This window comes from Oncorhynchus kisutch, linkage group LG29, assembly GCF_002021735.2.
Source record: "Oncorhynchus kisutch isolate 150728-3 linkage group LG29, Okis_V2, whole genome shotgun sequence".
Classification (NCBI taxonomy): domain Eukaryota; kingdom Metazoa; phylum Chordata; class Actinopteri; order Salmoniformes; family Salmonidae; genus Oncorhynchus; species Oncorhynchus kisutch.
Window position 1 is genome coordinate 22,523,962 of NC_034202.2, and position 65,836 is coordinate 22,589,797.

The following is a 65,836-nucleotide window of genomic DNA, read 5'->3' on the forward strand; positions in this document are numbered from 1 at the left end:
GTTGTTACGGTAACATGTAACATCAACCTATGAAGACTGGAAAACAAACATTTTACCCTGCACTACCTGAAGAAACTAAGAAAAGACATTAACATTAACTGTATTTTTTGTGTATAGCATCCAGAAACAGTTTTGCATTTATTTTGACATTGTCTCTTTGTAAAGAAATTATGGCAAGATATTCATAGTTTTATAATTGTTAATATTCTTGATGACTTTTGTTTGTTATGTGAGAATGTGCTGCTCAGTTTCCTTAACTATAATAAGTATAAAGAAAAAACCTTTTACCTCATAAATCTAATTGTGCTAATGGAAAATATGAATAAATGTAAATTCACTCATAAAAAAAACATCTTCCATATTTTGTATAAGGCATTCGAGCAGTACATTAAGACCACTCTACATTCTTCTAACAAGAAAGCTGTTAAAACAATCAATACGTGCGTATATTTTAAGGTCTTTGTATAATCTGTAATTTGTTGTAACCCCTTGAATATTGTATCATTGTCTTTTTGTATACTTCTTGTATGTATACAGGTGTTTCTGCAATAAAAAAACATAGATCATTGACATTTCCTTTGTTCTCAAGCACTTCCTTTTTAACAGCAGAGGTCACTGTAGATCTAGGTTACCATATCTGAGGTTGTTTTGAATAAAGCTTTGGATTTGAAAGAAGCGTGGGTGTTTGTTATTAGTTCGTCGTTTGTTGTTGTTGTCAAAGTAAGCGTAGGAAAGAAGTAGCCTTACGTCGCCAGATATCGTTTTGATACCCAGGCATTTAACGTTAGCTTTATTTTTGTATAATTATTGTCGTTACGGCTATCGAATAATTCCTGGAAACAATGGCAGAAAGCGACTGGGACACCGTGACGGTTTTGAGGAAGAAGGGTCCGACTGCTGCGCAGGCCAAATCTAAGCAGGTAGCTAGCTGCTAGCTAGAGCAGCTAGCATTAGCCACTTAGCATGTGAACCTGAGAAACAACTCGATATATTGTAAATAAATATGCGATTTAATTAATCAAACCACTGAGCCCATGTAGGCTGCACACTGTCACTGGCAGGGAAGCTTGCTAATAAATCCCGGGGATTTGATTGTGACCTCGCCTCTCCCTGGCGTTTCCTGCTCGGTAAAACGGTCGACGTGGACAGAAATAGCAACTATGTGGGTTGGCGTCTAATCATTTGACTGACGTCGATGAATTGGACTTTTAATCAAACATTTTCTGCGTTTTTCGTAGCCTGTGTTTTGATTCTGTGTTGGATCAGCCCCCCTGGCCTGGCTTACTCGTCAGCTGTACAAGCTACCTAAATATATCCCTGTGTTATGGAACGATGTAGAGTACATTTGAATAATATGCCATGTTTTGTCTAGGCTATCACAGCTGCACAGAGACGTGGAGAAGACCTCGAGACTACTAAGAAATGTAAGCCTTGTTCTATACAGCAATCCATGCAAGGTGCAATCCACCAACTCCCCTACTGGAAAGTCTGGAACATGAAGAATTGATTTCTGAATTAAATTATGTTATGGCTTGTTTATGCTTACCATGCCAATGAATGTCTCCACAGGGTCTGCAGGGCAGAACAAGCAGCACCTGATGACCAAGAACACGGCCAAGCTGGACCGTGAGACGGAGGAGCTGCAGCACCAGCGGGTCTCCCTGGAGGTGGGAAAGGTCATCCAGCAGGGCCGCCAGAACAAGGGCCTCACCCAGAAAGACCTAGCCACTGTGAGTAACGCTACCGCAAACCCATATGATTCATTAAGATATTGGTGCATTTCTGTGGCTTCCTTGTCTCCTCTGCACTCATCTAAACACAGTGTAGCTGAAAATTATGTCCAATACTTTCACATCAGTACATATGAGGATGGGAGGACACTTTGAAGATGCCTCCAATGTATGTGTACCTTAAAAGAGATGGCCTCAATGATGATTGACATTTCAACAGTTTGACTGTACAGTGCATTTGGAAAGTATTCAGACCCCTTCCCTTTTTCCACATTTTGTTACATTACAGCCTTATTCTAAAATGGATTAAATTACCCCCCCCCCCCCCCCCCCCCCCCAATCTACACACAACACCACATAATGACAAAGTGAAAACAGGTTTCTAGAAATTGTAGCTTATTTATTCAAAGTAAAAAATGGATACCTTATTTACTTAAGCATTCAGACCATTTGCTATGAGACTGGAAATTGAGCTTAGGTGCATCCTGTTTCCATTGATTGTCCTTGAGATGTTTTCTTAAGTCCACCTGTGGTAAATTCATTTAAATGGACATGATTTGGAAAGGCAAACACCAATCTATATAAGATACCACAATTGACAGTGCATGTCAGAGCAAACACCAAGCCTAGAGGTCGAGGGAATTGTCTGTAGAGTTCCGAGACAGGATTGTGTCAAGGCACAGATTTGGGGAAGGCTACCAAAACATTTCTGTAGCATTGATGGTCCCCAATAACACAGTAGCCTCCATTTTTTTCAATTAAAGACGTTTGGAACCACCAAGACTCTTCCTAGAGCTGTCCGCCCGGCCAAACTGAGCAGTCGGGGGGAGAAGTGCCTTTGTCAGGGAGGTGACCAAGAACCCAATGGTCACTCTTACAGAGTTCCTCTGTGGAGAGGGGAGAACCTTTCAGAAGGACAAGCATCTCTGCAGCACTCTGCTAATCAGGCCTTTATGGTAGAGTGGCCAGACGGAAGCCACTCCTCAGTAAAAGGCACATGACAACCGGCTTGTAGTTTGCAAGAAAATACCTAAATGACTCTTAGACCATGAGAACAAGATTCTCTGGTCTGATTGAACTCTTTAGCTGGAATGTCAAGCGTCACGTCTGAAGGAAACCTGGCACAATCCCTACAGTGGCACATGGTGGTGGCAGCATCATGCTGTGGGGATGTTTTCAGTGGCATGGACTGAGAGACTAGTCAGAACCAAGGGAAAGATAAAGGGAGCAAAGTACAGAGAGATCCTTGATGAAAACCTGCTCCAGAGCACTCAGGACCTCAGACTGGGGCGAAGATTCACCTTCTAACAGGACAACGACCCTAAGCATACAGCTAAGACAAAGCAGGAGTGGCTTTGGAACAAGTCTCTGAATGTCCTTGAGTGGCCCAGCCAGAGCCCGGACTTGAACCCTATCGAACATCTCTGGAGAGACCTGAAAATAGCTGTGAAGCAAAACTCCCCATCCAACCTGATAGAGCTTGAGGATCTGCAGAGAAGAATGTGGAAAAACTCCCCAAACACAGGTGTGCCAAGTTTGTAGCGTCATACCCAAGACGACTCGAGGCTGTAATCACTGCCAAAGGTGCTTCAACAAAGTACTCAGTGAAGGGTCTGAATACTTATGTAAATGTGATATTTCCGATTTATTTTTAATACATTTGCAAAAATTCTAAACCTGTTTTTGCTTTGTCATTATGGGGTGTTGTGTGTAGATTGAGGGGGGAAAAAACAATTTAATTCATTTTAGAATAAGGCTGTAACAAAATGTGGGAAAAGTCAAGGGGTCTGAATACTTTCTGAATGCACTGTAGGTCTAAAATAGAATAACGTTTTTAGGTCACAGATTTTTACTGACATCTCTTGGCTTTCAGAAAATCAATGAGAAGCCTCAGGTCATTGCTGACTATGAGTGTGGGAAAGCAATTCCCAACAATCAGGTCATGGGAAAGATTGAGAGAGCAATCGGTGAGTGGAATCTGGGAAAGACTCACACTGTCCTTTTTCCTAATCAACCCCTATGTTTAATCAGGTCTCAGAGTAGTATGCCACCTTATTCATCTGTACTTTGGATTTTACCATTGGTACTTTTTTTGTCTGACATCGCAACTTTTTGTTCACAGGTTTGAAACTGCGCGGGAAAGATATTGGACTGCCCCTGGAGGCAAAACCCAAGAAGAAATGAGGACAAAGCCTCGAAATCAGCCCCCCTTCCCCATGTACCCCACTTTCATCCCCACGTCCCCTTCCATTATCCCCACCTCCCTACTCCGCTATGACCCTGCCTCCCTCACCCCCCCTCCTCTACCTGGGCTGATCTCCACCTGTCCTGCTACAGGACCTGGTGATCCACCACATTACAAGCTGCATATACTGACAAGTCATCACAAAATACTTCTTATAAACAATGATTGAATGCATTGTAAAACTTGCAAACCAAAAGTGCTGTGAAATGTAATTTTTATTTTGTTCGCTACTGCTTTGGCATTAACTTATTTTGGGATGTTTGAAACAGACTAGGTGAATTTTACCACGGCCATGTGCATCGATTTTACTTTTTCTCTGAGCATGTTCTTTATCCATTTCGTAAGTGCTTGTTTGCGGCCTTTTCAGGCACATTGTATATTAGGTCATTACAATATGAACATGTCGTCCTGCTGTAGCTTGGTTTTGAATTTAAAATAAAGTTTGGCAGTCTACTTGTCATCTGATGGTTATTTAGAATGTTTTCTTCAGTTTTACATTAGAGAAGGCCTTGAAATAAGATATTTTGGTGTCCTATGTTACTAACAGTAATAAAACCAGTCTAACACTGTCCCTGTACTCACTCAGGTTCTACAATGAATGTACAACCCATTTGATACAACCAATAATTTTTTTATGAGTTTGCACAAAGCACTATGCCAAGTAAATGGAAACTATTTGTATGGATGAGTTGTATGGGTTAGATGTAAAATGTTGCTCGCATAGAGGTTGAACTGCATTAGAACTATCGCAAGTGGCTCCCCACTATACCTAAAGTGGACATTGCCATTGGCTGTACGGAGTCGTATTAACAGAAATCGAATGCAGCCTTGTTTACAAGTTTGAACACTGGAACGTGATGTAATCTACAACTTGATTAGGATGATTGTTCTATTTGAGTAATTGTTTGTATATAGCCTACACTTTCTCGTTCTCAACATTAACGCGGGAGTGGCTTCATGACAATGATCGCAAGAGCAGATGCTCACCGATTTGATGGTTTCAAATCAGTTCCACCTAGACACACGCTAAATCTGATTGAGGGCTCTGTTCAATCTGTAAAACTAAAGCGTTACAGATTTGGTGTAAGGTCATTTCCAATTAAGCCGACATAAGCAGTTTAACGTGAACGCAGTCTGCTAAAGCGGGAACATTGCCTTTAAATTTCAATCATGCTGTAAAGCTGAACTTCTGCAATGCGGATTGAATAGAGCCCGTAAAGCGGCAATAAACAGAAGAAACAATAACAAAGCCCAAGTTGAATGGGTACCACAAGTTGAATTAAGCTCATGAGGCATTTAAGTTATGTTCTTTAAGAATCAATGGGTACATATTAATTTTTAAGTACAAAAATGGATGTAGCAACTGCTGATTGCCCCTTTAATCTAGACCTTAGTTTAATTTAACATTGTTAGATTTCTTGTTGTGCCAAAAGCAAGGACAATATTGATATTGTATCTTGCGCTGTGACCTGGTAACTGAGCCTACCTTAAGGCTAAATAATATTGATCAGGCATCATTTGGCTTAGGTGGCTTATAATGCCAGTCCTTGATTTGTTTTCAGACAAACGGCAGCCCTGCCAGTGCCACTCTATAATGCCGAGGGATGGGAACCTAGACAGTAGGCCCTTAAAACTCAACTCTGGCCATTTTTTTGTTGTTCACCTGTAATCAGGGACTGATTTAGACCTGGGACACCAGGTGGGTGCAATTAATTATTAGGTAGAACAGAAAACCAGCAGGCTCTGGACCTCGTAGGGTAAGAGTCAGTGGAGGCTGATGGGAGGAGTGCTCAATACTTGTTCAATACTGCCCCTTGAGAGTGCTGTTCCAAGATTTGAGTTTACATTCTTTCTTAAGGTATAGCCTACAATTGGTTTTGGCCTAGGGCTTAATTAAATCAGATCAGGGTAAGCCAACATCTGCATAGCGGTTGTTTTGGAGGTGGAACTGCTTTAGAACTGTTAAATCCACAAGTGGCTTCCCACATTATACCTGATGGGTGCAATTAATTATCAGCTAGAACAGAAAACCAGCAGACTCTGGACCTCGTATGGTAAGAGTCAGTGGAGGCTGGTGGGAGAAGCTATAAGAGGATGGGCTCATTGTAATGTCTGGAATGGAAGGTGGTGGTTTCCACGTTGATAGCATTCCATTTATTCCATTCCAGCCATTACAATGAGCCCATCCTCCTATAACTCCTACCACCATTCTCCACTGGTAAGAGTTGAATACCCCCTCGTCCCAACCTGGGCTTGAACCATTCAACCTCAAAGTATTCGTTGCCTATCGCTCCACAAAAGCTGCTGTCCTTGCAGAGCAAGGGAATCAACTACTTCCAAGGTCTCAGAGAAAGTGATGTCACTGATTGAAATGCTACTAGCCTGCCTAGCTAGCCATTTCACACCGGTTACACCGACAGGCTATAGATAGCAAACAAATGCTGTTTTTTTTGTAGGCACTAACTCCGCCATGGTTCGTTGGACAAAGCCTATGGGAAAATGAATGGAGATCTTATACATTTTATTCTTTGAGATAATCTTCATCAACTGTCACATTTTGTGAATTTTTGAGCATTTGTGTAATCGAAAAAAAGCACATCAAGGTTACATAATTCATAAAGGTCATCTTAACTAACAATGTATAGGGTGGTGCACAATTGGCCCTGCGTAATTAAAACAATATATATAATTGTAACTCATAAAACAAAACGTATAAGATCTCCTAGGCCTCTTAACCGAGTTTATCCAACCCCCCTATTATTTCTACATTAATTTCCCCATAGGAATGGCTGAATAAACCAGTGGTAACTAATTTCATTTTTTTAGGACTACAAACTGGCAAGCTCTTTTGCCATGAGGCATTTATAAGCCATTGAACAGCGGTATATCAACTATGCCATCGTATGGGAGGCCATTGAACAGCAGTAAATATGGCATATTTTACGAAACAAAATGTCTACTTTTATTATGCTATCCTAATGAACTTATTTCCCAAATTCCCCATGCTACTTGGGTGAGAAACCTGGATGCGATGTTTCACCAACCACAGATTGTCCCTCAATAATTGAAGGGCTGAATGTATAACATGAAGTAGTTAACCATTTCAAGCTTAAATTCAACAGATAAACCTTTCATTTCATGTTCAAAATATATTTAAAATATTTATTAGATAGAGGGAGGCTGACCCGACACCCTTGATTTACACACAAAATATTATATTATTTCAACACATTGGAAACCCACTAGCATACAAAGAACAACAGTAACAAAAACTGGATTCTAAAGCTCCATACAATGGTAGATCGCCCTGTTTAAACCTAACTGAGTCCTGCGAATCACATGTCCAGTCCACATCAAGTCAGCTTCTATGATTGGGCACTTCGACAGAGAGATCCTAGGTCAACCAATAGTTTCTACTGAAGAGATAGGTGCTGGTGCCACAATAGTCAAAAACACAAATTCCCTGGAAGTGACAGCATCAATGCCATACCTCACCAGTCATCATTGAAAGAATGCATGTCCACTTATTGACAGCTGACTGTCTCTTCAGTGAAGTATCAGGGACTCTTGCAGAATAGTCAACATTCATGGCAATATATAATTCCCAATATATATTACTTTGCATACCAGTATACAGTTTGTTTTATAGGAACTCTGTAGGTTCAGTCTGAAATTGCCCTTAACTCACACATTTTCATGTGCAAAAAAAAATAATGCATTTAATCTCATTTAAGAAAAATGTCACTAACACCTGTAGGTGAGCCCTTATTCACTCAGATTGAAACAACGGCCTCCATACAATGTTTTATGGCTGGATAGTGTACTGTACGTACTCTCCCTCAACAACTGTCCATGCAATAGTACAGTATAGATCTATGGTGTATTCCTGGTAAAACTTGAGAGTATCCTGCATAGTGCATCCAAGTCCCTTCTCTCAGGTTCTCCTCCCTTGGTTCTGCTTTTGGTTGCCCACACCATTCCCGTCACTGTATGACACACAGCTCAGTACTGTCTTGATTACGTGGATCTCCAGTCCTGTCTAAGTGTTCCTCAATGTGGCGTGTGTCATAGACTCCTTCTGGGCCCCTCTCCTGTACCTCCTCTGGGGGCAGCAGACTCTGTCTCAGCTCCATCAGAAGGTCCCGTCCCTCGCTGGACGGCAAGTTGCCTAGGTAGTACAGAGGGGCCAGCTCCACCAACCTGCACAGGAAACATTAATAGGCCAAGGTTACCAAAGTAGGTTATCAAAGTAATGCACTTAAATGCCTAGTTTACCTCAATGTAATGACATGTGCATATCTCAGAAGATTGCTATATCATATTGACCTGGTTCCAGAGAAGTTTAATGCTTCTCGTTGTGCGATCTGATCACAAAAGACAACCTGGTATGCACCACTATCCTCTGACAGATAGTACAGTTTACTGTTTATCAGAGGACTAGTATTCCAAAAGGAAGTAAAGACACTAGAGGTCGACCGATTATGATTTTTCAAATCCGATACCGATTATTGGAGGACCAAAAAAATCTGATGCCGATTAATCGGACAATTTGTATTTATTTATTTGTAATAATGACAATTACAACAATACATCAATAAAATCAATTTAGCCTCAAATAAATAATGAAACATGTTCAATTTGGTTTAAATAATGCAAAAACAGGGCCTCCCGGGTGGCGCAGTGGTTAAGGGCGCTGTACTGTAGCGCCAGCTGTGCCACCAGAGACCCTGGGTTCACGCCCAGGCTCTGTCGTAACCGGACGCGACCGGGACATCCGTGGGGCGACGCACAATTGGCCTAGCATCGTCCGGGTTAGGGAGGGGTTGGCCGGTAGGGATATCCTTGTCTCATCGCGCACCAGCGACTCCTGTGGTGGGCCGGGCGCAGTGCGCGCTAACCAAGGTTGCCAGGTGCACGGTGTTTCCTCCGACACATTGGTGCGGCTGGCTTCCGGGTTGGATGCGTGCTGTGTTAAGAAGCGGTGCGGTTGGGTTGTGTATCGGAGGACGCATGACTTTCAACCTTCGTCTCTCCCGAGCCCGTATGGGAGTTGTAGCGATGAGACAAGGTAGTAGCTACTAAACAATTGGATACCACGAAATTGGGGAGAAAACAGGGTAAAAAAAAAATACAAAAAATAATGCAAAAACAAAGTGTTGGAGAAGAAAGTAAAAGTGCAATATGTGCTATGTAAGAAAGCTAACGTTTAAGTTCCTTGCTCAGAACATATGAAAGCTGCTGGTTCCTTTTAACATGAGTCTTCAATATTCCCAGGTAAGAAGTTTTAGGTTGTAGTTATTATAGGAATGGGACTATTTCCCTCTATACCATTTGTATTTCATTAACCTTTGACTACTGGATGTTCTTATAGGCACTTTAGTATTGCCAGTGTAACAGTATAGCTTCCGTCCCTCTCCTCGCTCCTCCCTGGGCTCGAACCAGCAACACAACAACAGCCACCATCGAAGCAGCGTTACCCATGCAGAACAAGGGGAACAACTACTAGAAGGCTCAGAGCGAGTGACGTTTGAAATGCTATTAGCTCGCGCTAACTAGCTAGCCATTTCACTTCAGTTACACCAGCCTCATCTTGGGAGTTGATAGGCTTGAAGTCATACACAGTGCAATGCTTGACGCACAACGAAGAGCTGCTGGCAAAACGCACGAAAGTGCTGTTTTAATGAATGTTTACGCACCTGCTTCTGCCTAACACCGCTCAGTAAGATACTTAGATACTTGTATGCTCAGTCAGATTATATGCAACGCAGGACATGCTAGATAATATCTAGTAATATCATCAACCATGTGTAGTTAACTAGTGATTATGATTGATTGTTTTTTTATAAGTTTAATGCTAGCTAGCAACTTACCTTCACTTACTGCATTCGCGTAACAGCACTCATTGTGGAGTGCACGAGAGAGGTGGTTCGTTATTGCGTTGGACTAGTTAACTATAAGGTTGCAAGATTGGATCCCCAGAGCTGACAAGGTGAAAATCTGTCGTTCTGCCCCTGAACAAGGCAGTTAACCCACCGTTCCTAGGCCGCCATTGAAAATAAGAATGTGTTCTTAACAGACTTGCCTAGTTAAATATAGGTACACATTTTATTAAATTTTATTCAAATCATCGCCCCAAAATACCGATCTCCGAATGTTATGAAAACTTGAAAATCGGCCCTAATTAAAATCGGCCATTCCGATTAATCGGTCGACCTCTAAAAGACACCACTATGAGGATGTCCCAATGAAGTTCAGGGTTAGTGTACATTACACACTATCTACAGTTGAAGTCGGAAGTTTACATACATACATCTACATTTAAACTCAGTTTTTCACAATTCCTGACATTAAATCTTAGTAAAAATTCCCTGTCTTAGGTCAGTTAGGATCACCACTTTATTTTAAGAATGTGAAATGTCAGATTAATAGTAGAGAGAATGATTTATTTCAGCTTTTATATATTTCATCACATTCCCAGTGGGTCAGAAGTTTACATACACTCAATTAGTATTCGGTAGCATTGCCTTTAAATATTTTAACTTGAACGTTTTGGGTAGCCTTCCACAAGCTTCCCACAATAAGTTGGGTGAATTTTGGCCCATTCCTCCTGACAGAGCTGGTGTAACTGAGTCAGGTTTGTAGGCCTCCTTGCTCGCACACGTTTTTCAGTTCTGCTTACAAATGTTCTATAGGATTGAGGTCAGGGCTTTGTGATGGCCATTCCAATACCTTGACGTTGTTGTCCTTAAGCCATTTTGCCACAACTTTGGAAATATGCTTGGGGTCATTGTCCATTTGGAAGACCCATTTGCGACCAAGCTTTAACTTCTGAAAGACTGATGTCTTGAGAGGTTGCTTCAATATATCCACATAATTTTCCTCCCTCATGATACTATCTATTTTGTGAAGTGCACCAGTCCGTCCTGCAGCAAAGCACCCCCACAACATGATGCTGCCACCCCTGTGCTTCATGGTTGGGATGGTGTTCTTTTTATGGCGGTTTTGGAGCAGTGGCGCCTTCCTTGCTGAGTGGCCTTTCAGGTTATGTTGATATAGGACTCATTTTACTGTGGATATAGATACTTTTGTACCTGTTTTCGACAGAATCTTCACAAGGTCCCTTGCTGTTGTTCTGGGATTGATTTGCACTTTTCACATCAAAGTACGTTCATCTCAAGGAGACAGAACGCGTCTCCTTCCTGAATGGTATGACGGTTGTGTGGTCCCATGGTGTTTATACTTGCATACTATTGTTTGTACAGATGAACGTGGTACGTTTGGAGATCGAGGCATTTGGAGATTGCTCTCAAGGATGAACCAGACTTGTGGAGATCTACAAATTTTTTCTGAGGTCTTGGCTGATTTATTTTGATTTTCCCATGATGTCAAGCAAAGAGGCACTGAGTTTGAAGGTAGGCCTTGAAATACATCCACAGGTACACCTCAAATTGACTCAAATTATGTCTATTAGCCTAACAGAAACTTCTAAAGCCATGACACCATTTTCTGGAATTTTCCAAGCTGTTTAAAGGCACAGTCAACTTAGTGTATGTAAACTTCTGATCCATTGGAATTGTGATACAGTGAATTATAAGTGGAATAATCTGTCTGTAAACAATTGTTGTAAAAATTACTTGTGTCATGCACAAAGTAGATGTCCTAACCGACTTGCCAAAACTATAGTTTGTTAACAAGAAATTTGTGGAGTGGTTGAAAAACGAGTTTTAATGACTCCAACCAAAGTGTATGTAAACTTCCGACTTCAACTGTACATGGATTTTCTCAACAACAAAAGTGCACAAAACATTTTAGGGTTACTCACATGTGGGGGTGCACCTCGGAGGCGGTGCAGATGCAGTTGTCATGGGAGATGGTGAATTCGTGGTAGAGCACCCAGGAGGGGGGGTTGAGGCGCGGACGGCGACACAGATAGGAGGAGAAGGGGTGGAGGTGAGCCACGTGACGGTGAGTCAACAGGAGGTAGTTACCTGAGCCGTCCACATCATGAGCCACCTGAAAAAGAGAGGAGAGGGGAAGGGAGAAGATTAAATCAAATGAGATCGAGGGAAACAAATACAGAAAGGACTGGAGAGACTTGGGGGGGCGGCAAAAGACAGCGAGAGACACACCAGAATGGAAAGAGAGGAGAATGTGAACATTTTGACAGACAGTAAGAGAAGGACAAAGAGAGGAGAAAGAAATAGGGGGAGGATAGAGAGAAAGGTTAAGGTCTATATTTGTAGACAAAAACAAATGTTAGACACGTACCAACTAAATGACATCTTAAATGGAGAAGTGGACTGATGAGTCCTTTTACCTTGAGGAAGAACCCTGAGATGAGTGCACGCTTGATATTAGTGCAGTTGTCTTGGCAACCAAAGGAAGGAGGCGAGACGGGCAACTCTATTCGCTGCATCACCTCCAGCAGCTCTGCCCTGATCACCACAGCCAATCGTAATGCGGCGGGGTTCAGGAAGTTGGTAGTACACCAGGCATCATCCTCATTGTCTAAAATATTAATCAGAGAAACACACATATTAATATTCAAGGAGTAGAGATAGTATGAAATGCATGTCTGTTCCATGCCTATGTGTGTAGATCCATGAGTGTGTGTGTGATATATGGTCTCACGCTGTATGTAGGCGTTGTAGATGTTGATGAGGGTGAGGTGGTCTCCCTCGTTGTGCAACAGGGGGCGTCTGTGAGTGGCTGCTGCCTCCTCTCTCTGGGGTGTGGGGGTCACAAAGCAGGGGGAAGCTGGGAACACACACAGGTGGAGAATTTAAATGAAGTTAAGTTATAGAAACAAAACAAAGCAATATTCTGTAATGCATGTAAAAAGGGTTAGTAAAGGCTCATTTTACAGCCAGTACTAAGCACCTTGGACAGTGTATGTGTGTGCAGTGTGTACCTGTGAGCATGGCAGCGATGGTGAGCAGCTCGTTGACACAGTCAAACTCGCAGGCAGCGATGAGGGCCTTAGCCAGAGGGGGCTCCAGGGGCAGCTCTGACATAATGATGCCCACCTCAGATAGGTTCCCATCATCATCCAGTGCTGCCAGGTAGTCCAGGTCCTCTAGAGCCTGCATCAGAGCCTCTGGAGCTGGGGGGGGGGGGGGAGAGAGTGAATAAAACAGAGAGGGAGGGTTGAAGAAAGTGACAGATATGGAAAGATCTTATATTTTGCCTGATATCACAAAGTAGAAGACACCTAGTAAAAGCATGAATGCTACATGAATCCCATGAATGCAAGGCAGACCTGGGTTCAAATGCATTTAAAACAAATCTCAATACTTTTTTTACATACATTCAAAGTAAGTATTCAGATATATTTTATTTGAAAAGACAAGTAGTTGAATATTTTTATGTATTTGCAAATACACTTGGAAAGTATTTGAAAATACTCAAATACACTGAGTCAAATACATTTAAGCTAGGTATTAGAAAATAGTATTTGAAATAAGCATTTGAAAATACAATTGTGTAGACTATTTGGCTTTTACAAATAACCAATTCAAATACTGAAATAAAAGTACTTGTTTTTGTGCAGTGTAATTGAAAATAGTCAAATACAAAGAAAAAAGTATTTTAAATACCATATACTCAAAAACACACGTATTTGAACCCAGGTCTGGTTCAAGGTGCACTTTATTCATTCAAAGGAAACAGGGCTGAAATAGCTAGATGACGCACGGCCCTCCTTACCAGGCCTGTCTAGGAACTTGCACTGGCCCATGTCGGCGATGTCCAGCCTCTTGAGCAGCAGCACCAGGTGACTGAGGTTCTCCTCCACCACCCCCGGGCTGCGGGTCTCCGCCATGCCCTCCTCATACAGAGCCTGGGGGTACAGACGTAAACACAGACCTGTAGGGACAGGAGAGAGGGTTCAGAAGAATATGCAGGAAGGAGGAAATTAGTCCCGTAACAGCTTTGTATGTCCCTTCTGTCCACGATGATTTCTTACAACAGATTTGATTGACCTTAACCTACCTGGTTGGTCACCGTTTACCCTCTGCGTCCGCATGTCTGCCTGCTGCCGGCTGATGGGACGCAGGACCTGGGAGTCCGCTCTAATTTGAGGGTTGTAAACCTATGAGACGAAGGCAGGAAGAGTGGGAGGTTATGCATGGCACTGGGACTGGGTGCACCTCAATAGTCTATTGAGGTTATGCAGCATTGTGATTATTGTGGCCACACACAGAGATTCATACAAAGCTCGCCCTCCACATGGCAAATCTGACCGTAATTCCATCCTCCTGATTCCTGCTTACAAGCAAAAATTAAAGCAGGAAGCACCAGTAACTAGGTCAATAAAAAAGTGGTCCGATGAAGAAGATACTAAGCTACAGGACTGTTTTGCTATGGCATTGGCATTGAGGAGTACACCACATCTGTCATTGGCTTCAACAATAAGTGCATCGATGACGTCGTCCCCACAGTGACCGTACGTACATACCCCAACCAGAAGACATGGATTACAGACAGCCGCCGCACTGAGCTAAAGGCTAGAGCTGCCGCTTTCAAGGAGCGGGACTCTAACCCAGAAGCTTCTAAGAAATCCCGCTATGCCCTCGGACGAACCATCAAACAGGCAAAGCGTCAATACAGGACTAAGATCGAGTCGTACTACACCGGCTCTGACGCTCGTCGGATGTGGCAGGGCTTGCAAACCATTACAGACTACAAAGGGAAGCACAGCCGAGAGCTGCCCAGTGACACGAGCCTACCGGATGAGCTAAACTACTTCTATGCTCGCTTCAAGGCAAATAACACTGAAACATGCATGAGAGCACCAGCTGTACCGGAAGACTGTGTGATCATGTTCTCCGCAGCCGATGTGAATAAGATCTTTACACAGGTCAACATTCACAAGACCACAGGGCCAGACGGATTAACCTGGACGTGTACTGCGAGCATGCGCATACCTACTAGCAAGTGTCTTCACTGACATTTTCAACCTCTCCCTGTCCGAGTCTGTAATACCAACATGTTAACCTGTTGAGTGTAGGGGACAGTATTTTGATGTTTGGATGAAAAACATACCCAAATGAAACTGCCTATTTCTCAGGCCCAGAATCTAGAATATGTATAGAATTGTCAGATTAGGATAGAAAACACTCTAAAGTTTCCAAAACTGTCAAAATATTGTCTGTGAGTATAACAGAACTGATATTGCAGGCGAAAACCTGAGGGAAATCCAACCCGTTTTTTCCTGAAAGCTCTCTGTTCCATTGCCAGCCTTCGCTCCATTTAAAGGGATCTCAACCAGATTCCTTTTCCTATGGCTTCCCCATGGTGTGAACAGTCTTTAGACATATTTTTCCAAATAAAAGCCTGAAACTAAGTGAGAAAGATCACATCACGTCATTGTATGCCTGGGTGCCAGCAGCGTTTTGCATGCGCAACAGCTTGGAGCAGACATTTTCTCTATCTCTCCTATTGAAGAAGCTACAGTCCCGGTTGAAATATTATCGATTATATATTGTAAAAACAACCAGAGGATTGATTATAAAAAACGTTTGACATGTTTCTACAAACTTTAAGGATACTATTTGGAATTTTCGTCTGCCTGGTCGTGATGGCTTCAACTGTAGTCACTTTAATTTACTCTACCTACATGTACATACTACCTCAACTAACCGGTGCATATGGACTCTGTACCGACTCGGTTTATATTGTTATTTCTTAGTGCTGCTTTTTACTTACTTGTTACTTTTATCTCTTATTCTTATCCGTAATTATTGAAACTGCTAGGTCGGTTAGAGGCTCGTAGTAAGCATTTCATGTGACTAATAAAATTTGATATGTGCCCGCTGTGTAGGATAGTGCCACACATACTCCTCCTCCTTCCTATCTCTAATAAATGAGTACTCACTGTCTTGAGTTGCATGCCTGTGTCTATGACATAGCGGACTCCAGATAGAGAGAAGGAGGCCTCCCCCAGGGTGTCTGTGAGGATGACCCTGCGCCTCGCTCCCATCCCCGCCCCTATCCCTGGCCCTTCCAGTCCTTCAGACCCATTGGACCCCTCCGTGTCCCCAGAAGGCCCGTCTGGCTCAGCTTCATAGACGCGCTGGGTAGCCCCTCCGAGGCCTGCGTGGAGGTGCAGAACTCTGAGGGTCCCCAGCTGAGGGCTCAGGGCAACAGACTCCTTCTCCAGCAGAGAGCCACACTCGTCAATCTCCTAAGAGAGGAGGAGAGAGAAGAAAGGTTTGAGAATACATACTGTCCTATCCTGGGCACTTAGTCAACCTCTTGAGAAATGTTAAGTCCTGGCATTCTAAAGGTTGTCCAGCCATAAAAAAGTGAATGAGTGGACAAGTAGAGAGAGTAATATAAATGAAATGAAAACATGCTATTTAAGCTACCTACATGCAGTGAAATGTAGTGTGTAAGGTACACATGGTCCCAAATGCATCCACTCTTTCCTCTCTCCACTCTGCCCCTCCAAGGCTATCATTTTTTCCCTCCATATGGCAGGAGAGTGGGAGTGGCTACGCTAACCAGTTAAAGGGATTGCACATAGGGCACAGAGGGAATTTAAAGGGGAAGAGTGGAACCTTCTCATCTTTGCCCTTACCCCACCCACTGCCTCCTTGCCCTGGTAAAGTCTCCATACTTTGTAATGGCTTCTTCTACTTAAGCTAGCTAAACCAATGGGTTAACATTGTTTTAAAAAGTTACTAAATTATCTATTTGAGCGTATTGGGACCTCTGTCCCTGTGCCCATTCTACTTTCTCATGTTTCTCCCCCTCTCGCACCCTCCCTCTTTGTTTCCCTCTCCGTAAACAGACAGTGCTTATCTGTGTCCTTGTTTACTTTGTTTACAGTGAGTCTTAACCAGATCCGTCCTCCTGGCTAGCTAGCTAGCTCTGTGTTTTGCAGCCTTGGCATCAACTACTGTACTGAAGTCCTGGTCTGCCTCAGGATTTGAAACCATATCCAGGAATTAGGCGAGGAGCTAGGGTGTGGTGATGTTGACATAGTGGCAGTGTGTGTGAGAGAAGTGGATGTGAATATGATGGGGCTCTGTGCTCTCTCTCTGCACGGCATGTACAGTTGAAGTCAGAAGTTTACATACACCTTAGCCAAATACATTTAAACTCAGTTTTTCTCAATTCCTGACATTTAATCCTAGGAAAAATCCCCTGTTATAGGTCAGTTAGGATCACCACTTTATTTTAAGAATGTGAAATGTCAGATTAATAGTAGAGAGAATGATTTATTTCAGCTTTTATATCTTTCATCACATTCCCAGTGGGTCAGAAGTTTACATACACTTCATTAGTATTTGGTAGCATTGCCTTTAAATTGTTTAACTTGGGTAAAATGTTTTGGGTAGCCTTCCACAAGCTTCCCACAATAAGTTGGGTGAATTTTGGCCCATTCCTCCTGACAGAGCTGGTGTAACTGAGTCAGGTTTGTAGGCCTCCTTGCTCACACAAACTTTTCAGTTCTGCCCACACATTTTCTATAGGATTGAGGTCAAGGCTTTATGATGGCCACTCCAATTCCTTGACTTTGTTGTCCTTAAGCCATTTTGCCACAAGTTTGGAAGTATCCTTGGGGTCATTGTCCATTTGGAAGACCCATTTGCGACCAAGCTTTGACTGATGTCTTGAGATGTTGCTTCAATACAGCCACATCATTTTCCTTTCTCATGTAGACATCTATTTTGTGAAGTGCACCACTCCCTCCTGCAGCAAAGCTCACATATTCACACCCACTTCTCTCACACACACACTGCCACTATGTTATCACCACACCCTGTTGCTTCAATACCCCCACAACATGATGCTGCCACCCCCGTGCTTCACGGTTGGGATGGTGTTCTTCGGCTTGCAAGCCTCCCCTTTTTCCTTCAAACATAACGATGGTCATTATAGCCAAACAGTTCTATCAGACCAGATGACATTTCTCCAAAAAGTATGATCTTTGTCCCAATGTGCAGTTGCAAACCGTAGTCTAGCTTTTTTATGTTGGTTTTGGAGCAGTGGCTTCCTTGCTGAGTGGCCTTTCAGGTTATGTCGATATAGGATTCGTTCTACTGTGGATATGCATACTTTTGTACCTGTTTCCGGCAGCATCTTCACAAGGTACTTTGCTGTTGTTCTGGGAATGATTTGCACTTTTCGCACCAAAGTACGTTCAACTCTAAGAGACAGAACGCGTCTCCCTCAGTGATATGACGGCCGCATGGTCCCATGGTGTTTATACTTGCGTACTATTGTTTGTACAGATGAACGTGGTAAGTCAGGCGTTTGGAAATTGCTCCCAAGGATGAACCAGACTTGTGGTGGTCTACAATTATTTTCTGAGGTCTTGGCTGATTTCTTTGGATTTTCCCATGATGTCAAGCAAAGAGGCACTGAGTTTGAAGTTAGGCCTTGAAATACATCCACAGGTACACCTCCAATTGACTCAAATTATGTCAATTAGCCTATCAGAAGCTTCTAAAGCCATGACATAATTTTCTGGAATTTTCCAAGCTCTTTAAAGGCACAGTCAACTTAGTGCATGTAAACTTCTGACCCACTGGAATTGTGATAGAGTGAATTATAAGTGAAATAATCTGTCTGTAAACAATTGTTGGAAAAATGACTTGTGTTATGCACAAAGTAGATGTCCTAACCGACTTGCCAAAACTATAGTTTGTTAACAAGAAATTTGTGGAGTGGTTGAAAAACGAGTTTTAATGACTCCAACCTAAGTGTATGTAAACTTCCAACTTCAACTGTATGTGTATTCTGGATGCGTTAAACAGGACACCTGACCCACACTGGTGCCATTCAGTAGTCTAAGATTACAGTGCCCCTGTTTCTCTGTCCCCAGGGTGAGAGGCAACAACAGACAAGGAAGATGGCATTAAGAAACAACACAGTTCAATAGGGATTTACATGTAGAAGGAAGTCTAGCAGAAACTGACAAGAAGAGGTGGGATAGAAAGGAAGGTAATTTAGCAGACACTTTATCCAAAACGACTTACATTTAACTCATAATATATTCATATACTGTGTGGCCCGTGAGGTAAAATAATACCACAAGTCTGCTGTTGCATGCACCAACTAATCCTAACTAACTCGACCCAAAGTAACCCACTTAGCCTTCTGAACCATTTCTGCGTTACCAGCAGTAGGACTACTGGGCATCTATTGTCTAATGACATGATAAGACTAAAAACTGCCCCAGTAGTTGATGAGACTAGCTATATATATTTAGTATAATGTGTGTGTGTGTGTGTGTGTGTGTGTGTGTGCGCATCTACCTGGGCACTGGAGAGAAAGACCATGACATCCCCTTCCTCTCCCCTGCGGTGGAGATCCAACACCATGTAACATGCCGCTGCCGCAGACTCCCTCCCTCCAGGATCCCTGTACACCGTTTCCACGACAACCGGTGCCCTCCTCCTTGTCTCTGTGTAGGGTGTATCTCTGGCGGGCCGGTCGTCATCCGCGACAGGCTCATCCAGCGTTAGAACCGGAACTCCCTCACCCAGGAAGGTGGCGAGGCTGGAGGCAAGGGAGGGGTCGGTGAGGAGGACCACACGGAGGTCGTCGGGGCGCTGGCAGCACACGTCCAGCAGCAAGCCCAGAAGGACGTCGGAGGGCACAGTGCGCTCCTGGACCTCATCCACCACCAGCACCCCATACTGACGCAGCAGGGGGTCCGACATCATCTCCCCCAGGAGCAGTGAGTCACTGACGAACCTGAGAGAGGGAGGGGGGAGAGAGAGGGCGAAGGGGGGGGGGGGGGGATCAGGGAGAGAAACGACCCCATCCCTTAATCCTATTGTCTTGCACTGTTGTAAACCTCAGAGGAGGAAACAAGAACTACAATATTCTTTCCCAGGTCGGGGAGAGCTTAAAGAGGGTGGATAAATGAGATCAAAGAAGATGAGTACGAAACGTGCCATCAGATTGGGTGGTGTGTGTGTACCCAAGCTTGAACCAATGTAGTATGTGTGTGTACATACACATGCGCCAATGTTCATGCACACCTGGGTGTCTACATCTCTCCTCACCTAAGTAGTGTATCAGGGGTACAGCCATCGTCGTGGGGGACCCAGTAGCCCACCTCCAGGCCCAGACTCAGGTCCATCTCATCAGCCACCCTGAGGGCCAGACTCGCTGCAGCCACAGCATAGGGCTGGGAACAGCACACCAAGCCCTGAGAGAAGTCATGGGACAGGGCATACTCCACACACCACTGGGGCACCTGGGAGAGAGAAAGAGGTAGACTAAGTGAGAGACTGATATGCACACAAAGTCAGTGTGTATAGCATGATAGCCTGTGTGCTTAGTTGCTTGAGTTAGTTCAGCGGTCTGTCTATCTTCAGTGTCTGAATATTGTGTACATTTGGAGGGTCCCTAGCCATATGTGTGTACGAGTGTGAATGTGTGCATCCTATGCCTACCTGTATGTTTGGCATGTTTCCCCACCTTTGCTTTCTCTGGGCTCTTCATCACCAGTGCTAATGTGTGTGCCTATACCTGTGTGCGTGTTTGTATGTGCTTTACATGCCTCTTACCTGTGTGCTCTTGCCTGTGCCACTGGGGGCACTGACCACCACCATGCTGTGCGTCTCCAGGTGCTCCAGCAGGCGGTACTTGAGGCTCCACAAGGGAAGCGTTTTCCTCTCCTCCAGCAGAGAGTAGTAGCGTGACGAGAAGGGCAAGCCATCATACGGGTTCACCTCCAGGTCCCCCAGGCCCCCCTCCTCCCCCTCTCCATCCCCCATCTCATCCTCTAGGTCCCCGGACAGTAGAGAGGACATGGAGAGAGAGTCTAGGGCAGAGGAGGGGCGGAGGGTGGGGGGGGACGTTGTCAAGGGGGTGGCCACAGAGGGTGACGACATCATCGCAGGGTGGGTTTGGGAGAGGGGATGAGGGGTGGTAAGTGAGTGACTGGAGATTACCTGGAAAGAGGATCAGAGAAGAGATGCTGTTGTGTTGAAAGTTGTATAGCAAGTTTTAGATTTCACCCAACTTAGTTGATTGACCCCTGTCACTGAAGGAAATGTAATATACAGTATCAGTCAAACGTTTGGACACACCACCTCATTCCAGAATTTTTTAAATATTTTTTTAAACTATTTTCTACAGAAATAACATATATGGGATCATGTAGTAACCAAAACAAACAAATCAAAATATATTTTATATTTGAGATTCTTCAAAGTAGCCAGCCTTTGCCTTGATGACAGCTTTGCACACTCTTGGCATTCCCTCAACCAGCTTGATGAGGTAGTCACCTGGAATACATTCAAATTAAAAGGTGCCTTGTTAAAAGTTCATTTGTGGAATTTCTTTCCTTCTTAATGCGTTTCAGCCAATCAGTTGTTTTGTGACAAGGTAGGGGGGTATACAGAAGATAGCCATATTTGGTAAAAGACCAAGTCCATATTATGGCGAGAACTGCTGAAATAAGCAAAGAGATACAACAGTCTATCATTACTTTAAGACATGAAGGTCAGTCAATCCGAAAAGTGTCTAAAACGTTGAAAATTTCTTCAAGTGCAGTCGCAAAAACCATCAAGCGCTATGATGAAACTGGCTCTCATGAGGACTGCCACAGGAAAGGAATACCCAGAGTTACCTCTGCTGCAGAGGATACGTTTATTAGAGTTAACTGCACCTCAGATTGCAGCCCAAAGAAATGCTTCACTGAGTTCAACAGACACATCTCAACATTAACTGTTCAAAGGAGACTGCGTGAATCAGGCCTTCATGGTGGAATTGCTGCAAAGAAACCACTACTAAAGGACACCAATAAGAAGAAGAGACTTGCTTGGGCCAAGAAACACAAGCACTGGACATTAGACCGGTGGAAATCTGTCCTTTGGTCTGATGAGTCCAAATTTGAGATGTTTGGTTCCAACCGCTGTGTCTTGTGAGATGCAGAGTAGGTGAACGGATTATCTTTTCATGTGTGGTTCCCACCATGAAACATGGAGGAGGAGGGGTGATGGTGCTTTGCTGGTGACACTGTCTGTGATTTATTTAGAATTCAAAGCACACTTAACCAGCATGGCTACCACAGCATTCTGCAGCTATACGCCATCCCATCTGGTTTGCGCTTAGTGGGACTATCATTTGTTTTTCAACAGGACAATGACCCAACACACCTCCAGGCTGTGTAAGGGCTATTTGACCAAGAAGGAGAGTGAATAAGATGTATAAACTGAAGGTAGAAGTCTAAGTGTTTTTTTATTATTTTACTGCAATTGGGGGAAGGGTGGTAGGGTTTGCGGGGAATAATAAAGGTATATTCAAAAAAAAAGTACAGTGGGGCAAAAAAGTATTTAGTCAGCCACCAATTGTGCATGTTCTCCCACTTAAAAAGATGAGAGAGGCCTGTAATTTTCATCATAGGTACACTTCAACTATGACAGACAAAATTACAAAAAATAAATCCAGAAAATCACATTGTAGGATTTTTTATGAATTTATTTGCAAATTATGGTGGAAAATAAGTATTTGGTCACCTACAAACAAGCAAGACTTCTGGCTCTCACAGACCTGTGACTTCTTCTTTAAGAGGCTCCTTTGTCCTCCACTCGTTACCTGTATTAATGGCACCGGTTTGAACTTGTTATCAGTATAAAAGACACCTGTCCACAACCTCAAACAGTCACACTCCAAACTCCACTATGGCCAAGACCAAAGAGCTGTCAAAGGACACCAGAAACAAAATTGTAGACCTGCACCAGGCTGGGAAGACTGAATCTGCATTAAGTAAGCAGCTTGGTTTGAAGAAATCAACTGTGGGAGCAATTATTAGGAAATGGAAGACATACAAGACCACTGATAATCTCCCTCGATCTGGGGCTCCACACAAGATCTCACCCCGTGGGGTCAAAATGATCACAAGAACGGTGAGCAAAAATCCCAGAACCACACGGGGGGACCTAGTGAATGACCTGCAGAGAGCTGGGACCAAAATAACAAAGCCTACCAACAGTAACGCTACGCTGCCAGGGACTCAAATCCTGCAGTGCCAGACGTGTCCCCCTGCTTAAGCCAGTACATGAAACCAAAATATAACTTTTTGGTAAAAACTCAACTCATCGTGTTTGGAGGACAAAGAATGCTGAGTTGCATCCAAAGAACACCATACCTACTGTGAAGAATGGGGGTGGAAATATCATGCTTTGGGGCTGTTTTTCTGCAAAGGGACCAGGACGACTGATCCGTGTAAAGGAAAGAATGAATGGGGCCATGTATCGTGAGATTTTGAGTGAAAACGCACTTCCATCAGCAAGGGCATTGAAGGTGAAACGTGGATGGGTCTTTCAGCATGACAATGATCCCAAACACACAGCCTGGGCAACGAAGGAGTGGCTTCGTAAGAAGCATTTCAAGATCCTGGAGTGGCCTAGCCAGTCTCCAGAAACATCACTGCTCTAGAGGAGATCTGCATGGAGGAATGGGCCAAAATACCAGCAACAGTGTGTGAAAACCTTGTGAAGACTTACAGAAAACGTTTGACCTCTGTCATTACCAACAAAGGGTATATAACAAAGTATTGAGAAAACATTTGTTATTGACCAAATACCTATTTTCCACCATAATTTGCTAATCAATTCATTAAAAATCCTACAATGTGATTTTCTGGATTTTTTTTTTTAATTGTCTGTCATCAAATCAAATCAAATCAAATTTATTTATATAGCCCTTCGTACATCAGCTGATATCTCAAAGTGCTGTACAGAAACCCAGCCTAAAACCCCAAACAGCAAGCAATGCAGGTGGAGAAGCACGTCATAGTTGAAGTGTACCTATGATGAAAATTACAGGCCTCTCTCATCTTTTTAAGTGGGAGAACTTGCATAATTGGTGGCTGACTAAATACTTTTTTGCCCCACTGTATGTATATCTATATAGGTATATATATATATATACATACACGTACATATATATATATATATATATATATATATATATATGTACGTGTATGTATATGGATATATATATTTACCAAAAAAAGATGGGGGATTGGAAATTATGCAGACAATTACATTGATGGAAGCAACAATCTTTCCGCAATATTAAGCTGATCCACCCCTATAGAAAAAAGAGAGAAAAAAGAAGGAGAGTGATGGAGTGCTGCATCAGATGCTCTGGCCTCTACAATCACCCGACCTCAACCCAACCGCAGAGTGAAGGGAAAGCAGCCAACAAGCGCTTAGCATATGGGGGAACTTATTCAAAATGGTTGGAAAAGCATTCAAGCTGAAGCTGGTTGAGAGAATGCCAAGATTGTGCAAAGCTGTCATCAAGGCAAAGGGTGGCTACTTTGACAAATCTCAAATATAAAATATATTATGATTTGTTTAACACTTTTTTGGTTACTGCATGATTCCATATGTGGTTTTGATGTAAAGAAAAACACTTGAATGAGTAGGTTTTTCCAAACTCTTGACTGGTATTGTATATCATATGTTACTTCAAAAATATGTATGATTCTGAGAGAGAAAGTTTGATGTAGTGTCAACCTTGACTAAATACGTATATAGTAACAGTTGTGCTATACAGAGTGCATCATTTCTAGTGTAGTCACTGAAGGCCTAGGAAGTCAGACAGCTTCAGTCAGAAAGCACAGAGCAGCTGTAGCTCTGTACAGCAGCTGTGGGCCTGTGCTATCCCATTCACTCCTGGAATGTCTGCATTTGCCCAGTAGGCATTTAGCAATACACATAAGACCATTATCACACACACACACACAACACAGACTTGCACTTACTGACACATGTAATCACTTATGGTTAACAACCACTCTAGACTGAGGCTGTCTTTGTACATTCACAAGAAATCTCAGAAAAAATGGTATAAGAGTAACTTCACTAAAATGATGGATAAAATAATTGATATGACTTTAAGATGGATGGGATGGGTACAATATGAATATACTGCATGAAATAAGTAGGCTACGGTTCTTACATAAGGTAATAAGAGCTTGGGTATATTTTGTAATGGGTACACATCAATTGTTATGTTAACAAACAGAAGTGGCAAGAGATTTGGCCTAGCTACACTATATACACAAAAATATGTGAACACCCCTTTAAATTAGTCGATTTGGCCATTTCAGCCACAACCATTACTGACACACACACAGTCATGCAATCTCCATAGACAAACATTGGCAGTAGGATGGCCTTACTGAAGAGCTCAGTGACTTTCAATGTGGCACCCTCATAACCTTTCAAACAAGTCAGTTTGTCAAATTTCTGCTCTGCTAGAGCTGCCCCAGTCAACTGTAACAGGCTGACTACACCACTCGGGTCGCGTGTGCGAGCATTGCAAAATACATTTAGAAATCTATGTTATTCAATTATTGCACCCACACTGCTCGCGTGCACCAACGAGCGTCTGCGTTGCCAAGAGCTAAAATAGAATTCAGTTCCATTTCTGACGCAGATCGCGCTGCAAGTTCTGCCTCTCCCATCTCCTCATTGGTTTATAGAAGCAGGCACCCACGTGCCATCTCCTCATTGGTTATACCCAGTGGGTGACTGAAAGACGAATGAAGCCAGTGGCGGTAATGCACCCAATTTATGAAAGTTTCCAATCGCAATATAAAGTCAAGAGAAGAAAAAGCCTGGAAGGAGGAGAGATGACCAGAAACGATTCAGTTGACCGTTTTATGTGTGGATTAATTGGCAGAGTAGAGGACCTTGTGCATTTCAGGTAAAATTACAACTCAATGTTTATATCCCAGGACAAATTAGCTAGCAACAGCAAGCTAGCTAAAAAGTACAAATTAGCTAGCAAGTGCAAGCTAGCTAGCTATATTGCCATAAATGTTTCATGCTTTTCGACCTGTCCCCAAATTAATACAATTGGTTCAGTGTTTGTTTTGATATTTTAACCTACGTGTCATGATCGCATTTGGTGTGGGGGGACAAAATATATTTATGCACGATGGCGCATACGCACAGCCGGTTTGGGTTCCGTGTAAGTGCTGTTATTGTGAAGTGAGCTGAGATATGGCGGGGCTTTACTTAGCAAAGACTTATAGACAACCTGGAGCCAGTGGGTTTGGCAACAGATATGTAGCGAGGGCCAGCAAACGAGAGCATACAGGTCGCAGTGGTGGGTAGTATATGGGGCTTTGGTAATAAAATGGATGGCACTGTGATAGACTACACCCAGTTTGCTGAGTAGAATGTTGGGGGCTTGAGTGAAGCATGAGTAAAGGATGCTTTGTTTGCGAAATAGGAAGCCGAATCTAGATTACATTTTCAATTGGAGATGCTTAATGTCTGGAAGGAGAGATTACAGTGTAACCAGACACCTAGGTATTTGTAGTTGTCCACATATTCTAAGTCAGAACTGTCCAGAGTAGGGATGACAGTTGGGTGGGAGGGTGCGGGCAGCAATCGGAGAGCATGTACTTCGTTTTACTAGCATTTAAAAGCAGTTGGAGGCCACGGAAGGAGTCTTGTATGGCGTTGAAGCTCATTTGGAGGTTTGTTAGCAGTGTCCAAAGAATGGCCAGATGTATACAGAATGGTGTTGTCTGCGTAGAGGTAGATCAGAGAACCACCAGCAGCAAGAGCGACATCATTGACATATATAGAGAAAAGAGTTGGCCTGAGAATTGAACCCTGTGGCACCCCCATGGAGAATGCCAGAGGTCCGGACAACAGGCCCTCCGATTAGACACACTGAACTCTGTCTGAGAAGTAGTTGGTGAACCAGGCGAGGCAGTCATTTGAGAAGCCAAGGCTATTGAGTCTGCCGATAAGAATGCGGTGATTGACAGAGTCGAAAGCCTTGGCCAGGTCGATGAAGACGGCTGCACAGTACTGTCTTTTATCGATGGTGGTTATATTGTTTAGGACCTTGAGCATGGCTGAGGTGTTGCTGCAGGGGTGCTGAGATGTTGGCCAGGGTAGGGGTAGCCAGGTGGAAAGCATTGCCAGCCGTGGAAAAATACTTATTGAAATGATTGATTATCGTAGATGTATCGGTGGTGACAGTGTTTCCAATCCTCAGTGCAGTGGGCCGCTGGGAGGAGGTGCTCTTATTCTCCATGGACCTTACAGTGACCCAAAACTTTTGGGAATTAGTGCTACAGAAAGCAAATTTCTGTTTGAAAGAGCTAGCCTTTGCTTTCCTAACTGACTGAGTATATTGGTTCCTGATTTCCCTGAAAAGTTGCATATCGCGGCAGCTATTCGATGTTAATGCAGAATGCCAAAGGATGTTTTTGAGTTGGTCAAGGGCAGTCAAGTCTGGGGTGAACCAAGGGCTATATCTGTTCTTAGTTCTACATTTTTTTAATGGGGCATGCTTATTTAAGATGGAGAGGAAAGCACTTTTGAAGAGCAACCAGGCATCCTCTACTGATGGGATGAGGTCAATATCCTTCTAGGATACCCAGGTCAGGTTGATTAGAAAGGCCTCCTGGTTGAAGTGAGATTTAAAAAATAATACAAGTATATACAAAATATATATGAAGAAAAACAATATATACAAGGGACGGGACAAGACAATCAAAACAGACATCCCCACTGCTACGCCATCTTGGAAAGAAGACGGGAGGATGATTAGTTCGTCATAAATGATGACTCACCCAAACACAGTAGGGAACAATGAGGGCTAAGGATTTATAAAATAACAAATATTAATAATTATTTTCAATGATGTTCTGATTTAATCTCTTCAGTTTTTGTTAGAAAAGGAAAGTGTTAACATCGAATATTAAAAAAAATATCCAATCAGGATTTTTCTTGGGTGGTCCCTGGGGAGATAAATCTACCTAGCTAAGTCAGCCATTGGCTAGGCCATCAGATGCTTGATATAAGGCATCTGCCATTCAACTGTGCTATAGCAAAATTTTGGAGTGATGGTGGAATCCACCAATCACATTGGCCTGTAATGAGTGGGACCATTTTTCCAAAAATGTATGGAAACATCTGCCTTCTTGAACAGGCCACTGTACAATAGCAAGAAGTTACGTTTTTTGCAATGGGAAGTACTAGTTTCAATTGGGTAATGCTTAGCCTAATGGTTGTGTTTTTGAATTCTTATGATTGGGACCTACTAGCTTATTTTGTCCGAGTGAATGAACTGCTTATCCTTTATTAAAGTGATCAGTGATTCCATGACAATGTACAGTGCCTTGGGAATGTGAAAATATATTTTTTTTAAGTGTTTGCTAATTGATAACAAATTCAAAACAGAAATACGTTGTTTATTTAAGTATTTAAGTATTCAGACCCTTTGCTATGAGAATCGAAATTGAGCATCCTGTTTCCATTGATCATCCTTGAGATGTTTCTACAACTTGATTGGAGTCCCCCTGTTGTAAATTCAATTGATTGGACATGATTTAGAAAGGCACACACCTGTCTATATAAGGTCTCCTGTCACACCCTGACATTAGTTATCTTTGTTTTCTTTATTATTTGGTTAGGTCAGGGTGTGACAAGGGTGGTTTGTGTAGTTTTTGTATTGTCAAGGGTTTTTTGTATGTTTATGGATTTTTCCTGGTCTAGGTATTTATATATGTCTATGGTTGCCTAGATTGGTTCTCAATCAGAAGCAGCTGTTTATCGTTGTCTCTGATTGGGGACCATATTTAGGTAGCCATATTCCTTGGATAGTTTATGGGTTGTTATTCTATGTTTAGTTGCCTGTTTGCACATACAGCGTCACGGTTCGTTTTGTTGTTTTGTATAGTTTTGTTCAGTGTTCGTTCTTTTCATTAAAAGAGTTATGTACGCTTATCACGCTGCGCCTTGGTCTCCTCATTATGACGACCGTGACAGTCCCACAGTTGACACTGCATGTCAGAGCAAAAACCAAGTCATGAGGTCAAAGGATTTGTCCTTTAAAGCTCCGAGATAGGATAGTGTCGAGGCACAGATCTGGTGAAGGGTACCAAAAAATGTCTGCAGCATTGACGATCCTCAAGAACACAATGGCCTCATTCATTCTTAAATGGAAGAAGTTTGGAATCACAAAGACTCTTCCTAGAGCTGGCCGCCCAGCCAAACTGAGCAATCGGGGGAGAAGGGCCTTGGTCAGGGAGGTGACCAAGAACCCGATGGACACTGTGATAGAGCTCTAGAGTTCCTCTATCGAGATGGGAGAACCTTCCAGAAAGACAACCATCTCTGCAGCACTCCACCAATCAGGCCTTTATGTTAGAGTGGCCAGATGGAAGTCATTCCTCAGTAAAAGGCACATGACAGCCAGCTTGGAGTTTGCCAAAAGGCACCTAAAGGACTCTTAGACCATGAGAAACAAGATTATCTGATCTGATGAAACCAAGATTCAACTTTTTGGCCTGAATGCCAAGCATCACGTCTGGAGGAAACTTGGCACCATCGAGGGAAAGATGAATGGAGCAAAGTACAGAGAGATCCTTGATGAAAACCTGCTCCAGAGCGCTCAGGACCTCACACTGGGGAGAAGGTTCACCTTCCAACGGGACAACGACCCTAAGCACACAAAGACAATTCAGGAATGACTTCGGGACAAATCTCTGAATGTCCTTGAATAGCCCATCCAGAACCTGAACTTGAACCTGATCGAACATCTCTGGGAAGACCTGAAAATAGCTGTGCAGCAACACTCCCCATCCGACCTGACAGAGCTTGAGAGGATCTGCAGAGAAGATTGAGAGAAACTCTACAAATACAGGTGTACCAAGCTTGTAGCGTCATACCCAAGAAGACTCTAGGCTGTAATTGCTGCCAAAGGTGCTTCAACAAAGTACTGAGTAAAGGGTTTCAGTTTTTTTTATTTGTAATAAACTTGCAAAAAATATATAAAAACCTCTTTTTGATTTGTCATTATGGGGTATTGCTTTGATGCACCTGTACTGACCTCACCTTCTGGATGATAGTGGGGAGAAAAGGCCGTGACTTGGATGGTTACCTTTGCTTTCTTGGGTACAGGAACAATGGTGGACATCTTGAAGCATGTGGGGACAGCAGACTGGGATAGGGAGAGGTGAATGTCCGTAAATACTCAAGCCAGTTGGTCTGCGCATGCTCTGAGGACACGGCTAGGGATACCGTCTGGGCCGGCAGCCTTGCGAGGGTTAACATGCTTAAACGTCTTACTCACGTTGGCCAATAAGAACGAGAGCCCACAGTCCTTGGTTATGGGCCACCTTCGGTGGCACGGAGTTGTCCTCAAAGTTGGTGAAGAAGGTGTTTAGCTTGTCGGGGAGTAAGACGTCAGTGTCCGCGATGTGGCTGGTTTTCCCGATGTGGCTGGTAATCCGTGATTGTCTGGAGTCTCGTGTCTAAGCCATTGAATTGCGACTCCACTTTGTCACTGTACTGACGTTTTGCCTTTTTGATTGCCTTACGTAGGGCATAACTACACTGTATGTATTCAACCATATTCCCATTCATCTTACCATGGTTAAATGCTGTGGTTCGCGCTTTCAGTTTTGTGCGAAGGCTGCCATCTATCCACAGATTTGGTTTGGGTAGGTTTTAATAGTCACAGTGGGAACAACTACCGTATCCACTTCCTGATGAACTTAGTCACCGTGTCAGTGTAAACGGCAATGTTATTCTCAGAAGCAAGCCGGAACATATCCCAGTCCTCGTGATCAATACAATCTTGATGCATGGATTCCGATTAGTCAGACCAGCATTAAATAGACCTTAGCAAGGCTACTTCCTGTTTGAGTTTCTGCCTACAGGAAGGAAGGAGCAGAATGGAGTCGTGGTCTTATTTGCCAAAGGGAGGGTGGGGGAGGGACTTGTAGCCTTCACGGAAGGGAGAGTAACAAGGGTCGAGAGTTTTTGAAGTGCGAGTACTACAGGCAATGTGTTGATAGAACTTTGGTAGTATTTCCCTCAAATTTGCTTTCTCACCAGCTATAATAAATGCAGCCTCAGGATATGTGGTTTCCAGATTGCACAAAGTCCAGAGTAGTTCCGTGAAGGCCGTTGTGGTATCGGCTTGAGGGGGAATATACACGGCTGTGACTATAACTGAAGAGAATTCTATTGGGAGGTAATACGGTCTGCATTTGATTATGAAGTATTCTAGGTCGGGTGAACAAAAGGTATTGAGTTCCTGTATGTTATCACAATCACACCATGAGTAGTTAATCATGATCAATCATACACCTCAACCTTTCTTCCTCCCAGAGTTTTATATAATAATAATAATGCTAAGTTTGTTAGATGCTAGAAGCAGAGCTGCCATGTCTGTCGCGCCAGCTTCACCATCTGGCAGTCCGATGGACTAATCTGGGTTTGGTGGATGCCAGGAGAACGCTACCTGGCCCAATGCATAGTGCCAACTGTAAAGTTTGGTGGAGGAGGAATAATGGTCTGGGGCTGTTATTCATGGGTCCGGCTAGGCCCCTTAGTTCCAGTGAGGAAAAATCTTAACGCTACAGCATACAAAGACATTCTAGACGATCTGTGCTTCCAACTTTGTGGCAACAGTTTGGGGAAGGCCCTTTTCTGTTTCAGCATGACAATGCCCCCGTGCACAAAGCAAGGTTCATAAAGAAATGGTTTGTCGAGATCGGCATGGAAGAACTTGACTGGCCTGCGCAGAGCCCTGACCTCAACAAACACCTTTTGGAAGAATTGGAACGCCGAATGCAAGCCAGGCCTAATCGCCTAACCACAGTACCCAACCTCACTAATGCTCTGGTGGCTGAATGGAAGCAAGTCTCCGCAGCAATGTTCCAACATCTAGTGGAAAGCCTTCCCAGAAGAGTGAAGGCTGTTATAGCAGCGAAGGGGGGGGATCAACTCCATATCAATGCCCATGATTTTGGAATGAGATGTTGGATGAGCAGGTGTCCACATACACTACATGACCAAAGGATCTTCTGATCCATGGTTACCTGCAACTCGCCTATGTTTAATGAGCACACTGACATAGGCCTGCATACAAAAACAAAGTATACACAGGGGTTATATTGGCTATGGGGAAAACATTGGAGCTCATCTCATAAGGTGAGTCCATCCATGGGGAAAGAGAGGGGGGGGGGGGGGGTGGTGTTGTTCAACATCATGTGGGAATCACGTGGGAGGGGTCTAATGTCAGCTTGGAGTTTACAGTAGACAATAAGAAACAGCACTGGATGCATGACATCACGTGTTGTAACCATGTTATAACGTTAGCAAACAATGACTCGTTTTTTTACATCTATTATTTACTATCATGCAAACAAAATCATTGTAATATTGGCATGTAGCCGATTTGGGATTATGTTCAAATGCATCACAACTGTATGGCCATGACAATATATAAGACTGATCTTTATACTGTTTTTGGTAATGAGAAACTACGGATGACGATACCTGTATCAGTCAACTCACAATAACTACAATAACTCCCCCTGCCTTCGTTCTCTTCTTTCCTTATATGCCCCCTTTCCTGCCCACCTCGAGTCCAGTAGGCCTATATCGACCTGCCAGGAACTACGTGTCAGCTGACAGTCACACACGCACGATAGGAGGTAAATATAATGAAGATCACTGGGAGAGTCGAAAACAACCACGTAGACAAATGCCATTGGCATCTTACCTTCGACACATTTCTCTGGAGTCTCCTAAAATCCCCACCAAGGCGCGGGATATCCAGCAAAACAATATAACCCGCTGAGCTGTCAGTGAAACGTTCTACTGCTCACTGTAGTTGCACACACATTTCATGGAAGAGACAATATGCGGATACAATGTTTCATTTTTTTGCAACCATTCACAGATTCTCTCTTCGCTTCTTCTCTGCCTCTGGTTTCTCCGTAACCGTTGACATTAATTAATAAAATAGAGCTCGTCGTCCGCTGTTGATCTATCGAATCGCTTGCCTGGCTAAGCAAACTCCTTGCTCCGGTCAAACGATTCGCCACGCCCACAGACGTTAGTTTCTGAAGAATGTTGTGAACATAGAGCCACAGAGTTTCTAAACCCAGATGCGCAACATCGCAAGACTTCCGGTAACGCTTGAGAAACAGACCAAACAGACCATTTGCGGTTTGATAAGTCAATGAGAGAAGTGATAGGGTATTCGTTAGTTGTGAATTTTCTCGAAATCTAAAGTCACAACCTAAATTCGAGTCAATGTCTTAAGTATTTGAGCTTGTTATTACTTCAACCTCGTGAGAGTGACAAGGAATGCCATTGAGGTGACGGCTTGCACATGCGTAGTTTGGCGCGAGACTACCCGTTAGACCCGATTACGTGTTTCTACGCATGAGCTTAGCTAGACAACGTCGCCATGATATCGCATACAAGTGTGATCGGGGATTTCTATTGTAGAAGCAGTTTTAGGCTGTCTTCATGCTGTACTGTCTTCGACCGAGCAGTGTAAGAATTCAATGGCAGTTTCTTTTGCGTTGGGGACAACAGTTGTTGACAACTGTAGCATTGTAGCTAAATTTAACCCTAACTTCCGTCTCCTAACCTGACACGCTAATTCACCTAGCCTAGTGGTTAAGAGTGTTGGGCCAGTAACGGAAAGGTCGCTGGTTCGAATCCCCAAAATGAAGGTGGAAAATTCTGCTTTTCTGCCCATGAGCAAGGTAGTTAACCCCCCAAAACAACTGCTCCCTAGACGTCGATTAAGGCTCTGATTCAGAGGCTTTGGGTTAACTGCGGAAGACACATTTCGGTAGAATGCATTCAGTTGTGCAACTGACTATGTATCCCCTTCTCTAATTCATCTAACCTGCAACATCAGTTATCCTAACCTACTATGTAAACAAAGCATCTCTGTTGAGAAACCATCAGTCTCATAACACCAGAAGTGACCAATGCCAGGTATCCTGATATCAGGGATGAATTACATCATACTGGCCATGTTTCGCCAACTCACTGTGCACAGATGGAGTCAACATTCAAAGGAGGAGCTGGCTCTTTGTCAGTGGTCAGAAATATTTTGCCAAGCCAAATCTCAAATGTACTCTTAAAGATGCAATATGTAACTTTTTGGGCGACCCGACCAAATTCACATGGAAATTAGTGAATTATAGATTTGTCAGTCAATTAAAGCAAGTCTAAGAAGTGGTAGATGTTTTCTATGTGCTCTATTTCTTTGCTTCCTGTTCTTAAATTTCATGTTTGCCTCTTCTACTTGAGGTTTTGTACACAAGCTTTAAACAGCTAAAAATACAATATTTTTGGTTATGGAAAATATATTTTTACAGTGGTTTAGGTGGTACAATGTTTCTCTACACTACACTTATTTATTTAGTCAATCTCTGCATAGTGCATCTTTAAGATATTTTATACACTATTAGATTGTAACATTTGAAAAATTTATGAATGTGTTCATTTAATAAATACATTATTATTTTTAGCCCATGGCATATTGTGGAGAATTAGGGGGCAACCCCGGCTGTGACTCGAACCCTGGTCCAGCTACTGTCAAGCCAACACCTTTATGCCAAGAGGACCAAACCTCTTGACGATGTCACTAGTTGATATCGTTATAATATTTTTTGCACAAATTCGAGATATCAGCTATAATTATTATATGCATTAAATATGGCCACTAAAGGCCTTTCAAAATGTCTGCCTCTCCACACAAATATAATTTTTTCTCATGTCATTTTTTTTGCATTATCATGTAGGGCTTTGACGTCAATTGATGTTTTAATTTGATGTAATAATTGATGTAGGCCTAATTAGAAAAATTAAGTTGGGGTGGAAATAGGCCTAACAATGTCTAGATAATGACTTGAGTTAAATTCACCGGATCTGTCCAGGTTAAAACGTAATGAGAAATACATGATTAACACATGGTGAGGTCAAGGTCAACCGTGCTCTTGTTATTAATAAGGACAATGAGAACCTTTTAATCATCCCTTGAGCCATTTCTCTATTTATCTGAAGTTCTCTTTTCCTCTTATTACAATAGTTGTTACATTGCCAATACAGGCTGAGTAAAGTCATACATACAAACACACACACACACAATAATAGAATGTAACGTAATTTTTAAAAATGAATGTGTTAATTTAATAAATAAAGGATTCTTCATAGTCCGTGGCATATTGTGGAGAATTAGGGGGCAACCCCGGCCACGACTCGAACCCTGGTCCAGCAGAGGGAGCACACTCCTATCCACATCAACAGGACCACAGCGGAGAAGGTGAAAAGCTTCATCTTCCTCTGCGTGTACACATCACTGACAATCTGAAATGGTCCACCCACACAGAAAGTGTGGTGAAGAAGGCACAACAGCGCCTCTTCAACCGCAGGAGGCTGAAGAAATTCAGCTTGACCCCTAAGACCCTCACAAACTTTTACAAATGCAAAAAAGAGAACTTCCTGTCGGGCTGTATCACCGCCTGGTACGGCAACTGCAATGCCCGCAACCACAGGACTCTCCAGAGGGTGGTGCGGTCTAACAAACGCATCACCGGGGGCACACTGCCTGCCCTCCTGGACACCAACAGCCCCCAATGTCACAGGAAGGCCAAAAAGATCATCAAGGACATCAATCACCCGAGCCACAGCCTGTTCACAATGTTACCATCCAGAAGGCTAGGCCAGTGCAGGTGCATCAAAGCTGAGATGAGAGACTGAAAAACAGCTTCTATCTCAAGGCCATCAGACTGTTAAATAGCCATCACTAGCCTGCTACCACCCGGTTACTCAACCCTGCACCTTAGATGCTGCTGCCATATATTCATACTACATACATACTATATACATATACATGGAATCACTGGCCACTTTAATAATGGAACACTGGTCACTTTAATAATGTTTACATACTGCTTTACTAATTACATATGTATATACTGTACTCTGTTCTATGTTTTTTCCGACATTGCTCGTCCTAATGTTTATATATTTCTTAATTCCATTCTTTTACTTTTAGATTTGTGTGTATTGTTGTGAATTGTTAAATACTACTGCACTGTTGGAGCTAGGAACACAGGCCTTTCGCTACACCCACAATAACATCTGCTAAATTTGTGTATGCGACCAATATAATTTGATTTGATTTGACAAACAAATCAACTCGGAAGTCATAGCTCCCTCCTGTTTTACCCTTTTCATCCCCCCTTCCCTCCTACCCTTGTTGTTCATCCCATAACATATATAAACATAACGTACTGTAGAACGAGTGTTGTAGCACTCGAGACCGGTCTCAAGACAATATTATGAGTGTCTCGGTCTTGTCTGGTGTCAGATACATTTGTACTCGGTCTTGACTCGGTCTCGGACTCGTAATTTCTTTCAGAGACCAGCCGAGACCAGCGGAGAAAAAACTCATAATTATCAGCTTCCATTTTATTAAGTGCATAAAACTGCTTCACCAGGTCCAATATATACACTCATTTCTTGATACCTTAATTCCTGAACAGTCTTTATATCTATTCTAGAAGTTTACGCAGTGGTGAACCTATTGGACCTAGTGTGTGACAACTTCGTCAGGACAGCAACAGTAATACTGACAGTAACAGTAATAGGAGAGTGCACTTTTTGTAAAACACAAAAAGTCCACAAACAATTATTATTGTTATTATTTTATTAATCCTTAGAGGCGTAGAGGGCCCTCATTGTTCCCCACTGTGTTTGGGTTAGTAATACTTTGTATAGTGGCTCTGTTTTCCTTCAGCATGCATTTTGTCACCATTCTGAATGTCTAAAGAATTCATATGTTGTTCTGAAATATGAACACAGAAATCCTGGACATTTTGAATTGTTATAACAGGTGGTGATTTGACAAAATTTACAATCATGGTCTTGAATTGGACTCACATTTTTTCTGGTCTCAGTCTTGACTCGGGCTCGGGCTCGTCTCCCCCCCCTAACCAGACCCCCCATACCTCTTATGCATGGTCACGCCTGATATGCCCTTTTCTTGTCCATCTCAATGTCCATTCCCTTTACTAATCAGGTCACACAATTAGGAATAACGTCTTGATTGGACTTAATTGATGGTTTTCAGGCCATGTCACAGCCTAAGAGACGGAGCAAGATGTATAAAAGGGTACCTTTTGGCAAGGAACATGAACAAAGACAATCAACCTTTACCAAGATCAACCATCGACAAATTCGCAGATCATCCTCACCAAAGCCTCAACCTCAACACAGTAAGTGTGTCTTCTGTATCTCATACAGTGTTTGTATTTTTTCTGACAATCTTAAAACGACTTTATCTTAAAAAAACATGTTTCTGTAACAGACTTTGCAAGAATTATTGCAGCAATAAACTGTCTATGATTGATAATACCATCTTATCTCTATCCTGAGACAAGTAGCATCAACTTAAATCAATTTTTCCTTCTTTCTCAGTGGCTATGTTTGGCACCTCAGTGTCCGCCCTCTGTCTGCTGTTCCTGCTATCTGTATGCACTGCCTGCTACATCTCCAACTGCCCCATAGGAGGCAAGAGATCAGCCCTAGCTTTCCCATCCAGAAAGGTACCAAGTAATTCTGAGCAGTTCCTCTTTGTTATTGTCTATTGTTACAGTGTGTCAGTTATAGAGTTAGATTCGTGGCTGCATATAGGCTTGCATCTTAGCTTTGAAGGGTTGAGATTGCACGTTCAAATCAAAGGTTATTGCATGTCATTACTGTATATCCCCCTCCTTTCCCCCCTTTTCTTTAGACTACAAAAACACTCTTATATATATGAACAAAAAACGTACAGACACACAAATAATGACGCTCATCTGCCCAGATCTGCATGCTCACTAGTGCTTGCATTATTGTTTGCCACTTGGCCTTAAATTGTACCAATTTGTTTTTTCTCGGGCGCCTAGGCTATTTCAACATTTAAATAATAACTCATTCAATTTTTTTGATTGACTTTCAAGTTTTTAGTATACGTCTTTTCAAATTGAGTGATGAGAAGAGAATCGTCCAGCCCATTGGGTATCTCACTACACCCCATATACCTGTCTTGAAATATGCAGACAGATTAAAAGTATCTTTACATTGTAATACTTCTGACAGACAACTCTGTCCACAATTTCCAGACTTTATAGCATTCCCAGAAAGAATGGATTATTGAGTCATTATTAGTTTTGCACTTGAGACATGACTCTGCCGTTGTGCTGTAGAATTGATCATTTTGTCTCTTGTATAATACATTCTATACATACGATTATACTGGATTAAGCATACATTTTTGTCTTGGTTTTCTAAGAGATTGTCAGTTGGATATGCTCTCTGCAAGGTTTTGTATATCTTCCCGATCATATGAACCATTCTTGTTGGACTCAAATACGATTCCCTCAAGTTTGCGCTGATGTCCAAAATATTTCAAATCAACATTTTGTGATTTGTAACGTTTAAGTTGCATGTATTTGAAACTATCTACATTGGTCAGCCAAAATTACTTTTTAATTCACGGTTTCTATGCCTTTAGTTTTCAATGTGGACCAAATTATCGGTGATGTCTCAAAGCTATCCAAGGATTGTTCCATAAGGTTGTGTTTTTAGGGAGTGATATTGGTTCTTGTAAAATACTTTTCATTTTCTTCCATATTGTTAATGTTCTTCACTATGAAGTTCTTAATGTTCTAAGTTTTATTCTTTGAAAATAGACACGTAAAAATATTCTACGGATGAGCATGCACATCTTCCATACATATCCATTGTTCCTCTTTAGTGCATTTAACTTAATGTCACAAGTAAAAACCTTGGGTAGTGAGTTTATATCATTTCAAGTCTGAAAGGTTAAAACCACACTCAGACTTAGGAAGATGTAAAACGGTTTATTCTGTGAATTTTATGAAGTCTGTTATGACCGAGTATACCTTTATAAAGAATATCTTCAGTGGGGTCATTTGTATTACCATAAATAAACACAAAAACTTTGTCAGCCATTCCATTCTAAGAGGTTTATTCTACCTGTGAGATTTATTAAATTTAATTAGATCTGCTTTCATATTTTTACTTTCATAATGGAATAAAGTTCCAATTAAATTACATTTCTCACACGCGCCAAATACAACAGGTAGACCTTACCGTGAAATGCTTCAAGCCCTTAACCAACAATGCAGTTCAAGAAATAGAGTTAAGAAAATATTTACCAAATAAACTAAAGTAAAACATTTAAAAAGTTACACAATAAGTTATCTTTATAAATGTGTTGTTTGTTGTCACTTATTAAGCAAACAAAGTATTTAATCTTTTCTGTGGTCAACTTAAAGCATTGCTGTAGATCGTGAGTTATTATTTTTCTTGGCATTGTTCATTTTTTTCCACATTAATTTTATAACCTGACATTTGAGTATTCTGAAAAATATTTTTTAGCAAAGGGGGCATTGACTTTTCAATATTGGTCAGGTATATCAGGAGATCATCTGCAAATAAGTTTAGTTTATATTCATGCTTACCATTACTGATACCTGTTACGTTAACTGGGTCCTGTCTAATTCTTTCTGCATGCGGTTCAATTGCCAGTGCAAACATGAGAGAGGAGAGGGGGCATCCCTGTCTTGTGCCTCTTTCTAAAGCAATTTCATCAGATAATGCATTATTTGTGTATATTTTTGATATAAGACATTTATACAATATTTGTATTAAATGTAAAAGTTTTGAATAGAAAAGGCCATTCAAGACGGTCGAAAGCCTTTTTGGCATCAACAGCCATTATTGATAAATCTATATGTTGTTGTTTTTGTTTGCGTATGGTATTGTCATTTGTGTAAATAGTGGGGCTACTTTACCCCAAAATGTTTAATAGAATTCTATGGGAAAGCCATCTATACTTGGTTCTTTTTTGTCTGCTGATAGTTGCTTCATAGTTGTTGCGTCTAGGAAAGCTATAAGACCCATCCAACTGTTATTTTATTTTGATTTATTTACATTTTCATAGAAGCTTTTAAAATGGTAATTAATTAAACTGTTTCTAATTAATGCTTTTGTATCTTTATCTTTTACAATTATAACTGGTTTAGAATGTATTTGTTTATCAATACTGTATATTGTATTGTACTGTCATGAAAAAAAACGAAATGTTCTATAATTATATAACTTGTTTCTATAATAACAATATAACTATAACTTTCTTTTTCCTATTATCTTTCCAGTGCATGTCATGTGGCCCCGGGGACAGGGGTCGCTGCTTTGGCCCCAATATCTGCTGTGGGGAGGGGATGGGCTGCTACGTGGGCTCGCCAGAGGCAGCTGGCTGCGTGGAGGAGAACTACCTGCCCTCCCCCTGTGAGGCCGGAGGAAGAGTGTGTGGCTCTGAGGAGGGACGTTGTGCTGCACCGGGGATCTGCTGTGACGTGGGTAAGACAAAGACTATACTCCTATTTTCATGTATAGCAAATGTTTCCGTTCACACTGAATGATTCTGCAAAGGAGCAAAACGAATTGTATGCAGTAGGGTTTGTTATTCTATGGATTGCTGGTTGTGGCAATTTAAATAGACAATTGAATTGTTAATATCAATATCTTGTGGTATTGAATACTTTGTCATTGTCAGCAACCAAACAATTTGCTCCACGATTACTTAAGAGTTTAGGAATAAATGTGGTGTTGTGTTAGCCAATGGTAATAATGTACTATTTACATGTATTACTTGTTGTGAGTTCATACAGATTCAGTTTAATATGACAGTTGTGTGACAGATTGTCTATTTTGGTCTTTTCTCTTTTAGAGGGTTGTAGTATTGACCAATCCTGTACTGAGGAGGATGAAGCTGAATACATAAGCCAATCAGTGAGCAGTAGCCATGGCCATGATCTGCTGATGAAGCTTCTGAACATGATTAGCCACACCCCTCCCCACAGAGTCCACAAATAAAACAGCCTCTAATTCAGTGGCAGTCCTGAGTTGAAAGACAGTGTAAAAAATCTGTCACATCTCAATGTCAGAGGCATACCTATGTACATACATTTTGTACAGAAGACAGACATAGATGTAAAGGATTAGTTTTGCTTGTAACTGTTTGTGTAATCGCTTGTGCTTCAAGAGTCAAATAAAGCTAATAAATAAAGCTAAGCTAAGAATAAGTGATTATTCTCAAATCTGCATAAATCAATATGCATATTTTCCCACCAGAGATTTTTCCATCAAGCAAACTTTTTCTGGATAAAAGGCTGTGCGTGATGACATAGTGCACACAAAAATAACCTTTGACAATAAATTCCTATGTGCCGAATTAAAAATACAAGTTAAATGGGTTTCCATCGCATTTTCAACTACTGATGGTTTTGTTACAAAAACTGTTGTGTAATATTGCAAATGTGCCCACCCTGGTCTTGGCACATGCACTCTAGCCAATAGCTCACAGATACAGTGTGGGTAGGCTACATACAATATGAGATTACCATGGATAAGAGCGATATATTTTTTATTTGTCAAACAGCAGCCAAGCATCGATCATCATGTCACCAGAATAAGACCCTCAATATTTATTGTAAAGGTGCATCAAGCTCATCACATTGCACATTCACCACCCTGTGAAGTTCATCATCATTTATTTAATCTGTAGCCTAATAAACTGCATGGTTTCCCTTGTTGTAGTGGGAGGACCACTCAACATAAACTCAGCAAAAAAGAAACGTCCTCTCACTGTCAACTGCGTTTATTTTCAGCAAACTTAACATGTGTAAATATTTGTATGAACATAACAAGATTCAACAACTGAGACAAACTGAACAAGTTTCACAGACATGTGACTAACAGAAATGGAATAATGTGTCCCTGAAAAAAGGGACATCAAAAGTCAAAAGTAACAGTCAGTATCTGGTGTGGCCACCAGCTGCATTAAGTACTGCAGTGCATCTCCTCATGGACTGCACCAGATTTGCCAGTTCTTGCTGTGAGATGTTACCCCACTCTTCCACCAAGTCACCTGCAAGTTCCTAGACATTTCTGGGGGGAATGGCCCTAGCCCTCACCTTCCGATCCAATAAGTCCCAGACGTGCTCAATGGGATTGAGATCCAGGCTCTTTGCTGGCCGTGGCAGAACACTGACATTCATGTCTTGCAGGAAATCACGCACAGAACAAGCAGTATGGCTGGTGGCATTGTCATGCTGGAGGGTCATGTCAGGATGAGCCTGCAGGAAGGGTAACAAATGAGGGAGGAGGATGTCTTCCCTGTAACACACAGCGTTGAGATTGCCTGCAATGACAAAAAGCTCAGTCCAATGATGCTGTGACACACCGCCCCAGACCATGACGGACCCTCCACCTCCAAATCGATCCCGCTCCAGAGTACAGGCCTCGGTCTTTGACAATTGCCTCCACACCTTTTATAGTCAACATTAATAGTCAGGCAATAAACTGCAGAGGCTTGATTGCAAAAGGATTTCACATTTAATTGACAATCACACAATTTTATCTAAATTCAGATAAAACATATACAATAAACAATCATACTGTAATATACACTGAGTGAACAAAACATTATGAACACCTGCTCTTTCCATGACATAGACTGACCAGGTAAATCCAGGTGAAAACTATGATCCCTTATTGATGTAACTATGTAACTAGCTATGATCCCTTATTGATGTAACTAGCTATGATCCATTATTGATGTTAAATCCACTTCAATCAGTGTAGATGAAGGGGAGGAGACAGGTTAAAGAAGGATTTTTATGCTTTGAGACCATAGAGACATGGATTGTGTATGTGTGCCATTCAGAGGATGAATGGGCAAAACAAAATATTTAAGTACCTTCGAACGGGGTGTGGTAGTAGGTGCCAGGAACATGACACAAACCACACACTAACAATTAGGGGTTCAACAAGGATTCTTCTTCTAAGATCCTCAACGTTTGATAAGACAGCAGGTGCAGGCTTAGCAAACTTTGATACGTTTGGTGCAAGATCTCCTCAATTTATGGTAAGGTTTGTCCCTTGCATGAACTAAATTTATATTGTTTCATGATGATACCATATATATTTTCATTTTTGGGCCAATCTTTCTAAATCTGAAAATGGACACAATTCAATGGATATCAACCAACAAAGAGGTAAGAGACTATGTAGGCTATAATAATATGTTGAAGGCTGGCTGTATTGGGTGCAGATGACTGAACTGCTCACTTTTGTGTCTGCAATTGACATACAAAGGTATGTCAATTGGTATGTTATGCTGATCACATTAACCATCCTCCTCCCTGACCTCTTCAATGAATATCCCATAGGCCTCTACATTATGGACAAGATATGTTAATTAAAACCATTATCAAAACAGTTTTTTTTCCATTCACATTCACCTCAAAAACCAAGGTATGAATTCTCTCCTGTGCATGTTTTATCATCTGAAAAATTAATCTTTTTTTTGATTCACAGACTTCACCCTCCCTACACCTGATGAATAAAACAGGAAACCTGTTAGATCACCATGCACTGCAAAATCATTCTGGCTATGGATACAGAGAACATCAACACATTAACATCAACACGCCAGAGGATATACCCATTGGACTTGAGGCTCTGCTTGGAGTTTACCTAATATTTCAATTTTTTATTCTGCTTTGCCACTAAAATCATAATAAACACTGAGAACTAAAATATTCTGTTGTTGTTCAAAAATGAACTCCAAAAGGTTCTTCAAGGGTTCTGAGGATCCATTAAAAGGGGTTCTTTGAAGAACCCTTTTAAAGGGTTCTTCGAATAACTTATAGGGGTTCCCCCACATTTTCAATTTGAAGAACCCCTAAAGGATACTCAAGGAACCTTTTCTTTTTAGAGTGCCTGAACTGCAATGCCATAGCCGCGGAAAGTAGTTTGGGGGTGCTGTGATTTTGTTATTGGTGGTGGGGGTGAAGAATTTTTGTGTGCTTTTTTATCTGTACAAAACAGTTTAGTAGATGCACTTATCCAGAGCAACTTTTTGTACTGGTCCCCCGTGGGAATCGAACCCACAACCCTAGCATTGCAAGTGTCACGCTCTACCAATTGAGCCTCAATTCACATCATCACAAACCACTTGATGTGTCAATATACTACTGTATTGTGCATTAAACAACCAATGGTACTGGGCACCTATCTATGTGTTTGTTGAGAGCTTCAGGCAGAGTGTATCTGTGAGAGTGCAGAAACTCCTCCCACATGCCCTTTACCAGGGCTCCATCTCTACCAGATAGCAGCCAGAACACACGCTCCCTTTTATAGGGGTGCTGGGGAGAGAGCACAGTGTTAGCCACGGCATACACACACTTCTTAAACCTTAAAGTGGCGAGCCATCATGCATAGCACCTGAATGTCTATAGCCTGGGCCAAGGTCTGCATGACATGAGTTGCCATGGAAAAGTCACCACTAATTTTTGTAAATGAATTATTTTCATTTTTTATTGAACCTTTATTCAACAAGGCAAGTCAGTTTAGAACAAATTCTTATTTACAATGACGGACTACCCCCATTAGCGTTTGTCATGGCAACGAGGTGCAGCGGTATCCCTATCTGATTCACAATGCTGCCGGCTGAGAGAGGGGACAGAGAGACGGACAAAGAATGAGGAGAGATTAAGGAAAATCTGAGAAAAACATGAGCTATCTTCCAACACTCTCAAATGGCTTAGTTTCTTTTAGAAATGTTCTTCCCAAAGGCCTAAATAAGTAATGTGAGCTAAGGAATATGGTAAACTATCAATCAAAAAAGGGGAACATATTGGAAAAAATAAACACTGTTGCATGGTCACACTTCTCACCGGCGATATTTCCAGCCCCTCCTGTGGGCACTATCATCTCCAAGACGAGTATGGGTGCCCTTGTCTCTGCCTGCTTCAGCCCGCCTACATGAAGGTAGGCATAGAGGAAGTGTGCCAGCTGCATCATTACAGGAGACCTGTTGACTGAATGGATTAAATTGAGATTTTGGATCACTGGGCCTACACACAATACCCGATAATGTCAATGTGGAATTATGTTTTTAGACATTTTTACAAATTCATTAAAAATTGAAATCTGAAATGTCTTGAGTCAATAAGAATTCAACCCCTTTGTTATGGCAAGCCTAAATAAGTTCAGGAGTAAACAAGTCACATAATAAGTTGCATGGATTCACTGTGTACAATAATAACGTTTAACATGATTTTTTAATGACTACCTCATCTCTGTACCTCACACATACAGATAATTGTAATGTCCCTCAGTTGAGCAGTGCATTTCAATCACTTTACTCTAGATTCAACCACAAAGACCAGGGAGGTTTTCCAATGCCTTGCAAAGAAAGGCACCAATTGTAAAACCAAAAGCTGACATTGAACATCCTTTTGAGCATGGTGAAGTTATTAATTACACTTTGGATGGTGTATCAATACACTCAGTCACTACAAAGATACAGGCGTCCTTTCTAACTCAATTGCCGGGGAGGAAGGAAACAGCTCAGAGATTTCACTATTAGGCCAATGGTCCCTTTAAAACAGTTACAGTGTAACGGTCTTTGTCGTCTGAAGAAGAGGAATCATCGGACCAAAGCGCTACGTGATAAGTGTTCATGCTTGTTTTATTAAAACTGAACACTATAACAAAAATAAACAAGAGCATAACCGAAACGGTCCTGTAAGGTGAAAACACTCAACAGAAATTAACTACCCACAAAAACCATGTGGGAAAAAGCTACCTAAGTATGGTTCCCAATCAGAGACAACGATAGACAGCTGTCCCTGATTGAGAACCATACCAGGCCAAAACAAAGAAATAAAAAAAAAACATAGAAAAAGGAACATAGAATGGCCACCCAAATCACACCCTGACCAAACCAAAATAGAGATATAAAAAGCTCTAAGGTCAGGGCGTGACATACAGAGTTTAATGGCTGTGATTGGAGAAAACTGAGGATGGATCTACAACATTGTAATTACTCCACAATACTAACCTAAATGACAGAGTGATAAGAAGGAAGCATGTACAGAATACAAATATTCCAAAACATCAAATAAAATCTTATTGGTCACATACACATATTTAGCTAATGTTATTGCGGGTGTCGCGAAATGCTTGTGTTCCTAGCTCCAACAGTTTAGTAGAATCTAACAATTAACAACAATACACACAAATCTAAAAGTAAAAGAATGGAATTAAGAAATATATAAATATTAGGAGGAGCAATGTGGGAGTGACATTGACTAAAATACAGTAGAATAGAATACAGTTTATACATATGAAATTAGTAAAGCAGTATGTAAATATTATTAAAGTGACTAATGTTCCATTAATAAAGTAACCAGTGATTCCATGTCTATGTATATGCGTCAGCAGGCTATTTAACAGTCTGATTGCCTTGAGATAGAAGCTGCTTTTCAGTCTCTCTGTCCCAGCTTTGATGCACCTGTACTGACCTCGCCTTCTGGATGGTAACGGAGTGAACAGGCCGTGGTTTGGGTGGTTGATGTCCTTGATTATCTTTTTGGCCTTCCTGTGACATCAAAGCAAATTGTATTTGTCACATGTGCCGAATACAACAGGTATTACAGTGAAATGCATACTTACAAGCCCTTAACCAACAATGCAGTTGTAAGACAAATAAGTGCTGACATCGGGTGCTGTAGGTGTCCAGGAGGGCAAGCAGTGTGCCCTCTGTGATACATTGGAAAGACTGCACCACCCTCTGGAGAGCCCTGCAGTTGCAGGCGGTGCTGTTGCCGTACCAGGCGGCGATACAGGCCGGCAGGATGCTCTCAATTGTGCATCTGTAAAAGTTTGTGAGGGTCTAATGGGACAATCCGAATTTCCACATTGTCTGTGTGGGTGGACCATTTCAGATTGTAATTGATGTGTACGCCGAGGAACTTGAAGCTTTCCACCTTCTCCACTGCGGTCCTGTCGATGTGGATAGAGGCAGCTCCTTCATTTAGTTGAAACTGAGGGAGAGGTTATTTTCCTGGCACCACTCCGCCAGGGCCCTCACCTCCTCCATGTAGGCTGTCTTGTCATTGTTGGTAATCAGCCTACTACTGTTGTGTCGTCTAAAAACTTGATGATTGAGTTGGAGGCGGGCATTGGCCACGCAGTCATGGGTGAACAGGGAGTACAGGAGGGGGCTGAGGACGTACCCTTGTGGGGACTCTGTGTTAAGGATCAGCGAAGTGGAAGTGTGGTTTCCTACCTTCACCACCTGGGGGCAGCCCGTCAGGAAGTCCAAGACCAAGTTGCACAAGCTGGGGTTCAGACCCAGGGTCCGAGCTTAAGATGAGCTTGGAGGGTACTATGGTGTTGAAGGCTGAGCTATAGTGAATGAACAGCATCCTTACATAAGTTATTCCTCTTGTCCAGATGGGATAGGGCAGTGTGCAGTGTGATGGCAATTGCATCATCTGTGGATCTATTGGGGCGGTATGCAAATTGATGTGGGTCTAAAGTGTCAGGTAAGGTAGATATGATATGATCCTTAACTAGCCTCTCAAAGCACTTCATGATGACAGAAGTGAGTGCTACGGAGCGATAGTCATTTAGTTCAGTTACCTTTGCTTCCTTGGGTACAGCAACAATGGTGGACATCTTGAAACAAGTGGGGATAGGGAGAGATTGAATATGTCCGTAAACACTCCAGCCAGCTGGTCTACTTATGCTCTCACGTCGGCCACATAGAACGAGAGCCCACAGACCTTGGGAACGGGCGGAGAGGGTGGCACTGTGTTATCCTCAAAGCAGCGAAGATTGTGTTCAGCCTGTCCAGGAGCAATCTGCGACGAGGCTGGTTTTCTCTTTGTAATCCGTGATTGTCTGTAGACCCTGCCACATACGCCTCGTGTCTGAGCCTTTGAATTGCGACTCCACTTTGTCTCTCGACTGACATTTTACCTGTTTGACTGCCTTACGGAGGGAATAACTACACTGTGTGTGTTCGACCATATTCCCAGTCACCTTCCCATGGTTAAATGCTGTGGTTCACGTTTTCAGTTTTGCACATCCTGTTTGCAGTAAGGCACTAAAGTAAAACTGCAAGAAATGTGGCAAATAAATTAACTTTATGTCCTGAATAGTGTTATGTTTGGGGCAAATCCAACACATCACGGCATACCACTATTCATATTTTCAAGTATGGTGGTGACTGCATCTTGTCATCAGGAAGGACTACTTTCAGCAGGACAATAATCTAAAACACAAGGCCAAATATACACTGGAGTTACTTAAAAAGACGACATTGAATGTTTCCGAGTCGCCTCGTTACAATTGACTTCATTTGACTTGAAAATCTATGGCAAGACTTTAAAATGGCTGTCTAGCAATGATCAACAACCAACTTGACAGAGCTTGAAGAATTAAAATGTGTGCAAATATTGTACAATCCAGGTGTGCATAGCTCTAAGAGACGTAACCAAAAAGACACAGCAGTAATCGCTACCAAAGGTGATTCTAGCAAATATTGAATAGCAAATATTGAATATTGACAGGGAGGTTGAATACTTATGTAATCAAGATATATTAGTGTTTTATTCATGATTTTAAAAATATATGTTAGAACTTTTCTTCAACTTTCACATTGCAGAGTATTTTGTGTAGATCTTTGACCTAAAAATTAAAACTAAATCCATTTTAATCCCACCGTGTAACACAACAAAATGTAGAAAAAGACAAGGGTTGTGAATACTTTCTGAAGGTACAGTAAGCGTAATAGACAGGCCATGCATGTAACTAAACACGTAAACACACCAAATGCTGCCCAAAGTGCCCCTTCTCACCCACGACTACCATGACGCGTCAGCTTTCTTTGCCAAGAAAGTAGTCAAGGCAGCGCAAGGTGCAGGTCATGGCCAGGTCCTTGAAGGCCAAGGTCACAAAGTGGAAGAGCTCTAGCACACACAGCCCTGCCTTCAGTCTTGGGTTAAAAGCAGAAGTAGCATTTCGGTTGGAACTTGGGTATAGGCTAATTGATGATAAAATAAATGTAATCCTTGAATTTAATTATTTTAATTGGGCTATAATGTAATAACAGTATTATAATGCAACAGTAAGCAGTTGCATAAACGTGTTCATGTTTATGTTTTTCATTATGGGATATGACAATATTAATACATAGCATGATATAAAAAAACATAACAGTAAGCTTACAATAAGCTACTGTTGCAAAAAACACATTTATATCCTATTTGTTTGATAGAAATTCAGGTAAATTCAATGCTACTGACTATTGCATTTAGTCTATTGGCAACACTGGAGTTCGAAGTAAAGAGGTATTTTTTGTATTTCGAAGTGGTGTGAAAGAGTGGTTCTCCTATGCCCAAAGAGGAAGAGTCAAAGTGAGATGTTTTACTCTGCCCCAAAATCTCATGAAAAATAATCCAAAGACATAAGGCCGGACTGCACTAGCATCAAATAGTCCCCGCGATATGCAACTTTTCAGGGAAGTCAGTAACTAACACACGTGGTCAGTCAGGAAAGCAAAGGCTAGCTTTTTCAAACTATTCAAATTTGCATCCTGTAGCTCTTAACTCCCCCCAAAATTGGGACACTGTAAAGTCCATGGAGAATAGGAGCACCTCCTCCCAGCTGCCCACTGCACTGAAGCTAGAAAACACTGTCATCACCAATAAATCCACAATAATCGAGAATTTCAACAAGCATTTCTCTACGGCTGGCCATGCTTTCCTCCTGGCTACCACAACCCCGGCCAACAGTTCCGCACCCCCTGCAGCTACTTACCCAAGCCTCCCCAGCTTCTCCCTCACCCAAATCCAGACAGCAGGTGTTCTGAAAGAGCTGCAAAACCTGGACCCATACAAATCAGTTGGGCTAGACAATCTGGACCCTCTCTTTCTAAAATTATCCGCTGCCAATGTTGCAACCCCTATTACCAGTCTATTCAACCTCTCTTTTGTATCGTCCGAGATTCCTAAAGATTGGAAAGCTGCTGCGGTCATCCCCCTCTTCAAAGGGGGTGACACTTTAGACCCAAACTGTTACAGTCCTATATCAACCCTGCCCTGACTTTCTAAAGTCCTCGAAAGCCAAGTTAACAAAACAGATTACTGACCATTTAGAATCTCACCGTACCTTCTCAGCTGTGCAATCTGGTTTCCGAGCTGGTCACGGGTGCAACTCAGCCACGCTCAAGGTACTAAACGATATCATAACGCCATCGATAAAATACAGTACTGTGCAGCCGTCTCCATCGACCTGGCCAAGGCTTTTGACTCTGTCAATCACCAAATTCTTAAAGGCAGACTCAACAGCCCTGGTTTCTCAAATGACTGCCTCGCCTGGTTCACCAACTACTTCTCAGATAGATTTCAGTGAGTCAAATCGGAGGGCCTGTTGCCCGGACCTCTGGCATTCTCTATGGGGAACCACAGGGTTCAATTCTCGGGCCGACTCTTTTCTCTGTGTTTATCAACGATGTCGCTCTTGCTGCGGGTGATTCCTCGATCCACTTCTATGCAGACGACACCATTCTGTATACATCTTGCCCTTCTTTGGACACTGTGTTAACAAACCTCCAAATGAGCTTGAATGCCATACAACACTCCTCTGTGGACTCCAATTGCTCTTAAATGCTAGTAAAACGAAATGCATGCTCTTCAACCGATCGCTGCCCGCACCCTCCCAACCGACTAGCATCACTACTCTGGACGGTTCTGACTTAGAATATGTGGACAACTACAAATACCTAGGTGTCTGGCTAGACTGTAAACTCTCCTTCCAGACTTATATTAAGCATCTCCAATCCAAAATTAAATCTAGAATCGGCTTCCTATTTCCCAACAAAGCCTCCTTCACTCATGCTGCCAAACATACCCTCGTAAAACTGACTAGCCTCGACTTCGGCGATGTCACTTACAAAATAGCCTCCAACACTCTACTCAGCAAACTGGATGCAGTTTATCACAGTGCCATCCTTTTTGTCACCAAAGCCCCATATACCACCCACCACTGTGACCTGTATGCTCTCGTCGGCTGCATATTCGTCGCCAGACCCACTTGCTCCAGAGCATCTAAGTCTTTGCTAAGTAAAGCCTTATCTCAGCTCACTGGTTACCATAACAACACACACTCCAGCAGGTATATCTCACTGGTCATCCCCAAAGCCAACACCCCCTTTGGCCGCCTTTCCTTCCAGTTCTCATCTGCCAATGACTGGAACGAATTGCAAAAAAATTTAAAATATAAATAAATAAATCGCTGAAGTTGGAGACTTATATCTCCCTCACTAACTTTAAGCATCAGCTATTTGAGCAGCTTACCGATCGCTGCAGCTGTACATAGCTGTACATAGCTGTACATAGCTGCAGCTGTACATCTGTAAATAGCCCATCCAACTACCTACCTCATCCCCCATATTGTTTTTGTTTAGTTTTTTTGTTGTTGTTGCTCTTTTGCACACCAGTATTTGTACTTGCATATCATCATCTGCTCATCTATCACTTCATTGTTAATTTGCTAAATTGTAATTACTTCGCTACTATGGGCTATTTATTGCCTTACCTCTTTACTCCATTTGCACACACTGTATATAGATATTTCCATTGTGTTATTGACTGTACAGTACTTTTGTTTATCCCACTTGTAACTCTGTGTTGTTGTTTTTTGTCACAGTGCTTTGATTTATCTTGGCCAGGTCGCAGTTGTAAATTAGAACTTGTTCTCAACTGGCCTACCTGGTTAGATAAAGGTGTTTTTGTTTTTTGGTGAATTTTTATTTGGAGGTCAATGAGAAAGTGTTGAATTTGCTTAACAAAAAAATTGAATTTCTACATGATGCTTATTTGATCGAATAGAAGTTTGGTACTAGTTAGTTTGTTACGAATGCACTGATATGTGTACGCAAGTGGCATTTCGGCAATTTACTCAAAAATGAGTTGTGCCTGTTGTCATAGAGATATATAGAGAACTCATTATGGATATAACACGATTTAGCATGGCCATTGAGGGCTTCCACTATTTTAAAGTATTCAACTGGGCGGGGATTCCTTTGAGGTGGGCAAAATAAGAAAATTGACTACTTTAAAATGGAGATGCTCTTACAGACACTATAATGGCACAGATACAAAGATGAGTCCTCTATCTCTATGGCCAGTTCTTCTCACACATATCTGCCCTTTTATTGTCTAGAATGGTCCCACCTGGTCTTGTCTCCTCCCGACTACCTTCCATCATCTTTAAAGACATGCATTTCCAATGTTAGAGCTGTCACTCGAATATCTTGTCAATATAAAATACTATCTTTGGGGCGCCTAACATTTCCAAATATCTACTTGCAAAAACGTTGAGGGACAAGTTGACACAACGACATTAGGCAAAAGGTAATCTAGGCATATTTAAAAATATAAACTCTATAAATTCATAACATGAAGAAAAGTGGTTTAAAAAAAGTATCATGCTTGGCATTGACCTTGATAAAATGTTGCTCCCTGTAGGCTATGTGCCATGAATAAATTGTAGCCTACTAAGCTATTGCATGTGCAATAATGATATTTTTTTCACTTTGAAACGGTGGTGATATGTGAATGCTTCCATACAGCCATTACACAGTAGGTAGTTCAGCATAGCACAGAGAATTTATGACCAACCTTTACTTGGCGATACTTTCTCAATTCCCGACTTGGAAGTCAACACGTCTTCTAAACATCCATGTCTTGTTTCTCTCCATGAATTAATCAAAAAATGTGTACGCCACCATGTTGTTTACTTCGAATCTTCCCATTGACCGAGACAGGTGAGTGTCATGCGGCACTTTGGGGTGTACAGCCACCTGTCTCAATCAATGAGAGAAGGTTTGAAATAGACAAGATAGCGGCGTACATATTGTTTGATTACTAAATGGATAAAACATTCATTTAATTTAAAGATGCACTATGCAGAAATAACTCCGGCATTTCCTGGTTGCTAAAATTCTAATAGTTCGCCAAATTTTATTTTGTGACTAAATAAACAAGTATAGTGTAGAGAATCATTGTACCATCTAAACCGCTGTAAAATATATTTTCCATAACCAAAAATATAGTATTTTTAGCTGATGTACAAAACTTAAAGTAAAAGACGCAAAGTAAGAGAGAACTTAACGGGAAGCATAGAAATAGCGCACATAGAACCGATCTACCGATTCTTAAACTGATATTTATATGTGAATTTGCTGGGGGTCGCCCAAAAACGTACATATTGAAGCACTAAAGGGTAGGTAGCATAAACGTAACCACATGTAACATATGGATTTGTATTAGTATATGCATCATGGTGGAAAAAGCTGCCATGCTGTCCTGGAGCAAGGCAGTTAACAACCAACAATAACTGCTCCCTGGGTGCCGATGACATGGATAAATGGACACCCACCTGTCTCAATCAATGAGAGAAGATTCGAAATAGACAAGAAGGCAGCGTACACATTTTATGATTACTGAATGGATAAAAACATAGATTTAATTTAAAGGGTAGGTAGCATAAATGTAACCACATGTAACATATATATCTGTTTTAGTATACGCATCAATGGGAAAAATCTGCCGTTCTGCACTTGAGCGTGGATGTCATGGACGTCGATTAAGGCCTCCCTCCTTTATTTTGGTACTGTCCATATGTAGCTCGTTTTTGGTCACAGGTCCAGGAATGGCTGAAGAATTGCAACATTTACCTAGAACTAACGCTGCAGATAGCAATATTGGGTGATTTGAAAAGTCATAGTCAATCGATCAATAATATAATAATTATTTTAGCAAAAATGTTTATCTTTCAGTTACAATCTGTAGAAGCTATGAGAATGGAAAAGTTCATTACTTTTGTGAAGCATCACAGCACAGCTGAAAAATATATGGCAAATAGAAATCCAAAATGGATGGTGTTAAGAGATAGATGAGAGGGGTTGAATGGAGCTGAAGGGTGGAACTAATAACAACAAGATAACCAATGTAAAACATACGGGTCTGTAAAATGTATATAGGTTCAGAAATGTTGTGAAATAGCACAGTTACAAATAGAAATCAAACTGGATGGACAGAAATAGAGGAAGGACTAAAAACAAACAAAATATAACTATTGTAAAGTAGATTGTGTCTGTAAAATGTGTATAATATGTATAAACTCAAGGTAGAAGCCTAAGTGTTATTGTTTATTAATTTAATCCAATTGGGGGAGGGGTGGTAGGGTTTGCGGGGAATAATAAAGGTATATTCTAAAAAAAAGTGTGTATATGTATGTATGTCTGTATTTGTATGTATATAGATATATAAACACTGCTCAAAAAAATAAAGGGAACACTTAAACAACACAATGTAACTCCAAGTCAATCACACTTCTGTGAAATCAAACTGTCCACTTAGGAAGCAACACTGATTGGCAATACATATCACATGCTGTTGTGCAAATGGAATAGACAACAGGTGGAAATTATAGGCAATTATCAAGACACCCCCAATAAAGGAGTGGTTCTGCAGGTGGTGACCACAGACCACTTCTCAGTTCCTATGCTTCCTGGCTGTTTTGGTCACTTTTGAATGCTGGCGGTGCTTTCACTCTAGTGGTAGCATGAGACGGCATCTACAACACACACAAGTGGCTCAGGTAGTGCAGCTCATCCAGGATGGCACATCAATGCGAGCTGTGGCAAGAAGGTTTGCTGTGTCTGTCAGCATAGTGTCCAGAGCATGGAGGCGCTACCAGGAGATAGGCCAGTACATCAGGAGACGGGGAGGAGGCCGTAGGAGGGCAAAATGACCTCCCTGCAAAATGACCTCCAGCAGGCCACAAATGTGTATGTGTCTGCTCAAACGGTCAGAAACAGACTCCATGAGGGTGGTATGAGGGCCCGATGTCCACAGGTGGGGGTTGTGCTTACAGCCCAACACCGTGCAGGACGTTTGGCATTTGCCAGAGAACACCCAATATTGGCAAATTCGCCACTGGCGCCATGTGCTCTTCACAGATGAAAGTAGGTTCACACTGAGCACATGTGACAGACGTGACAGAGTCACGCCGTGGAGAACGTTCTGCTGCCTGCAACATCCTCCAGCATGACCGGTTTGGCAGTGGGTCAGTCATGGTGTGGGGTGGCATTTCTTTGGGGGGCCGCACAGCCCTCCATGTGCTCGCCAGAGGTAGCCTGACTGCCACAAGGTACCAAGATGAGATCCTCAGACCCCTTGTGAGACCATATGCTGGTGCGGTTGGCCCTGGGTTCCTCCTAATGCAAGACAATGCTAGACCTCATGTGGCTGGAGTGTGTCAGCAGTTCCTGCAAGAGGAAGGCATTGATGCTATGAACTGGTCCGCCCGTTCCCCAGACCTGAATCCAATTGAGCACATCTGGGACATCATGTCTCGCTCCATCCACCAACGCCACGTTGCACCACAGACTGTCCAGGACTTGGCGGATGCTTTAGTCCAGGTCTGGGAGGAGATCCCTCAGGAGACCATCCGCCACCTCATCAGGAGCATGCCCAGGCATTGTAGGGAGGTCATACAGGCACATGGAGGCCACACACACTACTGAGCCTCATTTTGACTTGTTTTAAGGACATTACATCAAAGTTGGATCAGCCTGTAGTGTGGTTTTCCACTTTAATTTTGAGTGTGACTCCAAATCCAGACCTCCATGGGTCGATAAATTTGATTTCCATTGATAATTTTTGTGTGATTTTGTTGTCAGCACATTCAACTATGAAAAAAGTATTTAATAAGAATATTTCATTCATTCAGATCTAGGATGTGTTATCTTAGTGTTCCCTTAATTTTTTTGAGCAGTGTATATTTACCCCAAAAATATATGGGGGATTGGAAATGATGCAGACAATTACATTGATGGAAGCAACAATCTATCCATAATATTAAAGCTGATCCACCCTCTGGAGAAAAAGGGAAAAAAGGCCGTCTACATCACACCTCCTCGTGATTGGTGGATTGTAGCTCACGACAGCGAACACTCTGTCTGCATGGCTAGTGGCTAATGTTAGCCAGCTCAAGCTAGCTAATGCCGCGTTCAAAACAACTTGGAACTGAGACTTCCTACTTAAGTGCGTTCCAAATAACTGGAAACCCTGGGAAAAAATGAGCTCCGACAGGGAAAATCGTATTGAAAGGTCATCCAACTCGAAATTTCCAAGTCGGGAACTCTGGCATCTTTCTAGAACTCTGACTTTCCGACCTGAAGATCACCAATTTCGTTTCTTGAATGCACAGAAGTCAGAAGGTAGAGATTTCCCAGTTCCGAGTTCCCAGTTGTTTTGAACACGGGACCAGTTGTCTTGAAAGTACCGTAAGGCAGGGTAAATTCTCCAAATGAGGTTGAGAAATAGTGCATTGTGGGTAGTTTAGAAGATATCCGGAAATAAGTGAATAAATATGTAAAAACCCCAAAACCTAACTATGTTTGTAGGTAACCAGATCGTTACTAAGTCTTTTACCACACCGTGTTGGTACTTTGAGTAAAAACTTGTGCTTTCTAGCCTTTAACAACAAAGCATTTTCTAATTTCAAATGAATTTCAAATCCCCTGCAACTAGAAATTGAAGTTTAGAAAAGGTGTTGTCTTCCAAGTCAGGAATTGAGGAAATAGCGCCTAGTAAAGGTTGGTCCAAAATTCTCAGTGTTATGCTTTACCTATTGTGTAACGGCTTCATTGAGGCATTCACATATCACTGCCATTTCAAAGTGTAGCTACTTTCTCCTTAAAGTAAAATCATTCAAATGTGACATTGATTACAGAGTTTAAAGACACATCAAATATAAGATTATATTAGGCAACTGAGAAGAAATGTATTTTTTGTTGTTGTTGCTGAAAGAGCAATTTACTCATGGTTACATACACTGATCCATGGCTGCCACCATTTTGCTAGTTCCGGATTTACTAGGACTACATTGCCTGCGCTGTAGTTCCGGAGCAGGGCAAGCATGAGAGCTGTTTAAATTTCAAGTTTCAATGTCACATGTAACAGGTACAGTGAAATGCCTTTCTTGCAAACTCAAAAACCCAACAATGGAATAATCAATAACAATGTGTTACAACCTGGCTCAAGATTGTAACAAACAATGGGAAACCACACACTGAGTAAAGGAATAACAAAATGTATTTATTTCATAAATAAAGTAAACACAACAATAATCAGATGAGGCATGAAGGTCAGTAAGTTAGGTGTCAACTGCCAAAACAAAGAAAGGCATGCATAGAGAGAGGAATCTCTTGCTGAATGGAGAAACAGTGGCTTCATGCCACAGCTGAGCTTTCACAGGTGTGCCCCATCAGCAGTGATGACCCTCCCAGCTCCGCCCACCTCTCCTACTCCGCCCACCAATCTCCTGCAGGGGGTAAGCACAGCAAAACCCAGCAGACAGAGCAGGGAGGGGCTGGCACAAATGTATTACCAGAATTACAAGAAATAAGAATAGGAAATACACAATAAAGTAAGTAAGTAAGCATACTATATACAGGAAATATTTAAAAAGTCAGATCCAATACCATATTTACTTGTGCAGGGATACTGGAGTGATGGAGGTAGATATATACAGGGGTAAAGGAACTAGGCAACAGGATATAAGATAAACAGAGTAGTAGCAGTTTGCATGTGAGTGGGATGTAGAGTCAATGTAAATGTATGTGCATATTATGTGTGATTGAGCAAATGATGGAGTGAGTGTTTGTGTGTGTAGGGCCCTGTGATTGTGCATAGAGACGGTGCAAAATTGAAATAAAAGGTCAATATAGATGCAAGGTCAACTCAGCCGTGGAGCTATTTTGTTAGCTATTTATCAGTCGTAGTGCTTGGGGATAGAAGTTGTTAGTGTCAGACTTGATGCGCCAGAGAATCTTGCCATGCGGCAGCAGAGAAAACAGTCTATGGCTTGTGTGGTTGGAGTCTTTAACGATTTTCCGGGCCTTCTTTTTACACCGCCTGTCTGGATGGCAGGGAGTTCGGCCTCAGTGATGTACTGGGCCCTCCGCACAACCCTCTGTAGCACCATGAGATCGAGGACGGTGCTATTGCCATACCAAGAAGTGGTGCAGCCACTCAATATGCTCTCAATGGTATAGCTGTGTTTTCAGGATGTGAGGGCCCATTATAAACTTTTTCAACCTCCTGAGGGAGAGTGCTTGCCCCCAGTTTCCAGTAGTCCAAGATCAGCTCCTTGGTCTTGCTGACGTTGAGGGAGATTGTTGCTCCGGCACCACTACCAGGTCACTGACCTCCTCCCTGTAGGCTGACTCATCGTCGCTGGTGATTAGGCCAACCACCATCGTGTCGTCAGCAAACTTGATAATGGTGTTGGAGTAGCCAGTTGTAGGTGAACAGGGAGTACAGGAGGGGACTAAGCACACACCCCTGTGTTAAGGGTCAGCGTGGTGGTGATGTTCCCTACCCTCACCATTTAGGGTCGGCCCGTCAGGAAGCCCAGGATCCAGTTGCAGAGGGAGGTGTTCAGACCCAGAGTCCTAAGCTTGGTGACGAGCTTGGAGGGGACAATGGTGTTAAACACTGAGCTGTAGTCAATGAACAGTATTCCTCTTATCTAGGTGGGTGAGGGCAGTGTGGACAGCAATTCAGATTGCGTTGTCTATGGATCTGTTGGGGCGGTATGCAAATTTAACTGGGTCTAAAGTTGCTGGGATGGTGGAGCGAATGAGTGGCACACAACTTCCTCTATCCTACATCCCATACTCCCCACCTCTTCTTTAACTGACCGGTGCAGAGGATAAAATTGCTTCCCCCTTTCTACTTGCGCCAGCCACACCCTTTGCCAAAGATCGAGCCCTTTTGCACAGATCAAGGACTTGACTTCCCTGTGGTCCAGCGGTACCTGAATATCTACCCCTCTCTCCTCACAGCACTCTAAGCCACCACATCGGCCTTCTCATTACCCTCCACACCCACATGTGCAGGAATCCGGCAAAAGCTTATCACCACTCCCATCTTTTCCCATCCCATTAACAGCACCATCAAGTCCACAAACAAGTCTCCCCTATCCGACCTGCCCGTCTTCACACTACTCAACACTGCAGCCGAATCAAAGCAGATCACCACTCAGGGGTTTCACCTCCTTCGCCCATCTCAAACCTATGATCAAGGCCATTAACTCGGCCGAATACACGGACACAGTCAGTTAACCTCTTAAGTACTCTAACATTGACATCTGGAATATACACCCCAGCCCCCACCCTACCACTGACTGGATCCTTTGAACCACCAAAACGAATAAAACGGATTATCTATATACAGTTGAAGTCAGAAGTTTACATACACATTAGCCAAATACATTTAAACTCAGTTGTTCACAATTCCTTTATTTATTTATTTTTATTTCACCTTTATTTAACCAGGTAGGCTAGTTGAGAACAAGTTCTCATTTACAACTGCAACCTGGCCAAGATAAAGCATAGCAGTGTGAACAGACAGCAACACAGAGTTACACATGGAGTAAACAATAAACAAGTCAATAACACAGTAAAAAAAAGGAGTCTACATACATTGTGTGCAAAAGGCATGAGGAGGTAGGCGGATTATTACAATTTTAGCAGATTAACACTGGAGTGATAAATGATCAGATGGTCATGTGCAGGTAGAGATACTGGTGTGCAAAAGAGCAGACAAGTAAATAAATAAAAACAATATGGGGATGAGGTAGGTAAATTGGGTGGGCTATTTACCGATGGACTATGTACAGCTGCAGCGATCGGTTAGCTGCTCAGATAGCAGATGTTTAAAGTAGGTGAGGGAGATAAAAGTCTCCAACTTCAACGATTTTTGCAATTTGTTCCAGTCACAGGCAGCAGAGAACTGGAAGGAAAGGCGGCCAAATGAGGTGTTGGCTTTAGGGAGGATCAGTGAGATACACCTGCTGCAGCGCGTGCTACGAGTGGGTGTTGCCATCGTGACAAGTGAACTGAGATAAGGCAGAGCTTTACCTAGCATGGACTTGTAGATGACCTGGATGGCCAGTGGGTCTGGCGACGAATATGTAGCGAGGGCCAGCCGACTAGAGCATACCGGTCGCAGTGGTGGGTGGTATAAGGTGCTTTAGTAACAAAGCGGATGGCACTGTGATAAACTGCATCCAGTTTGCTGAGTAGAGTATTGGAAGCCATTTTGTAGATGACATCGCTGAAGTCGAGGATCGGTAGGATAGTCAGTTTTACTAGGGTAAGTTCGGCGGCGTGAGTGAAGAAGGCTTTGTTGCGAAATAAAAAGCCGATTCTAGATTTGATTTTGGATTGGAGATGTTTGATATTAGTCTGGAAGGAGAGTTTACAGTCTAGCCAGACACCTAGGTACTTATAGATGTCCACATATTCTAGGTCGGAACCATCCAGGGTGGTGATGCTAGTCGGGCGTGCGGGTGCAGGCAGCGAACGGTTGAAAAGCATGCATTTGGTTTTACTAGCATTTAAGAGGAGTTGGAGGCCACGGAAAGAGTGTTGTATGGCGTTGAAGCTCGTTTGGAGGTTAGATAGCACAGTGTCCAAGGAAGGGCCAGAAGTATACAGAATGGTGTCGTCTGCGTAGAGCTGGATCAGGGAATCACCCGCAGCAAGAGCAACATCATTGATATATAGAGACAAAAGAGTCGGCCCGAGAATTGAACCCTGTGGCACCACCTTAGAGACTGCCAGAGGACCGGACAGCATGCCCTCCGATTTGACACACTGAACTCTGTCTGCAAAGTAGTTGGTGAACCAGACGAGGCAGTCATCAGAAAAACCGAGGCCACTGAGTCTGCCGATAAGAATATGGTGATTGACAGAGTCGAAAGCCTTGGCAAGGTCGATAAAGACGGCTGCACAGTACTGTCTTTTATCGATGGCGGTTATGATATCGTTTAGTACCTTGAGCGTGGCTGAGGTGCACCCGTGTCCGGCTCAGAAACCAGATTGCACAGCGGAGAAGGTACGGTGGGATTCGAGATGGTCAGGGACCTGCTTGTTGACTTGGCTTTCGAAGACCTTAGAGAGGCAGGGCAGGATGGATATAGGTCTGTAACAGTTTGGGTCCAGGGTGTCTCCCCCTTTGAAGAGGGGGATGACTGCGGCAGCTTTCCAATCCTTTGGGATCTCAGACGATATGAAAGAGAGGTTGAACAGGCTGGTAATAGGAGTTGCGACAATGGCGGCGGATAGTTTCAGAAATAGAGGGTCCAGATTGTCAAGCCCAGCTGATTTGTACGGGTCCAGGTTTTGCAGCTCTTTCAGAACATCTTCTACCTGGATTTGGGTAAAGGAGAAGCTGGGGAGGCTTGGGCAAGTAGCTGAAGGGGGTGGGGGGTGGAGCTGTTGGCCGAGGTTGGAGTAGCCAGGAGGAAGGCATGGCCAGCCGTTGAGAAATGCTTGTTGAAGTTTTCAATTATCATGGATTTATCGGTGGTGACCGTGTTACCTAGCCTCAGTGCAGTGGGCAGCTGGGAGGAGGTGCTCTTGTTTTCCATGGACTTTACAGTGTCCTGACATTTAATCCTAGTAAAAATTCACTGTCTTAGATCAGTTAGGATCACCACTTAATTTTAAGAATGTGAAATGTCAGAATAATAGTAGAGAGAATTATTTATTTCAGCTTTTATTTCTTTCATCACATTCCCAGTGGGTCAGAAGTTTACATACACTCAATTAGTATTTTGTAGCATTGCCTTTAAATTGTTTATCTTGGGTCAACCGTTTCACGTAGCCTTACACAAGCTTCCCACAATAAGTTGGGTGAATTTCGGCCCATTCCTCCTAACAGAGCTGGTGTAACTGAGTCAGGTTTGTAGGCCTCCTTGTTCGGACACGCTTTTCAGTTCTGCCCACACATTTTCTATAGGATTGAGATCAGGGCTTTGTGATGGCCAATCCAATACTTTGACTTTGTTGTCCTTAAGCCATTTTGCCTCAACTTTGGAAGTATGCTTGGGGTCATTGTTAATTTGGAAGATCCATTTGCGACCAAACTTTTACTTCCTGACTGATGTCTTGAGATGTTGCTTAAATATATCCACATAATTTCCCTCCCTCACGATGCCATCTATTTTGTGAAGTGCAGCAGTCCCTCCTGCAGCAAAGTACCCCCACAACATCATGCTGCCAACCATGTGCTTCATGGTTGGGATGGTGTTCTTCGGCTTGCAAGCTTCCCTCTTTTTCCTCCAAACATAACTAAGGTCATTATGGCCAAACAGTTCTATTTTTATTTCATCAGACCAGAGAACATTTCTCCAAAAAGTACAATGTTTGTCCCCGTGTGCAGATGCAAACCGTACTCTGGCTTTTTTATGGCAGTTTTGGAGCAGTGTCTTCTTCCTTGCTTCTTCCTTGCTGTGGATATAGATACTTTTGTACCTGTTTCCTCCAGCATCTTCACATCACTGAGTACCACTCAATATTTTCAAGCATGAGGTGGCTGCATCATGTTACGGGAATGGGTGTTTTTTTTTAGAATACAAATAAACGGAATAGAGTGTAGGTGTGTAAAAATGTTGAATAATAAACTACATTTATCAATCTGACTCCATTATTATGTGAATAAATGCAACATACCCTGTGCATCTCTGTAGGATCTAGCAAGATAGCGATTATTGTATCAACGATTTAGGACTACAATGAACATGTGTCTATCTTGCACTGTTAAGCAGCTAATCCTGGCGACCAACGTTCTAGCATTCATTTGAGGCAAACAGATCACAGATGTCAAGGTGGTACCCAAGCATGTGTTATTTGTAGTGTAATTAATAACTATCAATAGACCTACTCAATTATAAGTGTATTGTCAAAGAATTACTCTGTAAAATGAGGAATGCATTTACTCAATTCAACTAATAATTTATTAGTCAGGAAATAATTGACACAATTAGTGTACATGAAATACTTGATATTTTAAACTACTCAGAGTAAATGACTATTATCACCAATAGGCTAAGACGTAACGTGGTTACACATGTCTTCAGTTCAGAATAATCTCAAAGAGAAAAAACTGTGTGTCTGTTACACACAGGAGCTTGGTAGCAGCTTCTCAAAGTATGAGCGTATTCACTGGCCTTTGAACCAAATTAAAGTGGGAAAGCACCCCCAACATAAATGAACATTTCTTAGCACTTTGTTAGTAAAGACAAAAATACAGGAACAACACACCCATATTCTAATCAACTCAATTGTAATGTTATGACCAGACAACAGGAATGGGCCTGATAACCAGTCAACTCAACATACAATTTCAATCCAGTCACTTTAAAAATACACCATCCAGAAAACATACAACGCAATAAGACATAGCAAAATGCATAGCTCTTTGTGAAATCTTGAAACAATCCAAACATCACAATTTAATTCACACACAGCAACATCAATTTCGTAATTTAGTCAAGTTTATCAGTCTGGGTTGGCGCCCCCCGTTGGGTTGTGCCGTGGAGGAGATCTTTATGGGCTTTACTCCACCTTGTCTCAGGATGGTAAGTTGGTGGTTGAAGATATCCCTCTAGTGGGGTGGGGGCTGTGCTTTGGCAAAGTGGGTGGGGTTATATCCTGCCTGTTTGGCCCTGTCCGGGGGTATCATCGGATGAGGCCAGTGTCTCCTGACCCCTCCTGTCTCAGCCTCCAGTATTTATGCTGCAGTAGTTTATGTGTCAGGGGGCTAGGGTCAGTCTGTTTTATCTGGAGTATTTCTCCTGTCTTATCCGGTGTCCTGTGTGAATTTAAGTATGCTCTTTCTAATTCTCTCGTTCTTTCTCTCGGAGGACCTAAGCCCTAGGACCATGCCTAAGGACTACCTGGCATGATGACTCCTTGCTGTCCCCAGTCCACCTGGCCGTGCTACTGCACTTCAACTGTTCTGCCTGCGGATATGGAACCCTGACCTGTTCACCAGACGTGCTACCTGCCCCAGACCTGTTGTTTTCAACACTCTAGAGACAGCAGAAGCGGTAGAGATACTCTCAATGATCGACTATGAAAAGCCAACTGACATTTACTCCTGAGGTGCTGACTTGTTGCACCCTCGACAACTACTGTGATTATTATTATTTGACCATGCTGGTCATTTATGAACATCTTGGCCATGTTCTGTTATAATCTCCACCCGGCACAGCCAGAAGAGGACTGGCCACCCCTCATGGCCTGGTTCCTCTCTAGGTTTCTTTCTAGGTTTTGGCCTTTCTAGGGAGTTTTTCCTAGCCACTGTGCTTCTACGCCTAGATTGCTTGCTGTTTGGAGTTTTAGGCTGGGTTTCTGTACAGCACTTTGATATATCAACTGATGTAAGAAGGGCTATATAAATAGAATTGATCAGTGGTCATACCTCTCCTGGCGTCAGACCTCAGGACTTCCTTGGGAACATCTCTTCCCCGAGATTTCCACAGTGAAGGTGTGACTCTCTCCTGTGAGATTCAAACATAAAGCCATCCATCTGGACAATGTCAAATTGAATCAACACGCCAGGCTGGCGTCAGCAAGTGTCATCTTCATCACATCATCATCGTTCACATTTGTTCACTCTCTATTTTTCGTCTACAATAGCTAAGCACGGGCAAAATCCTAGAGGAAAACCTGGTTCAGTCTGCTTTCCAACAGACACTGGGATACAAATTCACTTTCAGCAGGACAATAACCTAAAACACAAGGCCAAATATACACGGGAGTTGCTAGTTATTTTATTTTGGAATTGAACAAGTCAGCAAAACAAACGCAGTGGCGATGTTGACAAACACTGAAGGTCCAGAGAGATGTCCTGGATCCATTCCTTAGATACTTTAGTTCCCAGAGGTCTTAACCTAGAGAAGGACTATAGCATGCTTTTGTGAAGGACCCCATCAGTTTGTTGGTCCAGTGACAACTGGACCCCCCCCCCCCCCCGCAATTTGTACTTCTTGTTTACACATGGAGGGAGCTTACTAGCTCACTAACTGTTGTCCAAACCACTTGTTAGATCTCTTTGCCTAAGCTTATGTTTTTTTTTGTTATCCCTAGTGTTGCTTAGCCCTGTTGTTAATTTTCCAATACTCAACATATTCAACATGCATTATATAGTAACATTTGTATGTCAATTACACCTACTGTAGTTGAAAAAAAGCTTTCCCAGTTTTCCAATTGTTTTTTTTACTGGTTCCACTTCTGTATTTCATTACTAGGTGGAGACATTGACCATAGCACCTCACACCCTGCGTACCAGCCTGTAGGAAGACTGGGCTGTGAGCTGGACGTCCTGGGGCCTGCTGTGCTGACTTCAGACAATGGGCACGGCAGAATGGGCTCCAGCACATAATGGCACCAGCAGTCCAGTCTGAGGGGATTGTGTTGCTGGAGCCAAGAGATACACAATACCACGGGAACCCGAGGAGACTTAATCAGCATAAATTGGATTGCCTCGCTGTGGTTCCCTAACACTTGTAGGTTGATGGGAGTGGTATTGTGAGTGACCTGGCCTATAGAGCGCCCGACCATCGCTCTAACGTCCACGGGAATGGAGAGGGGCTGAGTGGGGTTGCCCAGCTCAGACACCAGGGCAGCATCCCCCCAAAAAACTCTCATTGGCCCCAGAGTCAATGAGTACCCAGAGGGATTTCGTCTGGTTCCCCCACAGCAGGATGGCATGGAAAGGGGTGCGAGTAAGGGAAGAGGAAAAGTTCACCGTATGGCCCACCAGGGTACTCGCCCCTTCTTGATTCTGGAACCTGACGGGCTTTTCTCTCCCAGTGCTCCCTCATTTTTGAGCTGCAGCCTTCTTCATTCTCCTCGGACTGCTCGAGGATGGCGTACATCATAACGAGGATGTCCAAGAGGGAGGGAGCCTGGGCTATGGCGGTGTGGGAGTAGTCTGCTGTCTGGCTCCGTCTAGAGGGGTTCGTGGCAGAAGTTCGGAAGGTGTTTGATTCTCCGTTGTCCAGGAGAGAGGCTGCTCCAGCTACGTCAAGACTCCCGTAGTGTGGCAGACTACGCGGTGGATTTGACCATGATGGCGGCTGAGAGTGCCTGGAACCCGGAAGCATTGTTCGACATGTTCCTTCATGGATTATCGGAGGTGATCAAAGATGAGCCTGGGAGCTGCCCATGGAGTTTGACTGTCTGGATCGATGGGTGGCTTCGAGAACGTAGGAGGGAAAAGGAA

General features: G+C 42.5%; 3 protein-coding genes across 4 annotated transcripts; 2 read left to right on the forward strand and 1 right to left on the reverse strand.

The window, feature by feature from the left end:
- The first annotated feature begins 614 nt into the window (after window positions 1-614).
- Window positions 615-4,446, forward strand: LOC109874293 (endothelial differentiation-related factor 1 homolog). The gene is made up of 5 exons (XM_020466146.2): window positions 615-920; window positions 1,373-1,424; window positions 1,570-1,730; window positions 3,604-3,697; window positions 3,853-4,446. Exons 1-5 carry the CDS (start codon window positions 843-845, stop codon window positions 3,912-3,914), a joined length of 447 nt encoding a protein of 148 aa, XP_020321735.1. The 5' UTR covers window positions 615-842; the 3' UTR covers window positions 3,915-4,446.
- A 2,663-nt stretch (window positions 4,447-7,109) lies between these two features.
- Window positions 7,110-32,852, reverse strand: LOC109873608 (ATP-dependent RNA helicase DQX1). Of its 2 annotated transcripts, XM_031809313.1 has the most exons (12): window positions 32,503-32,852; window positions 20,505-20,891; window positions 19,998-20,191; window positions 19,242-19,683; window positions 15,851-16,159; window positions 13,966-14,065; window positions 13,681-13,839; window positions 12,887-13,078; window positions 12,607-12,732; window positions 12,293-12,483; window positions 11,798-11,988; window positions 7,110-8,175 (listed from the first exon to the last, which is right to left on the reverse strand). In XM_031809313.1, the coding sequence occupies exons 2-12, from the start codon at window positions 20,832-20,834 to the stop codon at window positions 7,959-7,961; spliced, it is 2,451 nt and encodes an 816-aa protein (XP_031665173.1). In that variant the 5' UTR covers window positions 20,835-20,891; window positions 32,503-32,852; the 3' UTR covers window positions 7,110-7,958. The 2 variants fall into 2 exon arrangements, with proteins under 2 accessions (XP_031665173.1, XP_031665172.1); XM_031809312.1 differs by having other exon boundaries at window positions 12,293-12,732; window positions 32,503-32,834.
- A 4,043-nt stretch (window positions 32,853-36,895) lies between these two features.
- Window positions 36,896-40,906, forward strand: LOC109873956 (isotocin-neurophysin IT 1). The gene is made up of 4 exons (XM_020465664.2): window positions 36,896-37,027; window positions 37,230-37,357; window positions 39,977-40,181; window positions 40,552-40,906. Exons 1-4 carry the CDS (start codon window positions 36,913-36,915, stop codon window positions 40,695-40,697), a joined length of 594 nt encoding a protein of 197 aa, XP_020321253.2. The 5' UTR covers window positions 36,896-36,912; the 3' UTR covers window positions 40,698-40,906.
- The last annotated feature ends 24,930 nt before the right edge of the window (window positions 40,907-65,836 follow it).

Excerpts from the sequence above, each read along its gene's own strand:
- LOC109874293 (XM_020466146.2), top strand. The coding sequence starts at position 843 with ATGGCAGAAAGCGACTGGGACACCGTGACGGTTTTGAGGAAGAAGGGT. Across the intron at positions 921-1,372 it reads CGCAGGCCAAATCTAAGCAG|GCTATCACAGCTGCACAGAG; the intron begins GTAGCTAGCTGC and ends TGTTTTGTCTAG. Across the intron at positions 3,698-3,852 it reads AAAGATTGAGAGAGCAATCG|GTTTGAAACTGCGCGGGAAA; the intron begins GTGAGTGGAATC and ends TTTTGTTCACAG.
- LOC109873608 (XM_031809312.1), bottom strand. The coding sequence starts at position 20,834 with ATGATGTCGTCACCCTCTGTGGCCACCCCCTTGACAACGTCCCCCCCC. Across the intron at positions 20,192-20,504 it reads GCACAGGCAAGAGCACACAG|GTGCCCCAGTGGTGTGTGGA; the intron begins GTAAGAGGCATG and ends TCTCTCTCCCAG. Across the intron at positions 19,684-19,997 it reads ACCCCTGATACACTACTTAG|GTTCGTCAGTGACTCACTGC; the intron begins GTGAGGAGAGAT and ends TCCCTCTCTCAG.
- LOC109873956 (XM_020465664.2), top strand. The coding sequence starts at position 36,913 with ATGTATAAAAGGGTACCTTTTGGCAAGGAACATGAACAAAGACAATCA. Across the intron at positions 37,358-39,976 it reads TAGCTTTCCCATCCAGAAAG|TGCATGTCATGTGGCCCCGG; the intron begins GTACCAAGTAAT and ends TTATCTTTCCAG. Across the intron at positions 40,182-40,551 it reads GGGGATCTGCTGTGACGTGG|AGGGTTGTAGTATTGACCAA; the intron begins GTAAGACAAAGA and ends TTTCTCTTTTAG.